The sequence below is a fragment of the Ammospiza nelsoni genome, chromosome 1 (assembly GCF_027579445.1).
Source record: "Ammospiza nelsoni isolate bAmmNel1 chromosome 1, bAmmNel1.pri, whole genome shotgun sequence".
Classification (NCBI taxonomy): domain Eukaryota; kingdom Metazoa; phylum Chordata; class Aves; order Passeriformes; family Passerellidae; genus Ammospiza; species Ammospiza nelsoni.
Genome location: NC_080633.1, coordinates 121,606,393 through 121,678,481, shown reverse-complemented (window position 1 = coordinate 121,678,481; position 72,089 = coordinate 121,606,393). Strand labels below are relative to the sequence as shown.

General features: G+C 36.3%; 1 protein-coding gene across 1 annotated transcript; it reads left to right on the top strand.

The window, feature by feature from the left end:
* The first annotated feature begins 34,700 nt into the window (after positions 1-34,700).
* Positions 34,701-66,329, top strand: TRPA1 (transient receptor potential cation channel subfamily A member 1). The gene is made up of 27 exons (XM_059477721.1): positions 34,701-34,894; positions 37,301-37,463; positions 38,535-38,710; positions 40,410-40,517; positions 40,938-41,046; positions 41,383-41,528; positions 42,810-42,946; positions 45,280-45,328; positions 48,146-48,245; positions 49,216-49,316; positions 50,590-50,759; positions 50,860-51,024; positions 51,661-51,775; positions 53,023-53,189; positions 54,045-54,138; positions 55,079-55,138; positions 56,056-56,154; positions 56,951-57,021; positions 57,442-57,589; positions 58,192-58,281; positions 58,516-58,685; positions 60,761-60,890; positions 61,017-61,199; positions 62,130-62,198; positions 62,824-62,934; positions 63,396-63,493; positions 65,270-66,329. Exons 1-27 carry the CDS (start codon positions 34,775-34,777, stop codon positions 65,499-65,501), a joined length of 3,381 nt encoding a protein of 1,126 aa, XP_059333704.1. The 5' UTR covers positions 34,701-34,774; the 3' UTR covers positions 65,502-66,329.
* The last annotated feature ends 5,760 nt before the right edge of the window (positions 66,330-72,089 follow it).

Sequence of the window (72,089 nt, the reverse complement as noted above, 5' to 3'; positions counted from 1 at the left end):
TGCTTCGGGATTCCGAAATCAGCACTCAGTGGCTGCACCTCAGTGGCACAGCGTGTTCATGCTGGCACCCCTGCGTGCTGCAGCAGCAGCGGAGGGCACAAAAGGGTCTGTGCTGTCAGTGTTACCCGTTCTGGGAAGTTGCTCCAGTCACCAGGCTCCAGCAGAGCTTTTTCTCTCTGCAAACGTGCGCTGGACAACGGGATAAAACCAAGTCGTGCCTGTGCCTGCAGTGTCAGGTTTTTTGGTATATGCTTGGTAAGATCTCCCCAATAGATTAAAAACTTGAAAGACCACTGCATGTTTTCCTGTTTCCATTCCCACTCGTTTCTTTGCTGATGATTTCTATTAAAGTCATTTGTAATAAGCACATCTGTTTTGTTGAATACTTGAACACTGGAAAATCTCAGAAGTTTCTATTCTTCTAGACAAATATATATAACCACAATGATGTTTTTATGATTTGAAATAACTTAGAACTATAAATTCAGGAACAAGAAAAGAAGATGATGTTGCAACACTAATTTTCACGGCTATAGATCTTGTAAGAGTACCGTAAGCTTGTTTGTAGTAATCTTTATTTTGGAAATAGATGAAAGAAAAAACCCAGCAGTATTAACTAAAGATTACCAAACAGATAAAGAACATGTCCACAATGCATAAAGGAAAAAAATATTGACTAATAGTTAACAAATTCTTACATACATCACATAATTATTTATGGATGATAAACTGTTCTAAGCATTTAGCTGGCAGCAGATGAAAAAGAAGCCTGCTGTTGATTCTGGCACAGAACCCTAACATTACTCAGCAACATAGTTATGAGCATTGTAAATACAGCATATGGAAAAACCAACAAACCACTCTTTAGATGCATAAGTGATTAAAATTCTGTGTACTTACTGTATAAGGTCAGCTGTAAACACTCATTAAACTTGAGTCTTTGGCATCTCAGCTGCTTAGTCCTTGATTCGTTTTTTGGAGTCTCTCCACTTATTCACCTAATCAAGCATCTTTTAAAGAGTCGTCTGATTGTGTCCTGGTAGAGATGAACTACAAATCTCCTAATTGTCATGCACTCTGGCTTGATATTACCTGCCTGGATGTCAGTGGTCCTGTCTAGAACATGAAATGAAGTGAATTCTCAGGTGAGCCACAGGCAACAAAGACCATTTACATCTCATATTTGAGCATTGTTTTAAAATGAAATGTGCTTGAGATGGTTTTGAATGTAGAAAAACTATCTTAACATGGGAGATTTTTTATTTGGAAAATGAAAAGAAAGAAATTTCTTCCCAAAATGATGAAGAATTTCTTTACTGTGTGGGTGACCATTCACTGGAACAGGTTGCCCAGAGAGGCTGTGGAATCTCCCTCACTGGAGGTATTCAAGAGCTACCTGAACACAATCCTGTGCCAAGCTGTGGCAGAGCTCCTGTCCTATCTTTTGTAACACTAACAGCTGCCACAAAGCTTCATCTCCACCCCTCTAAAAAGAAGGCAGCAGCCTTCTTATGGAAGAGCACAAGGTGTGGCTATGTATCACCATAATTAAAGACTCACAGTAATGAACAATGGCAAGATACATTCTTCATGACATCTTTTTACTCATTACGAAAACTCCAGACCAACCATAAATAGTAGGAAGTTAATTTAGGGTAGTCTTTTCTTTAAGATGATTATTAAAATTATAATTCGAGTCCTCATTTAAATAGGATTCCCTCTAACTTTGGTAATGTTCATTACCATTAAATGTTGATTTAAATTAATCTAAAATATTTGCCACCCATTGGGGTTGAGAGGCTTTAATATGAGTGTAAAGTTTGAATTCAGAATCTATGGGTAGTGATTAGATTGAGAAACATGTATGAAAACTGTAGTCCAGTCAGAGAATAAGTGTATTGAATTAATTTTAAGCCTTCTGTCATGGTACCAGATAAAAAGCAGGTTTAGCTCTGATGTAACTGGGTGGTGGAGAATGGGCTGCTATGCAGGGGTGGTTTCATGAACCATTAAATAAGTCACAGACACGACTGGTGAGTAGCAAGTGGATGGGAAAAGTGACTTGAGCCTCTCTAGGCTGTTGGAGAGCCATAGCTCAGATGCAGAGATAAGGGGAAATGCTGTGTCACTGTTTATTTGTCAAATATGCTGCCTCTGGCCACAGGCAATACCATGTGCTTCACGGAAAGGAAGTTTGTAGTAGGAATTTTGCAATAGGAAATTTGGACTATGCTGTAAATAAAATTCCTTTCCTGTAGCAAGCTGTCATCTGTGATGGTGTTCACAGGGGTCCAAGGATGTGGAAAGAGATGAGGATCTGACTCCATGTTTCAGAAGGCTTGATTTATTATTTTATGATATACATTATATTAAAACTATACTAAAAGAATAGAAGAAAGGATTTCATCAAAATGCTAGCTAAGAATAGAATAGCCAAGAATGATAACAAAGGTTTGTGGCTTGGCTCTCTGTCCGAACCAGCTGGGCTGTGATTGGCCATTAGTTAGAAACAACCAACATGGGCCAATCACGGATCCACCTGTTGCATTCCACAGCAGCAGATAACCATTGTTTACATTTTGTTCCTGAGGCCTCTCAGCTCCTCAGGAGGAAAAATCCTAAGGAAAGGATTTTTCATAAAAGACGTCTGTGACAGTCATCATGCAATAAGACAACTCTGTGATGCTTTTGTGGTTTTATGCCCCGTTGGAGATGAAATACCCACAAATGCCCACTCAGCTCCACCTCTCTTCCCCTAATCCTGGTGGAAGGGGGGATAAAATCAAAGTAAAAATTGTATGTTGGGGTAAAAACAGTTTAATAATTGAAAATAAATTGTGATAATAATTGTAAATAAAAATAATATTAATAATAATTATAATAAAAAGGGATAAAGCAAGTGATGCACAATGAAACTGCTCACCACCCACAGACCAATTCCAGACTTCCCTTCCCAAAACTGGATCAGCCCCTCTTTCAGATAACTCCCCCCAGTTTATATACCTGGCATGACATTCCCTTCATTTGGTCTGTTCAGGTCACCCATCTCCCAGCTGTGTTTCCTCCCAATCTCTTTTGTGCACCTCCTCACTGGTAGAGTGTGAAACAAGTGGAAAAAAAAAAGTCCTTAGGTCAAAGACAACTTGGTAAAAAACCTAAACATCAGTGTGCTACCAACACCACTCTAATTCTAAATCTAAAACACAGCACTGTAACAGCTACTGAGAAGAAATATTAACTCTATCCTTGCTGAAGTCAGAAGAAATATATATATTCATGTCATGCTGTGAATTATTATTTCAATATTTCAGTTAATATGTATAAATTAGTAATAGAGTAGCCTGACAGAAGACAATAATCATCATATACAGCTGGATTCAGTTTTGAACTTCATGTAAAGGGCCTGTTGCCTCACACACATGAGAAAATCCAGGAGATTCCAGCCCATGTAAAGGCTACTGGTCTCAAAGGGAGGAACATACTAAGTGCTATCACAGCAGCTGAAAAGGCAGCACCTTTTCTGGCTCCATTAACTCAGTTTCCCTCGATACCAAGTGATAACATAGCCTGGCTACTAATGAGGTTCCAGGCCTTCATCTCCTACCTTCCCCTCTCTTCCCCAGTTCCTGCAACATTTGTGAAAGGCAATGTGAATCCATTTCCATTCTCAGCATGTGGCCAATAGCTGTTTTCTACTTTCTGATGTGTTCCTTTGGCACCCAGCAGAGGCATAGGGTTAGGAAGGAGTGGAGGATGAGGAAGCCACTGCCCATCCAGAAGAGAACATGGAGTTCAAGGCTCACTGTGCTTTGCAAGCAGGACAGCCATCTGGCAGTGATGGTGAGAGGAAGCTGAGGCTCTGTAGGGGGATAGAATATAAGTAAATAAAGGTAGTATAGAATCCTACCCCCTAAAGAGTTGCAGCTGGGCCAATTATTAGAGATTGGGAGCAGGCCTAATTTTAACAGGCCACACCTGTAGCCAATAAGAAGAGTGTTATAAAAGAGTGGATTGGTTGCTTGAGGGGCAACTGGAGTCAGTTGGTTGCTGTGAGGACAATGAAGAGTCAATGCCTGGGGGAGCTGCCTACAAGAAACATCAAGGAGGTGTGAAACTCTGGCAATATGGAGCCCTTGCAATGTGATGATAATAGAACTCTCGCAATATAATGACAACAGGCCTCTGTCCATCCTCTAAGAGCTGCTTTGTCTCCTGGATAAAGGATGGGACCTGCCCTCACCTGAGTGGTGGCAGGGAGGCACCCTGCTCTGAGCCCATGGGGACATGGGGTGGATGAATTCCAGAGCTTACTTAGATTGGCCTCAGCCCAGCCTGAGCTTCCTCATTATGAATCAGACCCAGAGGAGGCTGCAGGGGGCTGCCTGCAACAGGGGGTGACCTGGGGGCTACGGGATGGCCAGGCTGGCAGGACACCTGGGGCAAGAGCAAGGGTATGAGCCCTCTCCTTAGTGCAGGTCCCAAAATACATGGGAAAGGACTAAGAGAGGCCTTTTCTCCCATGGGTCCTGTGGCACGGGCAAGTAAAGCCCTCAGCAGAGAAAATAGGGTATTCTAAGCACCTCAGTGTCTGCAGTGCTGCTGGGCAGGACTCCTCCATACCTCAGACTTCCTTTCTCTCTCTGCACTTGCTGAGCTTCCACAGGGACAAGGTGATGGATGGGGGCTGGCAGGACAGTCCCCTGCCACCTTTCCTTTTCCTGCACATCTGTGCGCAGCCAGCCATTATTTGCTCTGAAATATTTGTTTTGAAAAGTGACAATAATGAGGTGACATGCTGCAGAAAGTACTTCAGAGTTGCCTGGGGAACAGCAACAAGATTTTAAGTAAAGCTCTTTTGTTCAGTAAAGAAGTACAAGGACAGGAATGGATAATGCAGGAATAATTGAAGATTAGAGAAAAAGAAGACAAAACCCCTGAGCTTTGACCAGGAAATATTTTTTTTCAATAATATTCTCCTACTGTGCAACTAAATTGTGAAAATACTGCCATCATCTGGATGATTAAAAATATAGTCCTTATTTTTTTACCATTGCTTGGAAAAAAGATTGAGCAAGTAATAGCAAATTTCTGCCCAAATTTAAAAAATTGCCTAATCAGAACAAAGAATAAACAAATAGCTTTCGAGATGGAGGACTGTGGCTCTATTTTTGATAATCTATGGTTGCAATGATGACAAACTTAGAGAGCAATTCAGGTAGCAGTATGTTGGGGGATTCTCTGTGAGGAAGGGGGGCAGATAACTTTAATGAAGCATAAAGTGCTTGTCTGCCCTTAAAGATCTTGCAGGACATGCCTAATTTTGAGAGAAATTAAAATAAAATGCATGAAACTCTGTAGTTTTATTCTGAATGGAATCTCTCTTGAAAAGTATGGTTTTTTCAGACTTGGAACCTGATTTTTAGATGGCATTTCCTCCACACTCCTTTTCCTCTATTTCTTATGTCCACTGACAGCAAAACTTGTAGGTATTTATCCATTTAAAATTCCTAGTATTAGATACTGTCACAGATTGAAATTTCATATTTACTTTGAGCCATAAGACTTGTGAAAATTAGTGATTCAAATATTTTTAGGTAATGTACGAAACTCGGTTCTGCTTATTACATCTGTACTCAGTAAAAGACAGTGGCTTAATTACATTTTAAAATATGAAAGATCCTTTCATGCTTGTACTTGAACAAGTTTGTTAAATGAACTGAACCTTTGTTGACTTCTTAAATTAACAAGGGTATAAAAGACTTGAAGAAGGGAAGCCTGCTTTCTTTTTTTTTTTTTTGGTCAATTAGAGAAAAGCACAACCTTCCTACATTAAAAAATAAACAGACTTATTAATTCCTTAACATTTGAAGTCAATCCAAATGGCACACTGCCAAGATATAAAATGAGAAAACTCCATATTTTATATTCATTCATACTATTCTAGAAAATCTATGGCTCTCCAAAGAGGGCTGTGAAAATACCTTGTGAATACTAAGCAGACAAACTGCATAGTTTTAGAGGAAATCTTTCCACAAAGGGGCTTGATTACCACAGTATCATGATATTGTCAGCAAGCTTCAAAGGATCAACTTTCTACAGTCTTTCTGAAACTTGGAGTTGTTGACTGAATTTCACTTGCCATGTCTATATTTGAGTGTACAGTATATTTCTTACATTCAAGGGTATCACATATACACATATATAAATTATAAGAATAAACAGGAGAGGAGGAGGAACTCAAATCTAAAATGTTGGTGGCTCCAGCAGGATAAAACCTGAGAAAGTGATTGCAATAATTGATCCTCATGTGTAGAGCCACCATTTGCTATTGTGTACTTGTATAGAGGAATTTCTTTACCAGTCTGAAGTTCAGCTGTCTGAAATAGCTGAACCTTCTTCATATGGAGAGCAATTAAGAAATAACTAGTAGCTAAAAGGTAGTGAATACAAATCAATATATTTTTATAAGAGATGATTATCCAGTACAATAGAAAATTGCTCAATGTACGTGGTGAACACAATATGTCCTTCAGGGGAGGACAGAGGTGGTAGGGATAATGTCATCATAAACCTTTATAAGCCCAGATAAGATAACCACTATAAACTATAGGAACTTTCTTGTCCCAGAGCTAGGTGATCAAACACCACCAAAGTGAGCAAAGCACAGAAAACCAATATTAGGAGCTGCACTTTGTTGTATTCATAGATGTAATACTGACAAAAGTCAGAAAATAAAATAAAGGATAAAGTTTAGAATTTTAGAAAGTTTGGAAATTTGAATTTTAGAAAGAAATATGCAAAGTATAAGCTTGGCTTTGAAAAAAATGTTGGCTTCCTACTGTGTTTCTCAAGGACAACATTATGCCAAGTCAAGTGAAATACTGTGCTAGGGGTGCTGAAATAATGGAGTCCTGGGCTGTTGTATTTCAGCTGGGCATGTGGGAGTAGCTGTGATGTGACAAGGGGGCAATGAGGAGCTGGTAAAGTTTTGGAAAAGATCAAACATCCCTGTGCTTTCTGCTAAAAAATGTAAGCAAAGATTTTGTGGCAAATATCTGTGGAGGATTGGGGATTTTTTTTGCAGTACATTTGTTTTGATAAGAAATATCCTTCATTTTGAAGGATAAATTGGAGTTCTGTTTTGAGAACCAACTTTGTTGTTGTTTGTGGTACTTTAGGAATTTTTGCCTGCCTCTACTTTTTTTTTCTACCTGACTATTGCTGCTCACAAACAGCCAGGCATCCCACAGGTCTGGCTGCCTCCACCAGGAAAAGAGAAGTTTCACAGGCATCAGGGGTGAGGAGCACCCAGTGTGCCTCCTGAGCAGGAAGGGAACTGCTGCCCCATCCATGTGGTGAAATGGACACAGGACACAAAGTATTTCTGTATCAAAACAGAAAAAAAGAATGCCCTTCAGCAAGAATCCAGGAGAGAGAACTGCATAAAGGTTTTATGTAGAAGGGGAGGTTGCACCAGTGTGCTGGTACAAAACACTATTCTTCTTGGCAGTTTGAGGTGTCCATCATCTCAATTCTAAGTATTTTAGAAAAAAAACTTAGTTATCTGAATATTCATTCAAAACTTTTTATCATAAAAATCTGACATGAACTAGATTTCTTCTTTTCCTCTGCTGGCAGTGTTTAGGTTTACTAAATTTTCACTTGAAATCTCTTAATTAAAAATATAAAATCTAATGGGATGCATACAAATCTTTATGTCTTTTACTGTAGCACACCCAGTAGTGCTCTTTTCTACAGTACAAAATATTTTACACTAAAATAAAATAACCAGTCTATATTTCTATCATTTCAATATTCCACTAAAAATGCATCAAATATGGAGCATAAATAACTCTGATTACTGGCAAATAACCTTTGATTTCAGTTACCAGTTCTTCACAAAACCTCTGTGTTTGACAAGGAAGGCACACAATTTAACAGATCACTTCAATGAGACCTGAACAGAGATATTTTGAGCTGTTTCTGTAGGTAGTGTTCAGAACAACCTGGAGTCTGTCCTACACTCCTGCACTGGCCATTTAAAGCCAGAGATGTTTGTTTGGACTGTTCCAAGTCCCTCAGTGACCTTTCAATGCAGTACTACAACCCTTAGATGCTTTTTTATCTTGGGAAAGTGAATGTGCATAGAGGTACCCTGAAGAGAAACATGGAGAAAATCTGAATGAATGGGACACAGGGAAACTAAAACTTTCCATCTAAGGGATGGAAAGTTTTATTTTCCCTGTATCCCATTCATTTACCCATGACATGATGGTTGAAAGCTGAACATCAAAACCCCACAGATTTACTGAGCGCATACCATCACTTTGAAAATAACAATAAAATTAGCAAAAAAATATCCAGTGAAAATACATGACAGAAAAGAACATAGTAGTTCATCATCAGGGAAACATCTCAAGAAAATACGCTGCTTAACTGCAGCTGTGGACAGCCTTGCCATGAAAATGGTATTGGTGGTGGGAACTCCAGAGCTGGCATGTGTCAGTCTGTCCCACAAGCTGCCTGGACTGTGTGTGTGGCCCTTGGTACCCTGAGCTGATTAGGATCCTTAAAATTCAGGATCTTCTAAACTAATTTTATTTTTAAACCCTGTAAAATATTGTTTCAAAACATTTCTTTCTGCAGAAAATATTAGAATTCTCTATCTTTACTAATCACAGTTCTCTTTTTCCCTTCCTAGGCTGGAGTTGAAAGCATCCCACATCCAGTCACCTCTGTGCAGGGCATGGTGTCCTTCCCACAGCACCCTGCCAGCCTTCTTGGCTCCCATCCTGCACTCCCTGCTGGCGTTGGAGACTGCATCCACCCTCTTGGCTCTTTCCCATTCGCCAGGATCAGAGGAATGCCTCTGCAGCAACACTCTGGATGGGAAGGAAGGAGGGGCCTCATATCAAACTAGATGATGCAAAGCTATGAAGACATCAGAGAAAACTCTGGTTTGACAGAAGGAAAAGTAACTCTCACAATACTTATTCAAGTCAGAGAGTGCTACCTCACTTCTAAGGAGAAGAGAGATACAAGTACATTGTTGTATTAATATATTGCTTGCACTTTTTTTTTGATGGTCAACTAAGGTTGGAGGGGAATAAATAATATAAATCAATATAAGAATGATACATCTGCAGTGATCTATTCAAACTGCCAAGCGGCATTATACAACTTGCGTCATATTTAACTAATTCTAACTTTTTAGTAAAGTCTGAATGCTCCAAATTAAAGTTATAGGGGTTTTGTTTAAAGGGAGATAGAGGACTGGTTCCTGATTATGCTGTGCTTGCTGAAACAGGATATTTCATGTAAACTGTGGCTAACAGTTTTGAGCAGATGGCAATTCCAGGGGTCAAACTGTGTTCACAAGGAAAATACTCAGAAAACATTTTCTCCTTGTTGAAATGTTGTGTATTCACAAGGAAATTGTAAAATTACTCTTCCACCGACAGGAATAAAATAATCCTGAATGAAGTTTTAAAACAGTCTTTAGGAAGTGTGAGTTTTGCCAAAAGTCCTGAGATGAAATTGTTCAGAGTACTGATGGCAGGAAGGATTGCTTGTGATAGGAGTGCTTGAGTCTGCAAAAGAAGGAATGCTAAAGGGGGATGGGAATAGAGCGGAGGAGCTTTAACATCTGTGAGAAAGGAACATTCTTATGCTCCAGTTCATTAGTAACCACCTGTGAGTGGTGCCACTCCAAGAAGGAGCAGCAAAAGCAGCCCATCTCTGACAGCCTTTCGACTCAACCCACTTCTCCAGGCCTTTTGAGGAATAAAACTAAATGCATATTTTTATTTAATTAAAGTGTACCTTCAGTGCAGAGGTGTAGTTTGACTGTTCAGTGTATTGAGCCCTGAAAATTGATAGGCAAAATTAATTTTAATACAGTGAATGCATGTTTTAGTGAAGTTTAATTAAAGGATTTCTGCAAAGCCAAACAGATTGTACATCCCTTCTTTTTAGTTTACTTAAAATATTTTTTAAGAAAAGAAAATAAAAAGATTGTATTTAATGGATCTGTATGGTTTTGGCTTTCATTTGCTTGTCCCATATAGCATGTCTTCGTCTAATCTCTCAGCTCATTCCAAACAGGCTAAATCTAATTTGGAAGTTAATGCACTGCTTTAAACAAAAGGAGTCTTGAAAGTAATTAAACCTGTATAGATTTGTATTTGGGAAGTCTCATTTATTCACAGTTTTATGTAGAGAATTTAAGTATATTGATGAGTCTGCGTCCTTAAAAAGAAATTAATTTTAAAAATTTATCAAAGCTAAGTCCTTTCTTTGAGTATTGTCCCAAAACTTTATCAAAACCTTATTGCTTATTTCTCACCACCATTGTCTGGAATAATAAAAAAGAAAAGCAGAGTAATAGGAAAACACCATCAAGGAGCCAAAGAAATTCAATATTTATATGTAGTCATTTCTGTCTTTGGCAAATGTATCATTTTCTTAGCACACAAATCCTACTGGTATATGAAGGAGCATGCTTTCAGCATGAGCATGAAACAGGAAAATGTCATCTATACCAAACTTCTACATAATTTTTAATTTGGGCTGTATAATAGTTTTAATAATCTGTAAACACTGCTAAATAATAATATTAGAAATACCTGCTGCTTTATTTTTACATTTCTCTGAACCTAGTAAACAACAATGATGTCAACATTGAAATTCTCATTCTTTTTTTTTTTTTTTCTTTTTAGTAAGAAGCAGAGGGCAAGTGTGTAAAAAGGATCCTTGTCACTGCCGAAAGGAATTTCACTCCAAGTCCCGGCAAGATCAATAGTGAATGCAAGTCACATTTTCCTGAACATTCATTAGAAATATGTGAAACGAACTGCTGGTGGTTTCCTTTTTGTGCTGGACAGATGTGTTTACAAACTACTAGGAAAAGGAATTTAGTTGGCAGCAAATTTAACACAAAAGTGAACAGAAAATGAACAGCGAATGTGTATGGAGATATTTTAGAGCACTTTGAAAGCACTACAGGACTAAATGCAGAAAGTTGCATTTCTGAGTTTCTTCAGCTTTTGAACATGTATGAAAATTGACTCAATTATTTTTCAGCTTACTTTCTATGTTTATTTTCCATTAATATTTTAAAAGGGTATTCAGTTCATATCTAGACAACATATAGACAGCAGACTGATCCAAAGACAGATGCAGAAAAGGGATTGGAACTAGGAGGTTAATTCTTCTAAAGATTTTATCAGCATTTTGCATTTCTGCCTCACTAACAATAATAAAGCTATATTAAATAAAAAATAGATGAGAAAGAAGAAAACCATAAGAAAATTTAAAAATTATTTCAAAACACTGAATGAAATGAAGCTAGGGCTGGATGCACTGCAAAAGATAGAAAAAATACAACATTGCCTCATGGCTCATAGTCCAGACTGAATATACTGGTAGGACATTTAAAGTTTCAAAGCCAGTATGAATGAAAGAACCTTCAGTCAGATACTTTGCTCATCATGCCCCATCCTAACACTGCTGCATCACACCATGGGAGCTGAGAGGAAAGCAATTGCATAAAAATCCTAGTAAAGTAAAAGACAACATCTCTTCAGACTTCTGTATTAAAACCAGAAGTTTTTATGACACATCTTCTTTGATTTAATGGTAATTGCCATAAAACCATAAAACACTCTTCAGTAATGAACTGAAATAGAAAATTAAATACAGATCTCCCTATCACATCTTTCCTTATTAAAGAAACTTTAATAGTCATAAAATGATTGTATTGTCATCTTTCATTGAGGCCAATAGAACATAAATTCATTATATTTATGATCTTGAAAATCAGTCCTTGCCATTCCTTGATCTGTGATTCCGTGATCCTATTTATTTCCAGAAAAAAATATGTTTTGCACAAAGCAAAGATTATTTCTAAATAAGTTTGTTTTTCTGTTCTGTATGCAGAGTTTCAGACACTAGTTACCTCTTATACAGTAGAAGAAAAAAAGCCCATTGAGCTCATAACTGTCCCTTAAAATCAAATTTTTGTGCCTTAAGGATGTTGTTGTCTCTTGTGGTAAACATTAAATTTCTAAGTGGTCAATAATGTTCTTTCTTTTTGTTGAATAGTAGACTAGACATTTCAATATATTTCATTTTAAAACATTTTAAAATAGAAGTTCTGTATTTCAGCAAGGATGCTGCTTTATAAGGCAATAAAAGCTTTAAGAAAGATGTTTCAAACTTCCACAATACAAGCAACTAAACCCTAATCCCAGTGTTGCCACAGAGATCTGAGGTTTTGTGTAATAGCTTAGGATGATGGTTTCAGCTGTAATGGGAAACATCTTCCTGAGTTTCTTGACTATTGTAAACTACCTCAGGAAATCATTCTTTTTGAGTGGGCAACAAAAACGTTTCGAAAGAAATGTAGAGCAGAGTCTACAAAATATTGTCTGTTGGCAAAATGGAAGATGGAAAATGAACCCAAGGTTTTAGACACTAAAACACACTCCATAATCACAAGAAAGATCCTCAAGATGCCTCAGGTGGGTGCCTGGCAGGACTTCTGCTCGTGCACAAAAGGCTGTCCCATTGTCCTGCTCTGTGATGCTCAGCTTTGTCTCTAACACAGCCTTAGAAAATTTAGTTTAGTAATCTATTTGCCTGTTTCCTGTGGCTGACCCAGTCCAGAAGGTGAACTTGAGATATTCACCATGTTTGCTACCCTAGGTTCCTTACAAAATGTTGTTGTCACATCCCATTTCATTTGAAGCAGTATTTCTTTGTAATTGGTACTGTGTGTATTGTACTACTCCTTAGGAGCTTTTTTAATAGCCCACCCATGCAGGAAGTGAGAAACTTGTATTTAGCTCTTTCTTAGTGCAGAAGACATCCAAATCTGTATTTCACAGATATCTAAATGGCTAAGCAAGAGGGCAGTTAGGATTCAAGTATTCTCTGGACTCTTTGTTGAAGCCCTTCCAGAGGAAAAATGAAAATTCTTATGACCATGCAGCTGAAGCACAGTAAATACATTTTAAGATGGACAGAAGTGCAATTACGCATTTAATGTGTAATGAATATTCAATTTCATTCTGAAAATTTAAGTCCAAAAATGTGTCAGTGCACTAAAGGTCTAAATGTAAAAATGTTTGTTTCTGTGCTTCAGCCCAAATTTTATGTTCTAAACCCGGGCTGGGATCTAAGATTTTAAGACCCTAGGGCCTATAGTCAAAAATTAAAGTCATAGAAAAGGAGCCCAGATGCTGAGGAAGACTCTTTAAGCTTTCATCCACCTACATTTTTCTATGTAGGATCAATATGCTATGTCCTCATAGCGTATCACTGAATTATAATGTGGTTTAAAGGGACTTAAAAATCCCTTAGTTCCAAGCCCCCTGCCATGGGCAGGGACACTTTCCACTAGAACAAGTTGCTCAATGCCCCATCCAGCCCAGCCTTGAGCACTTCCAGAGATGGGACATACACAACTTCTCTGGGCAACAGGTTCCTGTGCCTCAACACCAGTTGAGGTTATGAATGTCTTCCTAACATCTAATTCAATGTATCTTCATTCATCTTAAAGCCATTACTCCTCTTGAGTAAACCTGAACCAGTTCCTTCTTATTCTCTAAGAAGAAGTCAGCTTGTAGGCTATGGAATGTGCTACAAATAATCCAGTTTGAAATGGTATTAATACCAGTAGCAAATTTTCATAACAGCTTTGCCTCCTGTCAGAAGAAATTCTTGCAACAGAGCTTAATCCCCACATATATTAAATGGAAAATCTGCTCTCTAACTCCAGTGGGAAGGTACCAGGAATGTAAATATTGCCCTTTTTGACTTTTACCTTGTAGAACAGAGTTCTTCTCATCTTATAAAATAGAAGTTTTCATATGGATGTATGAAGTAAGATGTTGAATTCTTCAGAATATCTCAGGTATTTTAGTGAACTTTTATAAAGGTCCTACTGCATTCTAAACAAGTGACAGAAGATAATTTATCCTGGAGGGTGTGACATTTTTGAGACTGAAAGAACTCAAATTTAAGGCACTTTAAAACAAAGCCAACAAACCAAAATTGACAAAAAATATGAAAGAGTGAGTAGTGTAGAGGTCATAGTGTAGTGATTGAGGTCAGAAAAATTTCTAAATTGGTTTTAAGTAACTTCTTCCTAATCCCTAAGGAAACACAGAGTATTCTTTCTAATAGAAAATGTACCTGCACAGGGGGACTTTTCTTCATTTACTGGTCTTCAGTTTCAGCATCTCCTTAGTTTTATGCATTTGGTACATTGTAAACATTGCTCTGATCAAATCCTACTGTGGGTAATCCACTGGCATCAAGTTACAGAAAGGCTTTCTGCTTCAGCACTTCACACAGACTTCCATGATTAAAAACATGGATGTCATAAAAACTTGAATATTAGAAATATTGAAGTGCTTAGGTTGGAGGTAATGTGTGTTTTTATCTAGATACCACTATAGACTAAATTTGTGATCAAATATATCTTCTCTCAGCACATTTCATAAAATTAGACTATCAGTTAATAAAACTGGACTGCACTTTAATGGAGCTTATGGAGACAAAAGAAGGTATGGACACAAACAAAATGCCTGAGCTTTAATCTGCATTTTAGAGAAAGATTCTGTCGGACAACAGGATAAAGTAGTAATTGCTTCAGACTCACTGGTATTCTGGTGGGCTTTCTTACCTGTGGGCTTTCTTACCTGTGGCAGTATATCCCACCCATGCAGGTTCTCAGGGAACTGAAGGTTCACATCTGACTGCACATACCCTGGGGTCCAGTGAAACAGATTTTGTATATGCAGCTCCTCTTGACTCATAGCTTTTCTCCTTTCTAGTATTTTGTTACATCTTTCTTGCCATTTTGGTTTTTTCCTCCACACTCTCCAGTTTAAAAGTGTTCAGTCTTCCTTTCTACAATAAGGAGGAGAGGGGAAACAAAAGCTTGGGTACTGTGAACTCAGATTTACTGTGCAATGGCAGCTCCATTTCTCATGTACAAATGAACCCTGCAAGATGCATTTCTGCTTTTCTGTTTTCATTGACATTAGCATAAATTGTGTCTAAAGGTCTGACACTTCTTTTATGGACCATTTGGATGAAAATGTCCTTCCATATGTGCACTTCACTGCCTGTACAGTTTATATGGATGCAGCTTTTGCTGCACTGGAATGCATACATGGGTTTGCAAAAAGATAAGAGTGTTCAAAGGGTAAGCCCATGGATGGGAAAACATGCAAGGAGATTTAACAACTAAACAGAAAGCTAGATTAAAGGATGGCATTTTTCACTGTGTTCCTTCCTCTGCTAATGTAAGCTCTCTCTCATTTCCACTCAAATGTGGCTGAAGAAGTAGACCAGTCTCCTGAAAATGGGCTATGTCAGAACAATGTAAAGTAAAAGGAGCACAGGAACATTTACTGCCTTTCTTATTCCACCATAACCCCTTAGCACATCACACCTGGCAGTAATGTAAATATTGTAGTCTCACTGTATTTAAACAGACATTTAAAGTATAAATATAAGAAGAGAGAAAATACCTGAAGAGATGTTTAGAAAAGTGACATCTTTCTCATTTAGAGGCTGATGATTAAACAACAGGTGTTTTCTCATTTGGTTTTTGGTTTGTTTCTTCTTTTGAGATATGTTAATATTTCCCCAGATATATTAGGTTGATAAGAAAATAGTTTATTTCTGAGCACTGGACTGAAAGCTAACACTGCAGTGAGCATTCCTTTTCCTTCCATGACCCTATGGAAGTTGTTTGACCTCTCTGCCCAGTCTAACAGGCAATCTGTAAAGCCAGCAGGAAGAATATCAACTCCCTACCTCAGTTTGATATTTGAAATACTCAGTATTTGCAAATTACTTTGAACTAGAGATCAGTCAAGCATGAAAACAACTCCCCATCAGGGGCAGAAGACAGTAACCTTCCACCGCTGTAATATCTCATGGAACCTTTGTCCTGCTCCCACTCATGCTTATAACAGAGTGATTACTTTCTCTTCTCATCTGATTGATAATTTTCTCTCTTCATCTGATCACTCCTGATTTCTTTGGTTAAGAAACATGGTCATTAACCAAATGATTTTTGTGTATCATCTACTAGAGAATTATGCATTCAGCTACTTGAAACAAGTTTTTCCATTTCCATAAGGATTTTAGGAGATTTTTTTTTGTCCAGTTTGAAACTGAGAAGAAAAAGTAATGTTTTTTGTGACCAGGTAGTTCAAGCCCAATTTTAATCTTAAAAGAGAAAGAGATTTTTTTAAATTTTGCCCTCTACATTTGCCTTTTTTTTAATATAATTAGAAATTCAAAAAAGCTGTTTACAATGGTGCAATCTGTGGATTTTTTGGAAGATGAAAATGGGATATTTTCCATTTTGAAGTGGGAGTGCTCCCCACACTTGAATTGATTATTTCCTGGATTTCAACACTGACATGATGTAGACTGAAGGAACTGAAGTATCTGAGGTGTGTTTTATTTGCTGAATCAAAACCACAGCACCAAAGAGTTCTCCCATATCCTTGCTGGTTTTGTATTTCCTGATGCAAATTATCTCTGTAAGTATTGACATGAAATCTCACGACCATAGGAGAAGCAGTTGTGAAACTGAGGCGTATCTTTGGAGGAATTTGTTAGAAAACCAGTGACCATAAATCCTCTGCAGGCTGCTCAAGTGCCCGCAGTTGGAATAGTGCAGAGCCTTTCCCACAGTGGAAATGAAGGCCAGGGTGTGATGGTCTAGAGCTCCTCATCCCTATGGAATTAATTTCCAGTCGGTTATCTGCACGCCAGGGCTACTGACAGGGCAGCAGAGATAGCAAAGCTGAGGAAACACTCTGGCCTGCGTTAGACACTGGAAGCTTATCTGTTATCTGGGTACATCACACCCTGTAATGGCAATGTCTGCATCACCAGACGTTCTGGCCAAAGAGAAGGATCCATGTGCAATCAGAACCAGACCAACCATCCAGGAAATTTTACTGTCACTCAAAAGAGCCTGTCCCAATACCAGACTGTTTTGTTTCCTCAACATCATGAATGTATTTACATATTGCTAGTGCTATGTGTTGAGTATCAACATATTGTTAGCCCAATACAAATCTTTAATTAATTTTGATTCCTTTTTTAACCTCAGTTTTTCAAAAGGCTTCATTCTGCTTTTAGTTTTACACTTTGTTTACTCTGGGTCATAATATTGAACATCAAATCATTATTCAGAAATTTTGTTACTTTTTGCTTTATACTAGAAATTCAAATTGAGGGGAAAAACCCCAAAATTCTTTTTTAGAATACATGGAGAAAAAAGCAGCACTCACATGATATTTCTCATATGACCCATAAGAAATGCATGTAAGTATTTTCAGCCCAAATAATAAGAGGCCAGACAGTTTTGTGATGATGGGTAAGGCGACAGCTGGTGATCATGGAGAGCTTCAAGATTTCATAGTCACTGCCACTACAAACATTTTCAGTTTCATTAATACAGTTGTTCATGACAGTTACCTAAACATGCCAATGAATTGCACAAGTATCTGTTCATCCTGGTTTCAAATTATGTTTGGTGCTTCTCCATCCAAAGTTTACATGAGTTCAATCTCAATAATCACAGAGTCAGAGGATGAATAAGGTTGGAAGGGACCACAGAGGGTCACCTGGTCCAACCTCCCTGCTCAAGCAGGGTCATCCTAGAGCACAGGGCACAGGAGGGTGTCCAGATGGTTCTTGAATATCTCCAGTGATGGTGTTGGATAAGGACATGCTGTTCTAAATCATAGAACATGCACAAAAGATGAGAAGACATGGTGTCCTAGGTTGTATTCAAATTTTCAATTATGCAAGATTTAATGGCTGGAGCTTCCAGCCATTAAATTCCAGTAACTTCCAAGTTACTGCAGAGAATATAATGAATGTTACATTTGCCCATATCAATACCTCAAAATCAACATTTAAATTGCCAAAATTACTTAGTCTACCTCATGGGAAAAATGTTGTAACATTAAACTAAATCCTCAACTACTTTGAAATGCAGAACAAAAACCTGGAATAAAAGGCACTGAGAATCTGTTTTGAATATGTGTTTCAAATGTTCTTTTCCAGACAATGCACAAAAATTATTAAGAAAAGTTAATAGCTAAAGTTCTGTGGTTTATTCTTTATTATGTTGATGGAATAATGTATGAGACAACGATCTAGCTCTACCAAATATTAGAAACCTAAGTCCATTCCTAGCTCCATCTGACTTTGAAGCCAGTGTGATGCTAAGTACAAAGTGTCTTCATGGATTTGGACTGCAAATTTTATGCTGCTTTTAAGTCGTGAGCTGAATTTTTCAAGGGATGCAAAAAAGTAATAAAGGTTCCTGCTGGTACATTGTCCAGAAAGTGAAGGTCAAAGAAAACAATAAGACAGAAAATGTGACAGCCAACATGGAAAAAGCTTAAGAACTCAACCATTTTTTCACTTATTTTCAATGGTAATCTCTCTTCCTACATATTTCAAGGTGGAAGCAGGGGCAATGAAGTCCCTCCTATTTTAGGATGAGACCAGGTTCAAGACCACCTGATGACCTAATCATATATCACACCATGGGACCTGATGAGTTGTATCCCAGAGTCCTGAGAGAATTGGTTGGTGTTACCAAGACACTCCCAAGGATATTTGAACAGTCATGGAAGTCAAGCAAAATCCTCAGTGACTGGAAAAGGGAAACAGCAAGCCCATATTTTTAAAGGATGGAAAGGATGACCCTACCCACTAGTGAGTCATATCCCAGTGCCTGGTATGATCATGGAACAGATCCTTCTGGACATGTGAACAAGCATGTGTGATGGGGAACATACATCAGGTGAATAAGTCTCTTCACTGATGCTGTGGATTTTAATGAGTACTTACATGGATAACATGAATCCTTACATTAATCCCTTCTCATGGAGGCAGTGGTAATTACTCTCAGGCCAGCATGGCACAGTTAAAAGAGTGGAGAATGAAAAAAATGCTTCAAAAATCTTCTGAAACCACTAATTTTTGGTAAAACTGGTTCTCTATTTGACAGACTTATGTACTCAAGGGAGATAGTATTCCTGATCCTAAGAGCTACCAACCAAAATAATTTTGTATCCAAGAGTCTCAACATACCCTTGGATGAAGTGTGATGATCAGCCATTTGAGGACTTCAAACAGAGACAAAAGATGTTTATAACTCCCTCAGGGTTAAAGATTTCAGGTCCAGGTGTCTTGGTGGATCTGGGCATATGCCAATGTCACAGTCAGAGAAAATATGGACAGTCTTAAAAGGCTTCATGGCTTGGATACACTAATGACTTGTGTTTGCCACCCTAGGGAAAAGCAGATGACTGAACTTGAATCCTGTCAATGGCAGGCAAGTGTCCAAACCAACAGATTCATTCTGCTACCTTGGGAGTTTTTGCTTAAAGTTCTTATGTTTAGAAGATTTTGGTTTTAATGCACTGTCCAGAACATCCATGGAAAAGTTGGATACCTTTTGCTGGTTTGGGCTGGGGAAAAGTTGGAAACACAGAACTTTCAGTTTCCTCAACCTAAACCGGCCATGGGTAAGCAATGCCCTGTGCAAAAATGTATTGTGGTTTTAGCTTAAAAAAAAAAAACAAAAACAATTTTAGATAGAAAAAATGTTTCAGATAGAAAAAATGGTGTAGATAGAAGAAAGAGTTATAGATAGAATAAGCTAGTAAAACCTTGCCTATTTTCCATTGCTATACTGCACACAGTGCACAAACTGGGTAAGAAATTTTCTGTTACTGCTGAGATCTGTAATTATTGACTTTAAAAAATTCTATTAAGAAGTCATTATATTTTAAAAATTTGTTTTTAGACTATAATCTGAAAATACTGCTATGGCAAAGGCCAGTAAAAATCACCAACCCACAAGGACTTACATTAGCTATGTTCTCTCTTTACTCCTCCTACCTGCTATATCCTACTTTGACGTGGATTGTAAGGCAGATGAAGTGACATCTGTGGGCTTGTACAGTGCATAGGGCCAGGAAGCCAGGATTATAACATCTGGATTCTGCCTCTGAACAAAGAGCAATTGCTTGGGGAATCTGCTTGCACTATAATTGAATATTGCCTATAATGGACTGTGCTGTACTTGAATTGTCTGGTTTCAGATTCCCCTGTGCTCAAGCATCTGCTCTTCAGTAGCCTAACCCAACCAATTCACAATTCAGCATAGAATTACTGCATTTTTTCTTGTTTTATTTCTCACACATTGTGCTACCATCTTCCCTAATGCACAGCAACATCACTGAGGTGAAATTTCTCAGTGCAGTCCTTTTTGTAGCCACAGGCCTTGGTTAACTGTTGGGCTGTCAAGTCATAGCAACGTTTTAGCTGCAATTTTCTGCTGCTTTCTTTTTACAAAATTAAATATTTGCCCATCTAGATTGTATATTTGGCTTGTCTTTCTAAGATTTTCTTTTGCCTTTCTGAAGTACATTAAGAATAGCACTTTTTTCATGGAAGATTACATCCCACAATTTGGAGCTGATCACTATCAGATATGTACAGCTGTATAACATACTACACATCTTGGCCCTATTTAAAAGCAACATATGTAGCTAAATGTAAATTTGTAAATGCATATGTATAAATATTTTTCTTTTGATTATGTAATCTTGGGACATTTTAATCTCTGGTCAAAACCCATATGTAAATACATCTTTTTAAAATACACTGATGAATATAGTTCACATTATCTTGTGAGAATTTCAGCCACCAACTGTGACAGATCCAGCTTTGTTTCTCTTCTGAACAAGTATCAGCCACAAAATTCAAGTATTGATTCTATATTGGAAAAAATCAAGATAAGATGGATTTAAAATGGAAACACTGAGCCCATTAGCTAGGACAAACAGTACTGAGAGAGACTTTATTAGATCCACCTAGTAGTGGATCTATTTGTAAGGAATTCTAATGGACTGGCATGCCATATTGGTCTTTCTAAGTGGATATTCCAGAACAATCAAGGTTTTATTCTCAAAACTGGACTGCATAACTGAGGTTATTTTCTTCTATTACTGCTATTACTTTCCAATTACATTGCTCTATTTCCTCTTTTTCCTTCAGTTTGTCGAATCCTGAAGCACGGTCTATAATGATTATGCTGCTTTCACTAACCAATAAGACATTCCACTGAACTGAGGTTCATCAGCTTTATTGCCCCAAAGTTGATAATTGTTTTACACCAGTTCAGTGTAGGTGGCTTAAGCAGACAATGGCTTTGTGCAATTGCATGTCAGGTTTTCTTTTCTGTCATTAGGGAAGTGCAGAAAGAAACTGTGTGTATATACTGAACACTTCATCATCTGGGATTTGCTTCCTGTTGTATTGTTTCCAGCAGTACAATTTTTAATTTAGACTGAATCGGGAATTAAATGAAGTCAGTTTACTGTGTTTGTAAGACTACTATTAATATCCAAGCTAATATTTACAGTCCTGACACAATCCATGTAATAAAGTTTCTACTTACATTATAAACATTAAAAGCGCCCCAATGTAAATATTTAAATCACACAGATCCTCATCCAGCTTCAGATAAGGTATATGGAGGTGACAGATGCAGACAGTATTTCAAGCCTGATAGCCAGCTTCTGACAGAGGCAAGGTATGACCTAAGGCTGATGGAGAAGTTGTAGAGCCCATTTTTCCATCATCTGATAACTTAGTTATTATGAGCCAGTTGAAAGACATGCAGCATTTTCACACTTTCAGCTTGTATATCTGAGAATCTTTTAGACACAAACATCTTACAAATCTCTCTAAAATGTTCTTATTTTTTTCAGCTGCTCTCACTTGTATTTTCATTTTTCATGGCAAGACATTCTCAGCTGGAGTGACCAATTATCTTCGTGTAGTTTTAAGGATACTTTTAATGAAAAAAATATTTTTCAAATGGCTTTAGACTTTGACTAAACAGAATGAGTCACACTAACAGATGTGGTAATGCCTGTAACCAGATGTAAACACTGGTGTCTTGTGACTTCCTGTGCAACACCATTGACGGGCATATGGCTGTCGTCCTATTTGTGGCTCTGTTTAAGTAATGCAGTCACTATGGGCTCTCCAAACACACGTCTGGAAGTTCAATGCAGTGGGCAAAGCTGACAAGTAAAGCGTTTCAGAGTGTCTAAGACAGTCACTAACCTTTTTTTAATGGGGTATTTATGATGCTTTGAGAAGCCTGGTCTAGTGGAAGGTGTCCCTCCCCATGGCAGGGGAGTTGGAACTAGGTGGTCTTTAAGGCCCCTTCCAACCCAAACCATTCTACCATTTACTCATGTGGGGATCCATGAAATGTACCAATAGGAAATAAAGCAAATTGGCTCCTGTCGTGGATAAAAAAATACCATAAAAGTCTGGATTGCTGGGATACTTATAAAAACTGATGAGTATTTACAAATCAATTCTTCATTGCCAAAGAGGAAGAGACAGTGTAGAAGCAGTAGCGGCCAAGAATTCTCCTTATCCTCCCCCTGACCTGCCTCCCCCTCCTTCCTGCCTTCGGCCAGCCTCACTCACCCTTGGCCTCTCAGCCTGTCTTCCCTCTCTTTCTTTTCTTCCTGACTCCCCTGATATAAGGTTTGAAGTTTTTCTTCTCATTTTAGAAATATCTGGTATTATACATATAACCTGAAGTCCTCTGTGTACTTATGAAAGACAGGAACTTAACACTCTACTAATTATCTGTCATTTACATGTCATTCCACAGAGTTTCTGACAAAATGAGAGATTTTACAGTTATTTAATTACCTAAAAATCCAGTGTCATTTCAGTTAAAATTACTGCTAGAATGCACTATAATAAGATCTCTTATTTTCCAGCAACTAAAGAATGACTGTTGCAGTTTTAATGCATGATTACTAAATAATAACAATGTTAATATAGGTTTTTAACTTTATAAATACTCCCATAAAATCTACAGGTTTTGACAACATCAAATATAATGGTTAATAATATTGAAAACACTTAATTAACCTCCTTCTTGGTCCTGAGACAAAGTATAACTGAAGCTTTTCTGAAAGTCTGCTTTCACATCATATTTCATACAAATTAATGCAAACATATATTTTGACATATAAGTTTCTTACCTGAAACTGAGAAAATTTGGAAAGAAGACAAATAAACTATGCTGATTGCTAATTTTAATTCCTGAATAAAAATACAGAATCTCTCTGAGGGTCAATATAATATGCTCAGGGAAATCATACAAGCTGATTAGACATAAGAGGAAAAGAAATTCATAACAGCTCATACTTTTTTAGCACTGAATGTAGACTTTTAGATAAAAACACAAATATTTGTGAAGTACTAATATCTACATAATTGAAGAATGAGTACTAGTTGCTTTAATCTCTTTAGTTTTGAAATCAAAAATACAATTTCCATTTCCATTGAAGGTATCCTTTTCTGGTTTTCCAGGTTGGTGAAACCCCAAAAACGCAATGGACAGTTTTATTTACCCTGTATTTGAGAATCTGAGAATTTGAGAATCCTGTGCTAGGAAAGGAGTGGCTCGATGCCATCCTGCTTTCCCAGGGCAGTTGCAGAGCATGCTAATGTTCTTGGTGCTGAATCAGTAACACAAACCCTGGAACAGCCATTGTATTACTGGAACAATTTTGATTTCTAATGAATGCCAGAAATCCCATTCAAGAAGAAATGAAGGATTGAGAATTTTTTTAAAAATATTTTCCAGTTTGGCAATAATAGATGGGGTGATTCACAATGATCTGTATTGAAGGAGTTCTGTCCAAATGTTAGAATTCTTTAAAATACATGCTAATGCCTTAAATACCCTGGATAAAATATTTCACACTGTCATCCCATTGAAGTCACCTGCATTTGTTGTTATTAGAATTTTCCCCAAGTAAAAAAAAAATTTATCCAAGAAGCAAGTGTGTAACACCCTGTTTTCAATGTGATATTAACTATTATAGTTTAATGAAATTGTGATAATTAAATTCTATATTTAAAAAATCTGTTTTTTCATGAAAGTCACATATTCATTGAGCAGACAGCACAGTTCTAACAAGAAGCTTGAACTTCATACAGGTTTTATCTTCATATACACTCTACATAATTTTAGTAATAATTATCTTGCTTCTTGCTTTGAAATCTAGTGCAGTATCTCCACTCCAGAGAGCCAAAATGAAATCATTAAGAGACGAAAAAATTGTAAAATAAATGAGCAAATTAGCTAGGGTGTGTTCAAGTGGATGTATTTAGACAACATTTCTGATTAAAACCTTCTAATTGTGAACCTTCCAAATTGTTTCACCTTTTACAGTGCTGAGTACCTGGTGTGTTTTGTCACTGAGCATGCCCTGTGCATAGGTTTCCTCATCTTCAGTTTATAATTAATTTCATTAAAGCACAACTTGCCTTCAAGAAAGAAAACACTTGAATATTTTTAATGCTTTCTTAACTCCTCTTTTCTCTCCCTTCCTCAGAGCACCACCATATAAAGACAATCTCATAACTCCCTTTATCCTTTTATTCACTTTTTTTAATGTTTATACAGTGAATCTATGAATCTCAGCTCTGTATGTACTAGATGGCATTTGTAAATTTTTTCCTCTGACTTAGCCACTGCTAAGCTGCTTTTGGTGCTGTAATAATATTTTATTGTTTTCTCTAATGCAGTGTACTTTGCTTTTCAGCTTCTCTCTGTAGACATTATCACCAGCTGACACATGACACTGCTGCTTCCATCCCAACCTCTCCCTTAACTTGTGTCACTTCAGTGACAAGAAAACAAACTTTTCACAGGTACTTCTCCTAATCCTTTTGTGTCAGTTTTAAAAACTGAATTCTTAAAAGTGGGTAAAAAATATTTAAGCACCTAATACCCATTCATTTGAGCAGGGCTTACCTTTAATCTAGCACTTACTGGCTTTTAAATTTGAAAGAATGCTTTTGATATTCATATGACAAAGTATATAAAAGATGCAATGTTTATTTCCACATGTATGCAGCCTGGGTACTCCTCTAGCTGACACAGTTGTATCCTGGAGGTTTTCCTTCATCATGTTATACTGTCTCTTCCTTGCTTTTTCCTTAAGAGTGGTATCTAGGAATTAGGGGCCTAAATAACCTTAAAGCATAGGTCCCAGTAGTTCTCAGCCCTCATACTTGATTTGTAAATCCCTACCCCCAGAGGTATATGAGAACAGCTGACCATCAGTTTGGCCATCAGGAAAAGAGAGAAAGAGACAAGGGAGACACCTTTGAAACACTCTTAGTCTATGTCTTAGAAGTGAAAAGCATGACTACAATCTCAGGACAACGGAAAGGGTGCAACAAGGTCATTAGTCCCATTAAATGTTCAGAAATTGTCCTAATGTACACTCAGAATTCTTGAATGTGCTGTCATTTGCACAGCTACCTATTTTAATATTCACAGAAGGCAAACCCTACAAATTGCCAATTTAGAAACTGTAAGAACAAACAGGTCTTGAGAGGCTATTGGAATTTTTGAAAATAAAATGAATGGTTTGGTTTGCTGAGTCTGACAAAATCGTGGCTGTAAAGGGCTGTTTGTCTTCTTCCAAGTAAATCAGAGCATAGAGAGAGATACCACAGTGAGGGAATGATAGCTTAAAACAGAACACAGTGTTGATCAAGAGGAAATTATCATCCCTAGATCATGAATAAATTTAATTTAGGAGTTACAGAAACATCCCTAACTATGAAAGCAGTAAGATATTAGGGAAAAAATAGAGGCAAGAAACTTAACAGGTTTCAAAGTAGACACTGTTCACTTGGTGAATGATATGAGGGAACACCTGGGCTATCAGGTGACTGAATTTAGTGAAAATCTCTTTTTAAAAAAATGTTCATTTTGAAGTTTCCTCAAAGAAAATGTCATGGTGACTTGGATTTTTAATTTTGAGAAAAATAGGTTTTCTAGCTGACAACCACTATTCAATATCCACAAAATTCCAACCATGTCCACATTAATAAACCAGTGCACTGTATTATTTAGTTATCTTCTGTAACAGCAGCCCATGAACACAATAAATACCATGCCTCAAGAATTAAAACCTGTGCAGCAGCACTGGAAAACAATTCAAAGTGCACTGGTAAGTTCACAAAGTCTGTCAAGACCATTCTTTCTTGGTTCTATGTTTTTAAAGATAATCATGAGGTGTTATAAAACTTCAACTAGCACTTAGACTATTTTTGTGTTCATATCTACTTTGTATTTACCGAGATAGAGACTTCATCTCCAAAGAGACAGATAAATAGAATTACATAGTGATGCTAGACAGCTTTTGTAGGGAGAAATGTCCACGTTGCTTGACTGTTGAGAAGTTAGGAAGCTCCATCTGTCTCCCCAAGTCACTAAGCAATCTGGTCAAGGCCAGTACTAGCATGACTGAGTGGCAGTGCTTGGTGGGTTTCTGCAGGCTGGGCAAAGATGAGCCACAGAATGAAGAGCCCCAGTCATCCTTAGCCAATGTCAATTTAGAAGACTTTTCTAAATTTCTTTATCTAAAAATAAATTTAAATAAATTTTTATTTGAATTTTGAATAAGTATTTTATTCTGAAGATTTTATTACTGTCTGGCTACTGTATTATCAAAATGGTAGAAAACTTGAAAATGTTACTCTCTGAACCACAACTCAATCCTTTGTTTGAGAATCAGCAGGCTTATGGATTCTGAAAGAGTATGAAATCACACAGAACTTATATTTGTGATCCTGCTTGAAGTATATGAGCTGCTTTCCCCTGACTGCACAATTATGTATTCTAGTTTATGTGATAAGACAATGTAATTGATAGGTGCTAGTACAAGAAAACTTTGTTCTTTATCAAAATGCTGAGCACTATAACTATTTCAGCTTCAGGAAACTGTGTAATCTTGCTTTCAGTCTAATGCAGATGGGGCCAAGGAGTCCTCTGAGAATTAGTTCAAATGAACTGAGCAGTATTGTGATACTTTGAAAATAAAGTGCAGAAGACAAAGTAAGATTTATATTTCAAAGAGAAAGCATATGCAATTTTTACACTGTTTCATATTGCATTAGGAATTGATCACAGTCCACTACTTTTTATATTGTAATTCTAATTTTTGAAACATTTATTAGTAAAGTGAATTTCAAAAGCAGGCAGTTTTCCTCTTCAGTGATGTTTAGATTTTCCATTAAAGGCAATTAGTTCACTGCAAATAGGTAAACAAGCACCCTCCAGTGACCACCTGACAAACTGAAACTACTCTAAGATATTGCATTAGGAAAAACCTTCTTGTATGGAAGGTACATTTGCAGCCAGAACTGAAATGGGGTTGGATTAGAGGTATTAAAAATAGCTTCAAGGATGCACTGATGCTCCTCCCACCCTGAGCAATGCATACCTGCCTCTTTTAAATAAGCATCTCCTTACACAAAGTGAGCCACCAGATGACACAACTGGTGGCTTCACCTGCCACAAGAACTTACTGATATAAACATCAGATAAGGATTCAAACTGTCCAATCTTTGTGTTCTTTATATATGTGTTGCTTCAGAGAGAAATCATCTGCAAACTTCTTGAATGGTAAGCGTAATATGGTTTTCGCTCAAATTCTGTCACTCAAATTTTTGTTGGGCCTATTTTTCTTTTGCTTTTAGGGAGAATTTTTTTGTTAAAAATACAACATAGAAGATTTTGGATTCATGTTGAAATGTAAATTTGGCATAATTTCAGCTAATTGGAAAAATGTATATACGAATTTTAGTTGATTTTCATAAAATCTATCTTTTAAAAGTAGGAAAAGGCAAGTAATATACAAATAATATTACATCCTTTCATGTTCAGTATGGAATTTACATTTATTTTTATTGGCAAAAGTTTTTCACAATCTGTATTTTTTTTCTTTTTGGCCACCATTTATTTTCCCCAAGATATCCATATTAAAAAAAACATTCTAAGTATTGTACCTACCTTAGTGGTAGATATTAACTATATTTCCAATTGATGCTTGTAAAAAAGGAAATATTTAATTAAATATGCTTTAAATAGAATAAAATAGACTATTACTGATGAGACTCTGGTCATAGTTTCAAAACTACTAAATATGAAATAGAAAATATATTTCAAACAAATACCCATACCTACTCCATCTAATAAGCCTACATAACCTCATCTTAGGCAGTGAGACTGACTGATTGAGGCAGAGAGTCTGACTGATTTTGACTTAGGTACCATCCTTCAGTTAGGACAGGAATGGCCAGGGCTTGTGGAAATCAAGTCAATAGTCAACAAGTCTTAAAGAAGAGCTAAAATACCCAGTACTGTTCAGTTTCATTGTTTTTGCCTATTTCTTCTTTCCTGAATTATAGTTGTTTAAACTGACTAATTTAAAACAAGACTATGTATTTTAAAATTTCAATTTTTTTTTAGATCCAGGTATGTGAGCATCATTTTTGCTTCATTATAGATGTAACCATTTTCAAGATAATTTTTTCTTTTATTATATAATATTAATATATATGTATATATATACAGCTCATGTGCACCATATAAGTTACTTTTTAATAAAGTTAATTTTTGATTAGTCTTTTTTCTAACCTGATAGAAATATAGTTTAATACATCAAAAGTTTTCCTCCTGATTTCAGTGCAATTGTATGGGTAATTCATAGAGAAGAAATAGAAGTGATACAGAAAACTTGCAAAACACATTGTTGATATTTCAAAGAAGTGAAGACCTGAGGTATAGCCTGACAACAAAAATAGAAATTGCATTCTATTTTTAAGAACATGGTGCAGTCTGTGACGATCCACAGAAAGCGCTTACTGAAGATTTCTAGTGTTGCCAATTCCTGCAAAATAGAGTCAGTTCATTATTCCCAGTTACTTTAACAAGAGGGTCAGGTTAACCACTGGAAAGTCAGGATCCATATCTCTCTTCAGATATCAGAAACCATGGAAGTGCTTTCAGAAAATGTGCGTCCCTAAGAAAGTTAGAGAGTTAAGTGAATCCTCTTTGTTTAAAAAAGGAGAAATTAGAGTCAGCAGAAGTTAAGAGGAAGACAGACTTTTGATGGATAATATGGACAGAAAGAAAATAATGTCAGGGGAAGAGAAGACAGTCAAGCAGACTTGAAATATAAAGAGAGAAGCCAAGGGAGAAGAACAGAAAAGATAGATAATAGGAAGGATAAAGAAATTGTCATAAAAATGAGTTTGAAATGCCAAGATGAAGAAACTGGAGATCATATGTGCTGTTGCTTTACTAATGCTTTACTTTTCCATGTTTGAGATTGTCATTCTTCATTTTCTATATTTGCAAACTGGTGACAGGGGAAACATCCATGACATTATCCGAAACTAGTTCCCAACAACTTATAGCTTATAGCATGAAAAGGTTTGAGCTCTCTGGTTCAGCAGTGAAATGTACGCTGCACTCTGAAAAATATATGACAAAATGAGGGAATTCCAAGATAGTGAGCTTAAAATTTACTGCATATTTTCATTAGAAAATATGCATGGAAAAATTTGACAGAATTATAAATATTGCAGTTTATATACTTGTGTTAATAAATTATTCCTACTTATTTTGTCCTTCTGTTACTGCATATGGTAAATACAAGTACATCCCAATAGAGAGCTATGAATTACTAGGACACATTCTGGCATGTTTTCCTTCAGTCATTTTTAAGAACTTCCACCTTTAAAGACATTTATCAATAACAGCTCAATATCAGTAACCACCAAAGGCTATATCTTAGGAATGACAAAAGTAATGTAAGGCTCTTTTCAGAGATGGAGAGAGAGAGTAGAAGTTGTGTGATCAAGATGTTTTTGTAGATTTAGCTGGATAGGATGTCCATAGGAGAAAAGGATTCCTAAAAGACAAACTAATGAATGAAAAGCACTATTGCAATGACGATGCTGCGTTCCCCGACAGGCAGCAAATATATAGGAGGAAAGTTCTGTGGATGCATATTAGTGATGCCTTGGTCATGTAAATCACACAGCTGCTGAGGAAAGACCAAGCAGCACAAAGAAATAGTGTTTCTGAATGTATTACTGGTCATCAAGAAAGTGCTTGAATTAAATTGCCGGTGAGATTTGGGTTTCTGAAATCTAGACCGTCTTGCCCCAAACAAACTCTTGTCTAATTCTCACATGTATAAATACCCTGAGGCACCAGTATCTTAAGTCTGATCTAGTTGAAGATGTCTCTGCTCTTTGCAGAAGGGTTGGACTAGATGTCTTTAAATATCCCTTCCAACACAAACTAATATTTAGTTCTAGATATTTTATCAAGATTCTCCTTTTTTTCCAGATATGGTACAACTGAAGGTGTATCTCCACAATTTCCAAAACCAAAATAAGTTCATTCAAAATAAGCAGTGTAAAGCATATATTCAATGCCTTAGTCTCATTGGAATGAGGGATCAGAAAGTTTCTGAAGCCTGATAATTCAGTTTTTCCTAAATTTCATGGTTAATGAAAGCCCAGGATGGAGTTCCCCAACTTCACAGATGGTTTCTGGGTCTGGTCAGTGGTAACTGAATGTGAAACCACAAAACCAGTGCTGAAGGCAGGTACCAGAAGATGAGATTTCCAGGGTGATGGAGAGTCAAACATCAGCACTTTGACCCAGTCTCTGGCTGTACATGGGCACAGCTCCAATAGGAGGAGGAGAGAGCATTGCTCAGAAAGCAAGCTGCCACTTGGTGACCATGATTGTATTTATTATGAAGTAGAGAGAGTGTTTTAATCTCTTTAATTTGAGGTAGAAATATGATGCCTGCCATGTAAGAGGCCCTTCACTTGTTTAAAAGGTAGTTTGCAAGAGATGGATCAGCTCCCAGGAGGATTTCTGTCTGAAATGGGTACCTAAGTCACCCCTCACCTGTACACACTCCACTCTGAAGCATCCAACCCGCCCAAGGACAAGGGCTTACATTCACTTTTCTACCATACCCCTAAACTTCTTCTAGATCCAGCATAATGTTTTTTCTCTAGGAGCTAATTTGAAGCCAATAGTTTGTTCAACTGATTGCTGGGCTGCGCTGGATACCTTAGGAAGTATCCTTACCAAGAATGTTCTCATGGAGGGACACCTGCTTATTAAATAGATACTAACCATAAAATCAATTTATACTATCTTTCAAGTAATTTTATTTTATAATCAGATTTACTCTGCAGGCCTCTACTTAAATTTCTTCTTGTCCAAAGTAGTCAGAGTAGGACTCAAAATCTGAGTGATATTATTTCATGTAATGTTTTATCATGAGAGAAAAAAAAAGGCTCTGCAGGGTAATAAAATGAACTATTGTTTTCTATACCCCCATTTTTATTTTTTTTTTTACAATTAGGCATGTAACAAACCTGTCAATAACTTAAATCCTTCTGCTGAGCATAGCAGCATATTCCTTACTACAGCAAAATCTCACTAACAAAGAATGCAATGAAAAATCCACAAGACATAAATGTAAAGTGTTAGTCAAGTTGACCTCACTTGTTTGACAACAACAGTAGCATTTTTTTTTCCTTGGTACAAGTATGTTTCTGAAAATTTGTAGGAGACAATGCATTCCTGCTTGTCAAGGCAGTAACAGATTCATTTCTGAATGGCTGTAATTAATATCTAAAGTAGCATCATGACTTCACTTGGCTTACTGAATTAAGCTGATTCACTAAATCCTAACGATCATTTTACACATCATAATTTATATCATACTGGCGCCAAATAAATAAATTCCAAAGCAAAAAAACATACAGTGCATCCTTTTCATTACTGCCACTTGCTTGAATTTATGGTTCCTGGGTCTGGAAAATTAACAAAATTGCAGTACTGCGTAACTCAGGCTCCAGTATTCTAATGGTGCATATTTACTGTATATACAATTTAATTATTAAACAATCATATTTTTAATGAAATGTTGTGGTATGATTACCCTTAGTGAACTTTGCTAGTACTAATGGATCCACTCCCTCCATTAGCAAGATCATGTTTGAAATTAAAGGGTATAAATGTATTTTAATCCACTCTAGGGAAAAACAGCTGTAGGAAGGGTTGCTCTTCAACTACTTCTGTGAAGTAGTTCCTTATGCCAAATCATTTTGCAGAAATAAAAGCTGTGGTCAGACCACTTAAAATTCCATTTGAATCCTACTGGGAATGGAAAACCTTTGTACTATTTTTCATACTCTGAACATTCTTCTGAACACTTACTAGAAGACTAAAATGTAGCAGTAATTTTAAAAGAAAGGAGCAGTATTATCAGATTCAAGCAAATTAGTAAAGCTATGCTTGGTTGAGGTTCATCAATTCTATTGTTTCACAGTATTTCTTGGGCTTCAATTGAGAGGATTTTAAGAAGAAATGGATGATATTTTTATTAATTTTTATTGATATTTCAGTGACACTTCTATTTCCAGATAATGATTCCTACATAAAACTGCATTTATTTTCTTTATACAATACCCAGATGTTGAGTTTAATGTCTCATAAAGAGGACTGTGAGCAACAGAAAAGTCAAAGGCAGAGAGGGAATTCAAAGGGATCTCACCCCAGGAAGGTGAACATGCTCACCAACTGGGGATGCTTCCAATCAAGGCACCATGAAAGCGATGGGAAATACAGAGATCTCTTCCAGTTCTTAATCCCAGGTCACATAATTAGGATCTCTGCAGGCACTAAGAGCAAGTTTTCCTGAGTATAGCTTTCTTGCTATAGTATAAATATCCCTTTTGGTCCTAATTAATGATGATGTAGCAACAAAAACATACCTTAATGCACTGCTGTTTGCAATACCTGTGGCTACAGCAGCTTATGAGGGGAAGAAAGTTTTTGTCTCATTTTTAAATGTTGTTGATAATTGACAGGAATGAGGGTTTATACCACAAGCACTTAAACCCCCCAATTAATCTTAGAACTATTTCAGTTTATGGTCTTAAAGCTACTTAGTTAAGGATTTCAGCAATTTACAACAAACAATTCAGGAGTTACAGGCTCAAAAAAACCAGGATCAAAATAACAAACAGCATTTGTATAGAGAAGTCTGGTGTTATGCACACCAGTGAAACTCTCTGAAGGAATCAGCAAGCAAACCAAGGTACAAATGACGCCAGAGATAAACAGATTTGGAAAGTTTTTCAAAAAGGTCCCTTCTTGTAGTCTTTTAATGAAACTAAACTGTCATAGGACAGGCAAAAATGCTTTTCTGAATTTGGTTAAGCACTCAAAAACATGGAGTAGGAATACAACCTTCTAAAGCAACGAAGTTCCTTGGGACCCCTTAAAGTCAGTGATGCTATTAAGGTGCAAAAAACATTCTGGTGACTTGGAAGGCACTACTGAATTCTCAGAATGACCAAAAATACAGATGATTGTGGCAGATCCCAAAATATTTGTGATGAAATGTCAGATGAGATTCAACGTTGATAAATTCTAGGTAAGTACCCACAAGAAACATAACCCTAACTAGCTGCATACCTGAATGCTATTTATTGATACTATCACCAGCTAGAAAAGGGACTGTGGTGGAAAAAATTTCTAAGGAAACTTAGCTCAGTGGCATACAAAAAACCCCAAATATATTTGTGAGCATTTATGAGAGGAATGAAGAAAAAAAATTTAAAAAAAAGAACACTACTGCCTGAATATACCTTAACCATGTAAGTCTTCCCATTCAATTTCTAAAAGAACATGGAAAAGATTCAGAGTAGCAGGATGTGGCTATTCAGAGATAAACAGTGGCATCTGTAAGAGGGAAAACCACATGTGCAAGGCCCCATCAATGAGCAAAGTGCATCAAAGTGCATCAATGACTTTGTGAAATAATGAGCACTAACAGGGATGAAAAAAAAGGGGAAGAATGCTCCGTTTTTCAAAATAAAAGCACTAGGGACCACAAAGTGAAGCCAGTGATAAAAGAAAACAATTTTTTTTCACAAATATGTAATGAAATTATGGCACTTAGTGCCACAGGATGTTGTGGCACAGACAGTATAAAAAGGATTTTAAAAGGGAATGAGCGAAATAATGGAGAATTGCTTGTTGACAACTATTAAATAGGCTATATGGGGTGCGACACTTGGTTTTGGCAGTCCTTAAGCTGCCGCTTGCCATAAACCATGAAAACACAGGCAAAAAATCACCTCCTGCGCCTCCTACTGCTGTTCCCAACCCACTACCTGATCTTTAGCAGAGCTACTCATCTGAGGTTCAGTAAAGCAATAAAGTAATTCGAGTTACACGTATTTCCGTAAAGACTGACTCAGTTACGGGCTCTTTAGGATTAACCCTTTAAAACACCTCATGCTCCTTCTTTCCCTACTCTTCCCACAGCACACCTCCCCAAACTGCCCCGTCAAACAAATTCTGCGAGAAAATGTTATGGTTACTCAGAGAAGCCAGTAGTAGCAAACCCGACCCGCTTTTTTCGGGGCGGGAGGGCGGTGCAGGGCAGGCAGCATCACTTGGGGCGATGCCTCCCGTGGGACACGGGCGCTCCTCTCCCGCAGGCCCGCCCGGAGCCGCCCGATGCCCGCCCCGCCGGGATCGCCTTCCCTGCTCTCCCTGCTGTCCCTGCTGTCCCTGCTCTCCCTGCTGTCCCTGCTGTCCCCTGCTGTCCCTGCTTTCCCTGCTGTCCCTGCTCTCCCTGCTGTCCCTGCTCTCCCTGCTCTCCCGCTTTCCCCGCCTCCCCGCGGGCCGGGTCCCGGCGTCACTCGCTGTGTCGCCCTCAGGTCTGCGGCGCGGCCCGGGCGGGCGGGCGGCATGAAGCGCTCTCTGCTGCGGCTCTGCCGCTCCCGGGACAAGGCGGCCAACTCCAGCGCCTACCAGGGCGTCGTGTGCGAGGCCGATGCCGCCTCCGTCGCCTCGCAGGATGTCTTCAAGGTGCGTGCTGGGACAGAGGGATGGAGGTGGAGGGTGAGGTGGCCGAGGGGGCGGAGGGTCCCTGGAGCTGTGCGGGCTAGGCAGGGATGATGTCCCAGGGATCCATTCCTCCATGGGACCCTGTCCCTCGCTCATGGGACCCGGAGGGAGGATCGGTGCGGGATGGGAGACAGGCTGGGAGCGTCCCTGGCCGTGGGGTGTGAGGGCACAGGACGCTGATGTGGTGCGGTGCAGGCTGAGCGGCAGCGTGGGGCGCAGGGAAAGGAGGATGTGGGTGGCAGGCTGCTGAGGCAGAGCTCACATTTCCCCTGGGCATAGAAAGAGACCCTCTCTTAGAGGGAAGCCGAGGTCACGATGGAAATGAATAGATCATCTTAGCAAAAATTATACGAAAGAGTTTAGAAGCACTGGAACTGTTACAAAGGGAAAGGGAACCATCAGTGCAACCTACACGAGTGATATTGCAGCCAGAAAGGACAGAATATCTTCCCATTTCTAACAGAGATTAGGATGAGAAGTCATGTATTTGTGTTGCTGCTAGGGACCCCTAGACCAAACTTTAGTGCAGCCTTTTAAAGCATAAGAATAATTAAGCAAAGGAAGAGTTTGCTTACAGGATGGAAGACTTGGATAACTTTGGAGATTTTTAACAGCAGCCTAAACAAACTTGACAAAGTTTGTAAATTAATTTAAATACCTCCAGAGCTCATTTCCATTCAGATATGTTTTCTGTGTACTAGCTATATAACTGAGCAGCACCTCTTCAGCATAATACAGCTGGTCACTCTGGTGGGTGATCTGCCACTACAGAGCTGTTCAGGCACAGGGCAAAGGAGTTGCTGCTGTTTAAAATAGTTTGCTTTACTGAGAACACCAAATTGACTTCTTGCTTCCTTATTTTGTTAGTGAAACTCTGCAGGATTGGCTGATAAATCTTACTTTGATCGATAGAAATTATTATCATGCCACATTTTGTCTTACACTGAGAAATAAATCTAGTGTTAAAAGCAGAAAAATGTGGTCTTGATCAATAGATATAATAAAGGCAGAATGCTAGAAGAAATAGAAAATACCAGGCCCTCTAATAAGGTTTTCTTAGACAGCTTTTTGGTGGGTTTAAAATGTATAGATGCTGCATGTGTAATTGAGCTGTTATTTTTGTGACAATGGATTAATCTTAACCATCTTTTCCACAATTATATCACATGTTTCATTTATCTTTTTCTGATTGCACTATTGAAGCTGATACCAGCCCCATATTTGGCCTCAGTCTTATAAATGTTTAAACACATTTGTAACATTATTGACATGAGTAACCTCACTGAGGTCAGTGGGACCATTAAGCCGAATGAAGATAAACACGTGCTCAAGCACATGAATGAGCTTGCCCTGTAATGTACATTTGCTTATGGCTGGCAAAAATTGTTGAGTCTTTGACATTCAGGGCATCCTGGAAAGCAAAGTTTTCTTTTTCAGATGTGAAGTGATTTTAGGGAATTCCCTCTTTTCATTCTTTGCTTACTTACACACCATTTGATGGTTTGCATTTCTTTAGATAAGCATTTTTTTCATTTTTTTTCCCACCCAATGTAGTTGAACTGTTTTACTTTTTTATTCTCTCTTAATTTTTAGTGTCTGTTTCTTAAATTCCTGCCCATTCTACTGCAATCATGTTATTCTATCACTTTACATATAAATATGGGATTTTAATAGCTTTTACAAAAATATTTGGAGAATATAATAAAATAATAAACAGCAGTGTTTCCGTAGTGGGCTTTGGTTGTAAAACATAGTACCTGGAATATATCAAGCTGTCAGTGGGCTTGCTGGGAAGATACTGAGATGTTTCAGGCTGAGATAATAGTCTGATGTTCTAAGCATGCTGCTGAAATTAAAAAATATATCGGTTTCTCTGACACAAAGAACATCACAGAAGTCCAATGGCCGAACTTGAAAGCCAAGAACACAGTATCAATCTCTGTAAAAAGATCTAAAGAAAGGAATTTATCAAGACTTTATTTTCCTCTCTGTTGGATTCATTTTACATGGCCACTGCAAGAAAGAGTATAAAAGTGTAATGGATGAATTTGCTTGAGATTTTCCATGGTAAAGGAAGGATCTTGATCTCACTACAGAAGAGAGAACAGTGTATTCAAGATGATTTTCAGTTTTGTTCATTTTGCACTGTTTCTCATCTGGATCTTATAGTGCAGTCAGTTAAGCCAACAACCAATCAGAGTTTCACTGTTGGCTCCATCAGATCAGGATTTGTGAACTTCTCTGTGAGCCCAGACAACTGGGCAGGAGTTACTGATTGTTAACATGCCCACAAAATCGCATTACAGCATTGGTAACTCCCTGCCTTTTAGGAGAATGAGAAAATGAGAATGTTTTTACCCAAAACAGGTTATTTCAGACGGAAGTGCCTGTAGGCTCCGGAGCTTCATTAAGAAGAATCGTTCTGGGCTTACAAAAGTGGATGAATTAAATGCCACCCCGCTGCATCACGCTGCAGAAGGAGGACAAATAGAACTCATGCAGCTGATCATAGATGATTCGTCCTATGAAGGTAACACTCATTTTATGAACTACTTTATTTAGCACAATAAAAAAAGTTCAATAACCAAGATGTCCATTACCCAACTGAAATAGGACTGATAAGTGTTATCTCCATTTATAGATTCAAATCTATTTCTAATTGTCTATGGCAGTTTGCTCTGTCTCAGGTGTGTTTTGGGTTGCTTTTGTTTTGTAGGACAGTTTTCTCTCTAATGCAGTGAATCAATATGTCTTACTTTGTTTGACACTCAGATATGTAGACTTCAGATGTGAATAACTGAAATTATTGAGCAGAGGACTTGACTTTCTGTCCTCCTTATTCATGTTATGTGTCACTGGTACAATCAGCCTTGTGAACTACATCAGACTCCACTGACAGACTCTGTGCTACTGAGTAAACCTACAATGGTCCTGAACAGCTGGGGTTTTTTCACCTGTTGATGGCCAATCTAATTTTAGATCAATCCAGCTGGAATATATATATTTTTTATTTTTAGTCTGTCATTTTTTTCCCAATTTTTTAGGATATTTGTAGAAGTTTATCTTCAGTTTTCAAGCTCAAAATGTATGTTTAGAACAGACCACTTTTTTTAAACGGTGTGAATTGATTTATCTTTGTGTTCTGAAGCAAAACAGAATAGACATGGTCTTTAATTTTCTTACAATTTGCAAGCACTCATTTGTTACTCTTATTTAAGTTATTTGCACTCATTTATTCTGTGCAGTCTCTAAAGAAATTACTGTGAAGTCAAATAAATAGGAAAAAGAAGAATCAAGTAGAGAGGGAAATCAAGTAACTCTTGGGTGAGGAGAAACATTATAATAGCGGACAAGAAATAGACAAGTGTTTCACCACTTCCATTCCTCTCACCAATACTGTATATTCAGCACAACATTTAATCAATTTAACACAATGTGCTGCATCTCATGAAATCTTTTCCTTTCCCTTTCAAAAGAAATGCAGTAGCACAGACCTAAACCTGACTCCGAAGACACCTTTTTTTGTTTCAGTTCAGTCAGAACATTTGATGGTTTTGCTTTGTTGTTTTTGATGTGCTTTGTTTTCTCTCCTTTGGTGCAGTATTAAATGTGATGGATTCTTCTGGAAATACCCCACTGCACTGGGCCACAAAGAAAAACCAGGTCGAAAGCGTTCGCTTGCTTCTCAGCAGAGGAGCCAATCCAAACATTCTCAACTCCAATATGATGGCACCTCTGCATATGGCTGTTCAGTCCCTGCACAATGAAATTGTGAAGGTAAGTCTCAAGTCTGCCTAGATATGCACACTTGATGAGTAGCTCAGGCAGCAGAGCTATGTGTACCCAGGCCTTGTTGATATATGCCATATCTCCTCATGTGCTTTCTTTAGCAAGCAGGATGTGTAACATGATGCCTGTAAAAATGTTGGTGTCCTCTTAGCACTGCCAATAAAAAGTAACTTACTGATTTATAGAAATATTGAAGTTTGTGCTATAATAGTAGTCCTTATGTTTCACAGAAAATGGGTTTTGATTTTTCAGACACAAGGTACTTTCTTTAAAAGTTCTTTTTAAAATGGAAACTTTATGTAGGCATGTGTATTTCAAATTATAATATTCTGTTTCTTTTTTTTACAACTATACAGGGTGTCTTAGAAGTATTGACATTCTTGAAACTAATGTATTTCAAAATAAAAAACAGATTAAAACTAGTCAAAAAGCACAGTCCTTAGAACCAGCATTCTAATAATCAGTTGAATGGTAGCAGAACTAAATCTGCAATTAAGAAACACTAAAATATATTGTGATGAAATTACCGAGGTGTCCAAGTTGAACCTTGTAAAACAGTGATAGCTATGAGATTTTAAGCAGCATAATTTTTTAACCATTTGTCTAAATGCAGTGAGATTTTTTTCACTTCATGTTCAGCGTTTTTAAGTTCTTTAATTTTTTAGATAAATGCAACCTTAAAATTGCAACACTTCCTTGTCTCTTTAAATTTCTCTCATTTTCTAGCTCATCCATGCAAAAAAGTACATATTATCTATATTCAAGACAAATAAAGAGTTCTTTGGAAATGTTTCAGTGTCCTCAAATCTTTTACAAAATCTGTATTTATTATGAATTAAGAACAATGAAATCTGGAATCAATGACATTTTTAAAATGGGCTTTTTATCAGTTTCTGTGCTTTGGTTCTTGTCTAAATTGGTGCTCTCATTTTTTCTCCACTCTGTTGTTTATGCAAACTAATTCTCCCTTGGTTTTTGTTGCCAAATTGCCTGAGAGTGATTAAATGTACCAGTTCCTCTAGTGCAGAAAAAATAAATAACTGAAATTACTGAAAGACAATTAAATAAATATGTAGCTAGGGGAATAAATAAGCCAATATGGTCATTATAATTTCCAGATCCTTTACTTCTCAAAAAGTGCAGGAAGCAGCCATAGAGATAATTTATTGTACTGATAGTTCAGTATCAGCTGTTAGCATAGAGACTGGAGCAAGATTTCAGGACTGCAAGGTCCCACTTTTCATCAAGACCCATCTCCCCTCATTTTACTGTTCAATTGAGCAGATTTCTAATTGAGCAGATTCCAAAATACTACCATTTGCCAGGGAATTTTCTGTTGAAAACTTCAGTTGAAAATCCTTATCTGCAATGTGCTACAGAAAATACTTTCTCCCATTATTGATAAATTCTTAAATCAGACTTTAAAATACTTTGCAGCTATGTGCAGAGTTTAACTTAGTTACCTGGCTGCCCACTGGAAAGAATTGTACTTCATATCTGTTCATATCTGTATTTTTCACCAGCATATTTTGGCATTCTGCAATTTTCCCCCTCATCTGCCCATGCATTATGGGCCTTTGGCATGCCAAACGAGGAAGTTACAAGGGTTCTATGGGCTGTAAGCAACAAAAATAATGGAATAGGCTTTTATTGTTGTATTTGACTGAATATTTTCCTCAACATTTAGGTTTTAGTCCAACATAGCAGTACAGATGTTAACTTGGAAGGTGAAGCAGGGAACACACCTATAATGGTAGCGTGTTACAAGGACAATCCTGAAGCACTGACACTCCTGGTAGGTAGAATTATCCATCATCTTTTGAGATTATTCTCTCTACTTTGATGCAGAGTTATTCTGTTCCTGGGTTTGGTCTTTGTTCAGTGCAGGAAGGTTAATCATGGACCTAGTGTTCAACTGGCTTTGCATGGGTTGCTAAGAAACTTTAATCTTTTAAGAGGGTATATTATATCTATAGCTATCTGACTGGCCAACTCAAGCAAAAAGACTGATTTTGAAGGTCATGAGAACACAATGAGGCATATGCATTGTATGGCTATAACATGCAAAAGATACTTGTATAAAAACTTCATAATATATTTGTATTATACATTAAAAAAAAGGAGACAGCTACCCAGGAGACTATATCTATAATAGTATATTCATTTGTCAGATTTTTCTGTATGTCAATAAGCTGTATTGAGACTTATTTTTCAGATTGAAAATGGAGGGAAAATATGTAAACCAAACAAAACGGGATGCATGCCTATCCATGCAGCAGCATTTTCAGGTGCAAAAACATGTCTGGAAATTCTTCTGAAAAAAGGTAAATACAATGCTCCCAAGTAGTGAGTAGCAATTTGCTGCTTTAGTTCTCAAATAACTGTGCAAACAAGCAATTATATCTGTGCTTAAACTTACAAGATGTTATTGCAGTTATTCTTATGGGCGGTTTATGCTGACAACTTTTGTATGATTGCAGCAGCAAATTAGCTGCTTTCCTAAGTGTATGTTCTTCCATTGTTAAATGGCAGAAGTGACAGGTTCTTGTTTTGAGAAGGGAGAATATTATTGCACACTTAACATGCTTGTTTTGATAGCCTTTATTTCTTCTCCTATCTTATTCTTACTTAAAAAAAATCTATTTCTTTTCATCTCTCAGGTGAAGAATTGGGTCACTCTGCTAAAACCCACATCAATTTTACCAATAATGGAAAGTGCAGTCCACTTCATTTGGCAGTTCAGAGTGGTGACCTTGAAATGATTAAAATGTGCATTGAATTTGGAGCTCAAATTGATCTAAAACAGGTAAAACTCAGACTGGAGTGAAATGTATTTTTGATAAAACCTAGTACTCTCTAAAGCTCTGAGTGGTATGAAAAAAGATGAGCAGATAATCATTGTTCATTCTCTCTTCCAACACAAAGCACAGGGAGAGCAAACGAAAGCAAGTCTTTGGTTCAAATCTGGCAGAATGTGATGTTTCTTTACACAAGTTACATTGGGTCATTCCTTCCCAGAAGTGGAATCTTAAATCTGACACTTTCTGATCATTCTTCCCTGTCATCAGCCTTGCCTTGGCCTTTGCAGTATCTGCTTTGTAAGCAAACACAAATTTGTGAAACTACTGCTGCTTCCATGGTGTATGACTGCTGGTGTAAGGGTCTGTGCCCAGATGCATTAATGAATAAACATTTTTAAAAATATCTATTGCTAATCAAAAATATCTATTGCTAATTTCAAGGATGAAATCAACTCATGAGAGCAAAACTAAATATAGTTTTGCCTTCTTTTACTGGTTTGATTCTTTGAACACACGGAATTTTCGAATTAGATGATTTATGCTGCTAATTTTGTGATGGGCAAAACTATTTTGAGAATGCTTATGGCATTGTGGAAAAGCCCGTTCCAATGCATTCATCAAAATGGTCCTGCTCTAAAAATGAGATATATATCAAAGCTGGTTAGTCCCATCTTGCTAAACAAAGATCCCATTTTGGCAAGTATTGTTTTATTCATCTGTATATTGCTTAATTATTTTGTAAGTCTAGTTTATAATAGTTTTATAGCATATTGGACAATGTTATTTTTTACCTGCAGAAAAGTTGATTTAAGAATTACTTCTAAGGAGGATTCAATTTTAGGAAGTAAATGAAGTTTCAAAATAATGCATTTTCTGTATAATATAGGCCTATTTGTTTGCTTATTCCTTTGTATTGGCCTAGATATGGTTTTCTGTATCTTTCATTTGCTTCATCTCCTGTATTAAAGGGTGCTGCAACTTTCTGGTTTTTAATTAAACTACAAAAGGTTGTTAAGAGTATAATTATCTCAAATCTTAGGGACTTCATACAGAGTGATAAGAAGCTTCATAGTAGTCCTTTAAAACTATCTCTTTAGTCTTTTTTGGTTTTGTCAATCTCTTTAGAATTCTACCACAGTTAAAGACGAAAGCTTTATTGCTTGCATAGAAATTTAAGCATTTGGGAATTACAAATCCTGGGCTGGTTGACCAGTGTGTTTGGTAGATTGGAAATTAGGTTTCTGAGTTTTAAATATTTGTGTTTTGTCTTGTTTCCCCATTTATAGAATGAAAAATGCACAGCACTTCATTTTGCTGCCACTCAAGGAGCGACAGAGATTGTAAAGCTAATGATGTCATCCTATGCTGGGGAGGAATCCATTATTGATGCTGTAGATGGGAATAAGGAAACATTGCTTCACAGGTAGGAAGCTGCTGTGCCTGCCAGATTTCACTATGAATTGTGAACCACGATATTCTTAGTTATTCCTTGTGCTTGGAGCATCCTTCCATGTAATTTGGAGCTTCTCCATGGTATGGGAGATGGTTGTAGTGCTGTATGAAAGAGGGAAAAAAATGGTCAGAATGTTAAAAAATCTTGGTGCTGATACCAAAATGAAAACGGTTGCAGTTACCTTGGAACCATGTCAAGGAATGGTCACTAACAGTTTGCATTGAAAATTTACTCCAGTAAAGTTGTAGGGGAACAAATTTGTGGAATTGTTAACACCTTCTGACAATGTGGAAGAAATGCCTTTATATAATCTCTTGATGTTCTCCAGAAAATGAATGAAAAATAATATGAACTTTTTAAAAAAATATTTTCCTTTATTTTCAATAAACTCTTATACCTGATCAGGTAAAAGGAAATGTTTGTACGTTTCCCTGTGACTTCGAAGTTGCAGAGATGGTGTTTGTGTATGTCATAATCCTTAAGATTTGTAGTCTTTCATTCTCCATTTAAACCCAGAGCACTAGACTGTGGAGAAGTTTCCTAAATCCTTTGTAGCAGAAAGATACTCTAAGTTAAACAAGCTGGCTCCCAACTCTATGGAATACAATATATTTCCCTATCTATACATTTTTTACAAGAAAGATGTGTTTCACTGCATTTAACTGTAATTATTTGACAGTGTTATTCTACAAGTTTTACAGTATATGAAGTAAGTGGTAGAAGCAGTGGAGATGATTGTTCATTGGACACAGTATAAAGTGGAATGATTCAAAGATAACTGAAGACATTAAAAGAGTTTGTTGTAAAATTAGGGTAATGTTTGGGTACACTTGGAAATGTTACCATGGCAGAACATGATTATAGATAAAGTGATGACAGAATGCCAAATCAAATTGTGCAGACACATGTACTATTTAATAGATAACTGGCTGCCTTATCTCTGAAAATTATTGTCCTTGGAAAAAGCTTGGTAAAAAGGACAGCTCTATTTTAGTCCCTGTGTCTGTGAAACAGTAAAAAATTATATTAGCAAGAATAATTATGAAGGTAGAAAGTCACCCAGATATTGCAGAATATAAAAAAATACTGAGTAGGAACATAAGCAACTTGTTGAGAAACAAAGCAGCAGTGAAGTATAGGTAGCACTTGATGCTTTTGCATTCCTACTGCCATGTTCCCAACTAAATATTTCATAAAATGACTTTGCTTTCTCTTCAGTCACCTTGGAATTTATTTTAGCATTTGTGCAGTATTCAGTATTGATGTGTGGCTGGAAAGGTCCACTATAGATAATGGAGGCATCTCTACATATTTGGAACCATGACTTGATTTTTAAAATATGTCTTTTGAGCAATCAGTTCTAACTATAGTACACCCAATGTTTTATTACCTCTTATAATGCTAAGGCAACTGTTATCATCTGAGATACAGTGCAACCTTGGAACTGTCCTTCTGTGTTGCTTATTGAGTCAAAATATTTTGCAGAGGTCTGACTTGGGGAAATGTTTTGTGTGTGTGTGTATTTACTGTGCTATACTTTCATGCTTTGACCATTTTTTTCCTGTAATACATAATTCAATGCCTTACTGTAGAATAAAACCTGTATAGAATATACAGTATATTCTATACTGTAGAATAAAACCAGATTCCAAATGTATAGACAGCTTTAAAATATTTCTGGTAAATGCCATAAACTTTTTATCTGTATGTTTAACTAATGCTACTGACTATGCTCCAAATGCGCAATTTATACCAATTAGTTTGTTCATAATTTTTCAAGTAGACTTGCCTGCCACAGTCAGAATACATGTTTAGACATTGCCATTTTAACCTCGCACTGGCATTATTGCACAAAATGCTTTTGTACTTTCGTATAAAACCAAATTATTTTTGAATAATGAAATGAATTTGAGGCTCCAGGCATGCTTGGAAAAACTGCATATGAAATTTGTGGAATTCTGTATTGGCCTTGTGTGGCACACTGAATGATCTGGCATATGAAATTATTGTTTCTCCTAAAACTCGGTGGTAAAATACCTGTTTACCTACCAATAAGATCTTTGTTTCCTGCAGTGAGTTTTGAATGCAATAACTGAACTGAACTTAGTTTGAAAAGATAACTCCATGCAAAAATATAAAACCAGTTTATTAAGATGAATGATGTAATAAGGGTGTACCTCTGTCTTTTTATTTTAAAATTGATTTATTTGAAAATATTAGAAAATGGAGAAGAATGCTATTCTTTGGCTTGAAATGTCTTTGTCCTTTCTAATATTACTGTATTTTTGCATTTTTCTCCACAGAACAGCACTGTTTGATCATTATGAACTGGCAGAGTATTTGATTTCAATGGTAAATATTTAATCAAGCAACATGTTTAGAGAGATTATTGCTATCTATTGCTGCAGGTCTGCATAGAGAAAATCATTAGGTAGAATGTGTTCTCAGGTATAGGCTAATTAGATAGGTAGATATATGCATTTCATAATGTATAATTGAGAGTTACAGTACAACAGTAGTTGTTGATCCATAATATCATCCCACAGTTACAGAGGATGAAATCTTACATTTCTATTTCCATTTTACTTACTCAGAAAAATTTCATAAATGTCTTTTACCAAATATGGTGAAGTGGTCTGGTCATTCTACACTCTTCAGACATGAAATATAAAAATAAAGGCCAAACATGCATAGAATTTCATCTGAATTTTATCAAGATATAAATCAGTTCTTTAAAGAATGTATGTACAGTTAATGTGGGAACATAGCCATATATCAAAGTTTGTGTATGATGTAGAAAAAAATTTTATTCTGTGTAGTTTGGTTGTATTTCTTCAGTGAATAATTATGAAGAATAAAGAGAAGAAATATAATCATGCAACTGGCTATGTTCCCAATTTGTCCATAGCTACTGGCTATGTTCCCAATTATGTCCATTTGTGCCAATTAAACTATGGCTCATAATCATTTTGTGCCCCTCTCAGCTGAGGTCATTTTCAGAAATCATCAGATTTCTTTTTTGTTTTATGTGTGTTTTGCTTCATTTCATGGCAATTATACTAAAAGCAATTATCTTCTACATACAGCTTTGCTTTTCTCAGAGAGTTTGTTATAGAGATTTGATTTTGTTAGAACTAGATGTTGGGCTTACTTTTGATTAAAATACGAAATGGTGAGGTTTGACTACTCAAACTTGTCTGACAAAACCAACTGTCAACAAAATTTATTACCTGAGAAATGCAGGTGCAAGTTTTTTGCATGTGGAAGCTTGTGTGTGCAAAGCATTTTATCATAAATATCTTCAACACTGCATTTGCTAAGAATAAACTTTCATTCCTTGAGCACAATTTGACTAGTTTAGCCTAGGGTGAAAAAGAAAAGGTGCAGCAAGGTTACTGCCTGAAAGGACTAGCAAATTCCAGTTCCTAAAGGTTTTCCGGTTTTAGTAAAGAACAGCATCTATTTTACACATTAAATATTCACATTTTGCTCAAAATAAATAAGCAGTAATTTTACATATTTTCTTCCTGGTTTTTGGAATTTTTTCCCCTTTTGCTTCTTTCATCTTTTCTAAAAGGAAAATGAAAGATCAAATAGGTATAAATAATAATTGATATTTACAAAATTGGCATGATTGTTTTTATATTAATATCTGTTTAATTCATTTATGTTAATGCATTTGGGGCAACAGCAATGGAAAATTAAATGAAGTTAAAAAACTATTTTCCAAACTCTCAATTTAGCTGTATAATAAATAAGGTAAATATATGTGGCAATATAGAAGTTACTTCTTACTGAGATAAGTATTTATGAATGCTGCAAAATTTATTTTATTGAAAACTGAGCAATTATGTTAGCTGGTGCGAAGATAATTGAATATTACATAAGGAGAAATTGCTGCCCTGTATTCATTGAAATAAATGAGACACTTGGATAAAAAAGATCTGTTTCTTAATAAAAAAAAATAAATTTTAAGATGTTGTCTGACCTTGTAGAAAGGTAAATGGGGAAAGGGTCTTGCATATATTACTCCCAAATATTTAATGAACATACATTGTAAACTCCCTATTCTCTGTGGTAATCTTTGCACATTTATTATGTGCTTCTTAGTACCACGTTACAGGTGTTACCATCCTGGAAAGTAAATATTACTCAGGATTGTTATTAATTCTCTCTCAAATTAAGACTGGACCCAAAGATGATTCAAGTTAATGGAAAAACTGCCATCGATTTTTTTTGTCAATCATCTTTGGATATTATCTGAAATAAAATAGATTTTTTTTGTGTACTTTGTTCAACTCATCAAGTTTGACTTGCAACTCGGTATCTAGAAAAAATGATATCTAAACTGTCATTAAATATACATACATCTCATTGGTTCATTTGTGTGTATCTTCCTGCTCCCTTGGTGGGATCTTTTAGATAAATATATTTATGCTTATAGTAGTGTTTTGCTGATATGACCATAGTGATACTGTGACTATAGTGATCATACTGTCCTGGCAATATGTGTCAGTGCAAAAGTAGACAACACAGAATAAAATATGCCCCTGATGATACAGCTGCTTTGGCATCAAAATGGACTTGGTTCAAATCACTTATGCTGAAGGATAGAAAACTAACATAGATTGAGCTATGCAGATCGAACTATACTAAGTTCTGGATGCATTACTTCTTGAATTGTGTTCATAAAGTGCAGAGGTTTAGAAAGATCTTTTTCTGGTAATTGTTTGATAGGTAATACCACATCATTGAAAGGGCCATTTTTGCATTTTTCCATAGCATCAATCTTGGTATTTTCAAGTTAGAATTTTCAATTTGGAATTTTATATTAAGAATACATGGAAAGGTTCTCTAACAAAAAATCATGAGCTGTAAGTTCAGTACACCTAGAAGTAAGCCACTATTATTTAGGCATCTGAATTTTTATATATAGATGACTGAACTGTGGCTGATGGTTAGAAAGCCTGGTAGTTTTACAGAGAGATATAATGTGTTTACTTATTTTTTTATTTTTTGTTTGTTTATTTACATAATGTGAAATTACTTATCTGGACCATCTGGAATTACTAAGAATGCCTGTATTTCTGCTGTGCCTATAAAGGGCAGCACCATTTTAAAGTTCCATTTATTCATTATTCACCATAAACTTGGAATTCTTTTTCTCAGGGGGCTAATATTGATAGTGTTGACATAGAAGGTCGATCCCCGCTCCTGCTGGCCACTTCTTGTGCATCATGGAAAATTGTGAACTTACTGCTTTCAAAAGGTAAAAAGGAATATACACATACTACATATACATCTCTATATACATATATATATATATATATATATACTTTCTTTGAGCAGGGTTCATGCATTTAAAAACTCTGCATCCAGCTTCCCTCTCAATTTGACTTCTCTACTCCAGCATCCAGCCCAGGAGCAGCTGAGCTGAACAGCTGCACACTGCTGGTGTCCCCTGAGATAAAGGAAGAATTGGTGTGATGATTTCACCCCTTTCACTGCAGCATGAACAGGCTGTAGAACAGGCTGTGTATGCCATGTGCCATGCTTCTCATGGTGGAGGTGGCGCTGGCACTTCATCCCTGCACTCCTTAGGAGCTCACAAAGTAAACAGAACTGCAGAATAAATACACCACTTAAACAGAGCTGTGTTTCATACCAGCAATCTTTAGATGTTAAAGCCCACCATTTAATCCTTACCTGCAGTTTTATAAAATCACAGTCACCTTGAAAAATGTTTGAGCGTTATCTCTTTCATTTGCTGCATTTTGGTACAACTTCATAATTATTACTGTATTTCCTCTTGTTAATAGTGTAACTGATTTTCTTTAAAAGACTTAAGTAAGTTTTGAAACTGAAAAAAGGTTACAGCTTTAAAGATTAGAAGAGGTGACTGCATCTTTAAATTTCCTCTTGATTTGTGGGTGATCAGCATCTTGGAATGTAAGGGCCCCATATAAAACTTAGTGCTGCTTAGAGTAAATACAAAATGCATACACACAAGAAAATGCTGAAATCTAGTTTAATTACAGATTATTTTTTTGAGAAACAAAATTATATGTTGGAAGGTTGACTTGAAAGAATATTTTATAGATTTATAAGAATTATTTTATAAAATTTTATAGATTAATAAACATTAATTCAACATTTGTTCCTTTGTCTTAAACATCATTATGTAGTGCCAAGAACCAGCAGTTTTGAAGTTGCTGGTATTTATTTCCATATTTGTTTAGGAGCAAACGTGTCATTAAAAGATCACCTTGGTCGGAATTTCTTGCATTTGACCGTGTTGCAGCCTGGAGGACTACAACATCTGAATGAGAAATATCTGCAGGTACAGTAAACATCAGTTTATGTCTTTCTCTTATTTTTTCTAGGAAAATGTAAAGAAAAAAGCAGCTACCATTTTTTTTTGGTATGTTTGTAAAATTTTTTGGTAATTGTTAAATAGTCTAGTGTCAGAAAAAATGGTTTGAAGAGGTACATATCACATATCTCTCATGAAAACATTTCAAAGCAAATAATACAGTTTTCTTATTGCCAGGCAAAGGAATAACATAATCCCATAAATTATTTTGCTGTTGGGGGATTGAATAGCTCAAGAGGTAGGCAATAAAATATAGAACTTTTCACTTCTGTTTTCCCAGCTTGCATGCAGTAAAGCCAGGAGATATCTTCCTAATCACTCAAGATCTACAACTTTAAAAATAGTTTGCAGCATATTCTGCAGGAGCTTTCTGTGGACTGGACCATAATGAAGTCTTGGATTTGGTTTTTTAAAATATTTCAAACATAAATTTGTATTTGGCTATGTTGAAATGAAGCACTCATATTGATAGAGCCCAAGCTTGTCTGAAAAAATTAAATTTGCTGGCCTCCAGAGCTCCAGAAATAGCCTTTTAAATGTGAATCAAATATAACTCATCTTACAACATGTGCTGAAATCTGTGAACACCTTTGATTGTTATTCAGAATGGATTTAACCTCCCAGATGTAGTGGATCAGTTTTAAAACAGTGATGATAAGCCTCAGCATTGACTTTCTGATTATTGATCATATCAATAATTCAGAGAAGTAAGTGGATAAGATGGTGGAGGAGTTTTTTAGTTGCTTAAACAAAGGTTGTAGGATAGCATTAGACAAGGAAAATGGGGAAATGAATATGAAAAAGAAATAGGGGAAATAAATTAACACTGTAAAACAGTGAACTGCTGGGTTTTGACAGTCAGAGGTTTTGCTACTGAATGCAGACTATAAGACTGCCTTTAGGTTTGGTACAAGCCTTCTACTGCCAGCAGTGAGCATTGCATTGGAATGGCAGCAAAGAAGAATTACCTTTATTGTGCTGTGAATGGTTTGCAGTGAGGATGCAGGATGATAAACTCCTGTGCCCTTTGAAGAGTAGTTGTTTGAAAAAATGGTGACCCACAAATCAGCAGATAAAAAGGGTGCTCTTTGTTCCTAAATTTTATTTTAAATTTATTTATTATTTTTAGATACTGCTTTAGAGTATTAATGCTGTTGTTACAAACTATTAGAAACTATGGAGCAGAAGAGATATACATGTAATTCTGTGCTTTTTTTGGGTTTCTCTTGGGGGATAACAGATGGAACATATTAAAAACCTTGTAGTGGATGAAGATAATGAAGGATGCACTCCATTGCATTATGCATGCAGACAAGGCGTGGCCCTCTCTGTAAATAATTTACTCAGCCTCAACGTTTCCATCTACTCCAAGAGCAGGGACAAGAAGTCACCCTTACACTTTGCTGCCAGGTGAGTAGCACAGTGCAGGCCATGGAATCCATGCCTTGCCTTTCATCCCTGTGTCTCTGACATTAATTTCTGTGCATTAATTTCTGTGCATCTTGCAAAGCTATGGGCGCATCAATACTTGTCAACGACTTATCCGAGACATGAAAGACACAAGACTTTTGAATGAAGGTGATAAGAAGGGAATGACTCCCCTTCACTTGGCAGCCCAGAATGGTCATGAGAAGGTAGTTCAGTTTCTTCTGAAGAGAGGGGCTCTCTTCCTCTGGTAAGTATACAGATTTTCATTCATTAAGCCAAAAAAAAAAAAAACCCTATCCCCCTATGTTTTATGTTCATCTGCTGGGAAGTTAATGCAATACAAATATAAATGCAGTATATTAAAATGATTGTTATATTAATATATGCAAATACAAACATATGGTGTAAGAGTATGGTTATAAAATACTTGTAAAACAGAGAATAGCTAGCTGTAAAACCAAGGCTTCTAATGCTAGGTTTCTCTAAATCCAACTGAGAGAAGATTATTGAACATTTTCATGAGAAAAAAAAAATGGTTTGGAAATGTTACAATCATTTCAACTTCACTCACAGGCTTGAGAAGGGTTTCTTAGTTCACAGGCATTCTGCCTTGCACTGTAAGTTCTGCCTTCAGGTCAAAGATCCTCAGATCTCAGAAAAAGATGAAAAGGGAGAGATCTAAGTACTCTTATTGAGTTGAGCCTTCTGCTTCTGAGTGGTGCATTGATCATCACATAATATTTGACAAAATGTATGGACATCTCTGCAGCAGTCATGCCAAAGAAAAGAGGTCTGAGTCACAGCAGCAGTCATTTATATTCACTTCAAATTTATAAAAAGCTTTTTTATTTATAATTTCTAATTTTATACCATTGCATGTAAGTGATTATAAAGGCTGGACAGCCCTGCACCATGCTGCCTTCGGAGGATACACTCGCACAATGCAGATAATTTTGGATACTAATGTGAAGTGTACTGACAAAGTGGATGAAGAAGGGGTATGTGTTAACATTATTTGTTTCTTGTCTGCTCTTACTTCTAGAAGAAATGTCAGGACTAGGCTATTGGTAGTTTTCCACTGTGCATTACATGTGTAATATTTTATTTCCTGTGGCAGACTCAGTGATAAAAGATTTCTTGGATAAATATATGATTGCTGAAATTTTTATCCAGTTCTTTTAAGCAGGAGATAAAATAGATTCAAATATTCTAATAGAAAACATGAATCACTGAATGTATTAGACATGTTCCTTTTGCCCCCTATACAATGCAAGAATATTTTAGCAATGTAGTACAAACACTGCTAATGCAAATTTAAAGAATTTACACAGATGTGAAAAAAATCTGGTATCAACTATAGCTCATTAACATGTTGTTTGAAATCTACTGCACAGTGATGTCCAACAAAAACAGCACCTGTCTTGCTCTGGAGTTTGGACAGATGTAGTGTGTTTTAGGTCAAAACAGAATCCCTTTCAAGGATGGAAGCCTCTTGTATGAACCTGTCCTATCAGGAGTATAGGGTGATCATTTTAAAGAACTGTTTAATTCTCAACACAGAAGCTGTCGCTAATTTCTCTTGAGAACTGGTGTTGAAAACATTTAAAGTACTAGATTAGAAACAAATCTTCAGTTTAAATTTATGAGAAGCCTTAATTTCAATTCATGATAAGTCCTTAATTTCAATCGGAAAAATCTGTGTGCAGATTCTGTGCTCAGAAGACTCTCAAATGTCAGTTTTAGTGTATCTTGATTCCTAAACCCCTGATTCCTTTACTTTTTCTTGATTCCTAAACCACTTTTCCTTTACTTAAAATTTAAAGAAAAAATAAATATTCCACTTAGAAAATTTCACTCTCAGATTTTCTTGCAGATTTTTTTTTTGTATGAGCACATCTGCATATAATTGGATGCTTCTCTTGTTGATTATCAAATAAGGTGTTCTGTGTCTGTAGATGCCATGATTTTTACCTCTTTGTGACTTGAAGTTCATTAATTACAAAACTAAAAGATATTAATGATGTTACCTATAGTGAATTTCCTCTTCAGATTTTGCCCTAGTGTAGCTGTAGGCATAAAGATCATGTCTGTGATCTCTGTTAGAATCTGACAATATTCTAATGCTTTGTGTTGCTAGTGAAAGCATTCGAGACTTGCAGCTGAGAAAAGCATGTGGCTTTTCAATGTGGGAAAGCACTGAAATGTACTCTTTTTTAAATTACTCATGTACTGCTTGTCTGCACAGAACACAGCTTTGCACTTGGCTGCACGAGAAGGACATGCAAAAGCAGTGAGGTTACTTCTTGACTATGGTGCAAAAATTCTGTTCAACAAAGCAGTGGCTTCTTTTTTCCATGAAGCAATACACAATAGGAGAAAAGATGTGGTGTCTGCTGTCATTTTGCACAAAAGGTAAAGTATAGAGAAAACGCTTCTTCAATTTGTTTGCCCATGTGTTTTGTTTTGGTTTTCTTAAATGAGATTTAAGTTCTGAAAATCTGTTGTTTAATAAGAAAAACTGAGTACTTAGTTTACAATTCAAGAGGTTATGTTCTATTCTAATGAGCTCAAATAAAAAATGGCATAATTGTAATTGACATGAGACATATGGCAAGTTGTTTTTCATATTACATTGAGTATTTGGATTCTGTGTGTAAAAAACATGTAGAAGCCATCAGAAATAATTTTGACCTTTCACATAATGCTTTAATGCCTATAAAATTTTAATCAAAATGTGAATACAACTGAAATAATTCAAGAGATTTCATTTAAAATCATGCTTTTTAATGTTGCAAATATTTTTAATTGTAGCATTTCAACTGCAGTTTAGAAAATTTTAGGTTAAGGCATAGTGAAGCCCCACTTTTGGAATAAAGCAATGCACTATTGCCTAATTATGACATCTTTTGGTAAGAGTTACAGGAATACTGACAGGGTTTCACTGTATTTATTGTTATTTGCGTAATTTTGTAACCCAAGATTCCAAAGTTCGTTCCAGTTTCATATTTTTTAGGAGGCCTTAGCATAGTTGAAACATTTCTGTTTAATTGATAACAGAATTTAACATGAATCATTCTTACAAAAGTGTCCAGAATATTACTCAGCTGCTCCCCAAACAGCTTAGTTTCCATTTAATAGTGCATAAAATTAGCACATTATATATTATGCTTTTTAATATCTTAAATGAAACTCAAATAATCTAAAAGTAGTTAATTTAGAGCAGCTTTAATTACTTAATTTTCTATTATCTGAAATAATTTTTTGCAGATGGGAAGAAGCTGTTGTGACTTTCTCTCACTCTTCCAGTGCCAACAAGTGTCCTTTGCTGGAAATGGTTGAGTATCTTCCTGATTCATTTAAAGTAAGTTTTCTGCACATGTTAAAGAAACAACTTCACAAAATAACCTTTGTTGTTCTGCATTCATTCTTCTGTTTGCTGTGCTCTCTAATACGTATTATTATAAAATAGAAAGAAGTTCACAAAATTATTTAATAGTATTTTAGTGATAGTCTCAGTTTGTCCAGTTTAAGTTCTGTATTAGAAAAGTTCCTAGCTTCCTGAGACCAATGGAGTTATAAAAGTAACATAAAAATTATGTATAGATGGAATGAGAGTCATAAGTGAATTGGGTTCAAAATCATCTGAGATATTTTCACTCTCTTAGCTAACTGCTAAATGACACAGCAGAAATGATTTTTAAATAAAATAGCAAGTGGTACGCACATATATCACTGAGGGGGTACTGGGGACAGGCAAAGGTGTTATAGAGACTCTGTCATCAGAAGGCATGAAAAGGCACTTTATTATTAAAAATCTGTAGTTCTCATAGAAACAATGGTGGACCTAAGACCTGACTGGCTTTTAGGAATCTTCTCTCACACTACTGGTGAGCTATAAGTAGCACACTCCGGAGAACTAAATCTATAAACAATGGTTACAGAAAGAGAGATAATAGTTGTTTGAATTCTTTCCTCTAAGTTTCCCACAGCTTCTAAAATCTTGGGAGAACTGTGTCTCTCTCTGTTCAGAGGATAGGTAATTACTACATAGGTATTCATAAACTATTCACACTTCATACTGGTAAGCTGGCATGTAGCCTTGTAAACTGCATTTACATTTAACTCCTACAGGAAAACTCTAGAATTTTATGTCTTCAAAACCTACATCATAAAAACTGACTGTCATCACTTCTGTTAGCTGATCATTGTATTTGACAGTCATTTTCTTCTGGTCTAAACATATTCTTTTTGTTGAACATTGTCTATATCACCTTAATTCACTTTTCTGTTCATCTGCAAAGCTGGTGTTGGACAACTGCATAATTGAGTCTTCAGAGGAAAAGACAAGTCGAGACTTCTATGTAAGTAGATGAAAAAGTCTGGGAAAGTACAAAACATGTATTTTAATGTACATGTCAAGCTCATATATATAAGGTACTGTTGTAGATGAATCTCAGATCTTTGCACAGAACACAGGAGACAGATTTTATCCTTTGGACTGTCAATAGTTTGAAGTTCAGTTTCTGTAATCTTCATGCTTACATATTTTAATAAGTGTGACATTAAAGTTCTACAATCCATAAACTGTATCTTTGCTGTGGCAATTTTTGCAATCAAGCTGGGTATCAGAGGTTATGGGTATTTCAAAATAGCAGTGAGAGAAGACATGTAATATCTATTTATGAATATTGAAAGTGTGCTTATAATTAGTAGTGCATATGTCATCAATACTTTTGAGTTCAACATGTTTCTTTGTTTTGTAAATTCTTGTTGAAAATCTCAAGCAGTAGATTGCTTTTAATGCTAGGGAGACATGAATGTTCTCCAGTTATGTTACCTTTGAAACCATATTGAAAACCACCTCATCAGTGATTATATTGGATTCTATCCACATCATTAACAGAAAACTTGCAAATATTTTGCTACTGTGCATTTTCTTTATATTGTATTATCAAAGCCATACAACTTTTAAAGACAAGCTTTTCTTTAAAGTTGGCATTAAAAAATCACGGTTATGAAAATGACCTTTCTTAATTGTAACATTTTAGCAAGAAATGTAGACTTTTTTTAAAATTCAAAATGGCTGTTCATTTAAACACCTGGCAGTCACAGATGTGTATCTTGATGACATGTGTTCAGCTAACAGTGAATATACATCTTGATTCTGACTACCTTGACACAATATGCTCTCTAAAAGATAGACTTTTTTGTATTAAGAACATCATCTAAGACTGAGATAATAATTTGCATTGTATTTAACTTCTGGTGTATTATATAGATTGAATACAACTTCAGATATCTTCAGTGTCCCTTAACACTTAACAAGAAAGTAAAGGATGGTGAAGATATTTTCTATGAACCACTTACCACTTTAAATGTAAGTTTTACTTTGACATCATTGCCTGCTGTCTTGGTTTAGATAAAATGAAATTTTTCATCATAATATTTCTTCTCCAAAGCCCATAACTTTGTATATTGAAGGGATATTGAAATTAAGTATGGGCCAAAGTTCTGAGTAATAAATAAAATTTCTTTTAGATCTAGATAAAGCTATGAATGCTCAAGATATTGTGCTGTACGTGCAGGTAGTACATCAAAGAAAACCACACTCCAGTCATTCCAGTGACCATGCACTGGAATGTAAGGCGCTAAAAAACCTGACAAGCTGATTTGTTTCATATGGTAATTGCAAAATATTTATAATATGAAACAAATTTGCTAGTTTTGTAGCATTGCAATCTGTTCTCTCATTCTTTGTCAGAAAATGTCTATATAACAAACTTTCTGGCTTAATATGTTTGCTTTTTGGGATTCCTGTTGGCAATTCATTGTTATACTGTCTAATAATAAATAAATAAATAAATATTTTTCTCATTGAATGTAAAACTTGGTCTCACAGGTGTAGTTGAAAATAGTCTGTATAATTTTTGAAGCTTGAAATAGACTAACAGAGTCTCAGCAGAGAAACTGAAGGCCTTAGCAGGCAGAGAGGGCAAGACAGTGATGGGTTTGGGCCAGGTGCTTAATCAAAAGAACTTTGCAATATCTTACACATATTTTACTTTTCATTAGGCTAATAATCAGGTTAAAAAGGTGGCCTACCCAGTTTTTTTTGAAACACTTTGCTTGCCTGGATGAATTAAGTTTGACCCTCCTGTATTTGTATTTTGCAGGCCATGGTGCGCCACAATCGCATGGAGCTACTCAGTCATCCTGTGTGTAAAGAATATTTGCTTATGAAATGGTTGGTCTATTTCAGTGGATATAAAATATAATACCGCATGTCAAGATAAAGACTATTTTGCCTGAAAGTTGTTTATTAAAATGTGCATGTTTATAGAGCTGACTGAGAAATGTCTTTTCCATAAAATACAACTTAGTATTTAGGAAAGATTTTTTGATGTTTACAACAAAGGCAGCTATTATCTTTGTTTCCTCTTTTTTATAAAATATATAATTAGGTTGCCAAGTAAAAGTGAAAGGAATGGTTTTTCAGAGTGGCAAATACACTTTTGTCCACATAAGTGATGAACATATTCATCACAAAGGGACATTTTAAGAAATGCTTACTCCCTTGTCTTGAAGACATTATTGAATGTTAAATTTGAATGCATGCTCTTCTGAATTTGAAAAGTGTTTTAACTTTAACATTTTCACTTTCAAGGATGGCCTATGGGTTTCGAGCACATTTAATGAATTTAGGCATATATTCTCTTGGTCTCATCCCACTGACTCTTCTGGTCACTCACATACAACCAGGAAGACCTCTGAATGGAACAGAGCTCTATGAAGCAAGACCATTAGAATATGAGGTACTTTTTATTAATAGTTACAATCTGTTTAAGATTTTTACACCAAAAAGGTATGATTACTTAAATAATGTCTAGATTAATTTATGATCTAGCAACTCTATGGAATAAAATTGAAGTATATATTTCTAAACATTCAGCAGCAACCTCTGCTGATAGATAATTTTCAGTTTAGATAATTTTCAGTTCCCATTTCTTATTTTTTTCTGAGAAATTTATATTTAGTACATGGTTACTTCAGTTTTTTCCCTGAAGTGAATATTATTTATTTAATATTGAAGAAAAAAGATTCACATGAGAGAAAAAGAATGAAACTGAAACAGGAACTCAGAAAAGATATGCTAGTAGAAAAATGAAATAAAATAAACTCAAGGGATATCAAAGGTTCATGAAGATATCCTGATCTATGAAAAAATCATGAGATCACATATACGGCTCAACCCAGAACATGGATTTCACAATAAATATTAATTAAACAGAATATAGATAGTAATAAGTATATGATACAAGCTAACAGGCAATATAATGTATATATAATAGGTAGAGATCAAATTAACATTCCTTTAATAATTTCTAATTTCTTTTGTGCTCTGATTTTGTTGCAGGACTCATACTTCACAAGAGTGTGTATGTGTTTAGTTTTAATTATGAGTTTACTGGGCATTTGCAAAGAAATATTTCAGCTGATTCAGCAGGTTAGTACAGAGAGAAATAACATTAATCAGACAATTTATGTGCATAGCAGTTTGTATGATATTGAAATTATCTGTTTTTTTCCTGATTAGAAGTCAAATGTCAATTTATACTTTTTAATTTATATATATAATGATTAAAACTGATTTTGAATGGTGAATTTAAATAGTGTATTGAACTCAGTGTTTTAATGATGGATGACTGATAAATATTAACCTTTCTCTCTTAAATCCTAGAAATTGAAATATTTGTTGGATTACTCCAATCTACTGGACTGGACCATTTATACTACAAGCATAATTTTTGTATCTTCTTTATTTATTAATACACCAGCTCATTTGCAGTGGGAATGTGGAGCAATTGCTGTGTACTTGTCTTGGATGAACTTCTTGCTTTATCTTCAACGGTAAAAAAATTTTACAGGCTTTACAATAAAATATTTTAATATTTTCAGATATTTTACATACTCTAAATTGTGAAAGATCAAGTTTGAGAGTCCCATTTTTTATTTTTATTTTTTTTCAAACTATACAAGTTTCCAGATTAGGACCATAGGAATTTTTTATCTCTGATGAGCTGTAATTTTCAGTGTTTTTCATGTAGAGCATCACAACATATGTTATAGCAACTATAGAAATAACAATATTTATTTTAATATTAATTAAGCACAGCCATGCTGAATTTTATCTTTTTTAAATCATCTTTCACTACACTATATAGACTTTGACTTTAATAAAACCCAGAAGGATATGAATTATGAATGGCATAAGGAAGTCAGGTTTTATGAGTAATACCTGGGAGAAGGTAAATTCCTTTATCATTTCCCATATTAAATGGCATGTCTGACTTTATGCTGTAGTGTCCTGTAAAAGAATTGCAATTGATGGAATTGTAAATTTCTTGAGTTGACATCATGTCTGTTTATTGCCCTTAATTATCTTAAATCATGTCACTGGCACAATAGTTTCCAAGAGTTATGAACCGCAGGAGAGCTGGCTGGAGGAAAAAAATATTGTGGGTGTAGTGCTTGAGACAAATTAAACACATTTGTGTCTGAGCAGGACTGAATGTGGTAATACTGCATAAATGTTCTTCCAATTCTTGTTGTATACATGCACTAATCACCGCCACAAAGTCTTGCAGACATCCAAACACAACATTTGCTGATTAATTTCAGGGCTGTTTTACTGCAGTAGGGATGTTTAAGGACACGGTTTGTAAGCAGAGTTAATGTCAAAAGAGAGGACCTTTATGGTCTTGCCTCTACTGCAAACCTTTTCCTTAACCCCCCACCCCCATGTCTGGCCTCAGGTGACCAAGAATGGGTGTGTCCTGTCTGCTCCAAAGTAAACAGGTGATTGCACAACCTTTCTTCTGCTGATGGATGAAATGCCTTCCTGGCCTGACTGTTATTTCAAGTGTGTTGCAGTAGAACTCTACACATGATTTTTCTAACTCATTCAGGCTCTTTTCCCAAAGCAATATGTGAGTCCATTGACTTCAGCTGAATTTTGCCTAGTAAATGCCTAATATGTAAGGGAAGATTGGGTTTGCTTTATTTCCAGCTTGACCTTTTCAGTCTTGCACATAATGTTTCAGAGTGAAAGATACCCACAGGGATTTTCACAGTTGCTCCTGTGAGCTTAAAAAATCTCTTGGTCCCTGGATATGAGAGGGGACATAAATTCACAAGTTCAGGTTTGAAACAAAAATTAATGTGCTTTATGGTAATTCCTGTTTCCATATTTAGTTTTTGTGTCAACCAAGAATAGGAGAGGCTTGCCAACAACAGATTGTTGTTGGAAACACAGGTGTCTTAAAATTATGCTATTCTCCTTATCTTCCTGAACAGTGTGTTTCTTTTTGTTTGTTTGTTTGTTTTCTAGTGTTTGTATTACATTAAAACTACATTATATCATTTCTTTCACTTCTTGTAAAAAGTGAAGTCTTTTAAATCAGGCATGTAGCTGCTACATGGATTATGGTGCCAGTTGTCCTTTATTTTGGTTGCTGCTTTGCTTTGAGAAGCAGAAAAAATTTGGATAGTTTGCTATTGTTTTTTATTCTGAATGTAGCAGTGGTACAATACTGTACTGCCTGTGCCTATGGAGGGAATAAATGTTATCCATGAAAAATACGATGTTGAAAACTGTTCTTGTGCATTAAAATATAAAACTATGCAGTATGGAGTTGCTGTGTGTAGGATCACTTGCACTCTTTTGGATGTGAAAGTAGAGCAGGTTTGTTACCATCACAGAATCTCTCAGAGAGGCAGTGTCCCTTTCCACAGATGAAAATCAGTGTTACGTACTGCCTTACAGAAATAACTGAAAGGGACTCAGACTTCAGTATTTAATGCTTTAAGGGTAGACTTGGCTGTGCTAGATTAATAGTTGTGCTAGATTAATAGTTGGAGTGGATTGTCTTAGAAGTCTTATTCTATGACTGATTCTCTATCTTTTTTGTTTACTTATTGCCTAGATTTGAGAACTATGGAATCTATGTTGTGATGTTCTGGGAAATTTTGAGGACTTTGATTCGGATTGCTGTGGTTTTCTTTTTCCTGATACTGGCCTTTGGGCTGAGTTTCTTTGTCCTTTTGGGTTCACAGGTTAGTTCAATACTCTAGTTAAGTTTTTATCATTATAAATATTATCTTTGACTAAAGCATCTCAAGACTTTATTTACAAATTCCATCAGTTGGGTTTTATCTTTATTTTGATGTTTCTTTTTGCAGCAAACATACAGCACACCTCTGCTTTCTGTAATGAAGACATTTGCAATGATGCTGGGAGACATTAATTACCATGATGCATTCCTGGATCCTTTACTAAGCAGTGAATTGCCATATCCATTCCTGAGTTACACAGTTCTCATTATATTTACCTTGCTTATTCCAATCCTTCTTATGAACTTACTAGTAAGTGTAAGCTATTTATTAATATACAAAGTTGGTTAAACACGAATATGTATATAGAGTTCTAGTGTATAGAATTACTTCAGTAAGTGACAGCCATTCATTATTTAACAAATATTTTCAGTAACATATTAAAATGTCCTTGTTCTCTGCACTTGTTTTCCATCCAGTGTACTGCTATCAGTATTTTCCTACACCTCACTTCCACAGGAGTATTTTTATATGTTTAGGTAATAACTTTGATGGAATTTGAATTGGAGCTGCAATGTATTATTCTGAGGTCTTGATAAGGAAAATTGAGGAACAATGATTTTTGTTCAATCCCTTGTTGTGTCATAACCTAACACTAAAAATAATTTAAATTAAAAAAATAAAGCCCAAAAAGCCCAAATTCAAATATTCACTGCGTACCAAACAGCAATCAGAAGTAGTGAAAGAACTAACTAACAAACCTGATCTGAAAGTTAAGAATCAGAAAACACAATAATGGTGGAAAGGGGGGAAAATACGTAAAATATCTTCAGCCATGATCCACTGAATATAACTTTTATTTAGGAAATCACATTTTCACTTGAGCTGGGCAATAAAAGTCAAAAACCTCGTGTTTTTTAAACTTGTTTATTGCAGCCATGATTCTACTTAATCAAGAGATCAACTGGTTTCTTAACATTCCAGCAGTAATGAAGAATGTAAAAGATGGGATGTTATTCTTGGCAAAAGTAGCACTTCAGTGCCTTACCAACAGAGTTTTGTCAGTGAAAACACTCTCTACATTTATTGATACATATTACAAATATACAAAAAACATTTCCAAATTCAAGTGAAAAAGTAATTTAATTCTAGAATATTTTCTTCTTTAAGTGTGAAAGAGAAATACAATTGAAATCACAGACTATGAAAAAGTAGATAATGAATGATTTCTCTTTTTTCTAGATTGGTTTGGCTGTTGGTGATATTGCTGAAGTACAAAAATATGCTGCACTCAAAAGGATTGCAATGCAGGTGAGTAACAGACCATAAAATCATCAAATGTTGGAAGTACATATCATTGCTAGAACACCTTTTAGATAATTAGTTGGCTTGTCATCATATTCCTAACTATTGTTGGTTATCCGTAAAGCAGATTTGGCAAGTTTGAACATGGCATCTTATTCTGAATCTCATTTTCACTCATACAAGTCATTGCCAAGGAAATGTACAAGTAAATGAATTTTTAAGAAATTTTTCAACCATCAGTTCAAGAAATTCTGAGTTTTTCCAAAACCAGAATCTCAGAATCAGTCACTGCAAAGCCTGAAATTGCAGTTTTCTTCTAGTAGAGAGTCTATGCAGTGGAAAGAAGGTACACAAAAATCAAAAGGATACCAAATTCATTCTGCTGGACTAAATTCTCATTAGAGTGCACATCTATGTGGAGAAATTAATTCTGTCAAGATACTCAATACTGGTCATGACAATGTACTTTTAGTGTCTGGGCTGGACTATTCAGATATTAAACCACTGTTTGCAGTGTGGGGTAGTACTAGTGAATTGGATATAATGGCTATTATATGATGGTTATTTTCACTAATAATGTGTATTTATCGTAAGATAACATATCTCATTCTAAATGCAAAACCTCATTTAGGTTAATCTTCATACCAACTTAGAGAAGAAGCTGCCATTTTGGTTCTTAAGTCGGGTGGACCAGGAATCAATCACTGTATATCCCAACAGGCCCAGATACTGTGGATTTATGGTAAGATGGTGAATATTAGATAGAAGGATTCTTACTAAAAATGGAGGTGTACACACATTGCTAAGGACATTGTGTTATTAACTGACATCAAGGGAATTGTGGTTAGACCTTGACTAAGGTCAGTGAAAATGATAAATCTGTTTGAGTGCAGCTGTATTCAGATAAAATTAGTGTTTGAGTACTCAGTGCACGGTAACTTTATTAAGTAAGTCAAGGTACAAAAGATGTTCAGATAAAAAGTAGAATTACTCCCTTTTGGCTTTTCTTCTTTTATTTGTTGTTGATAGACTGAATTTTCTTATAAAACAAGTATTTGAATATATAAGCAAATAACATCATAACAGAAAATCTTTTCAATGTTTACACTGTGTGAACAATGTTCACATATTTAATCTGTTCACATATTTATTCTGTTGTCAGACTACAGGATCTATTTAAGTTTGGTTCCATGTTTTGTTTAGAGTGTGTTCCAATATTGCTTTGGGTGTGAGGACTCTACCACATATGCACAGAGCCCTGATACTACACTAGAATTGGAAGTTCTGAAGCAGAAATACAGGTATTTTTGTGGTATTTTAGAGTTTTAAAAATAAGTAGAACCAATATTACAAATATACTCCTATTTTTAAAGGTATTTTAAAGCTCCATACTGTATCTAAAAAGTAAAATTCTTAAAATTCTGTGTCCCCAGCCCAAACCAGCACAGCTTGTTGCGCATTAAAGTAATCTGAAGTAATGGAGAAAATGGATTTTCATTTTAGAGAGTTGCAAATGGAGGTTTGCAAGGGTTATTCAGAACTCCCAAGTGATGTAATTCCAGTTGGTTTGCAAGTATATACAATCTGTTACTGACTTTCCACTGGGTAAATCAGATTCAGATTGTTTCCCCAAAGTTTGATTGGTGTTGATTCTCTCTTAAACAAAGCATGTTTCCCACAGCCTTGGGAGGAATTCTTTGTACTTTCTTGATTTACTTGTCATACCAACATATCCATAAGAATGGTTTCAGAAAAGCTTACTCTGAATGTACAGCTAGAAAAACACATTGTTTCTCACTCAGTCTCACTTTTCCCTGCACTTGTTTTCTCTAAATTTTTTCCTTTCCCTTTTTTTTTTTAATCTACCAAATTTTTGTCCACCTGCACAGATTCAGATTGCATTTTTTTTTTGCATGAAAGACTCAGCAAGAGTTGAAGCATGTGAGACTACACCCTACAGATATAGGCAAATCGTGGACTTTAGCGAGTCTTTCTTAAACTGCATACTACATCATTATAATATAAAACAGCATAAAACAGACTCTTCCTTGGTTGGGATTTTTTTTTCCTACAGAGAAGGAAGAAAACTATAATTTTATAAAATTATTAGCAATAGAATAACTTGTGACCTAATCATTATGGAAAGTCATATTTATTTCTCTGAAAATATTGGCTGAAAACTCTTACTACGTTGCCAGTGTGTTTTTACCAGAGTTCAAAACTGAGTTCAGTTACTACTGGAGCTAGTGTCAGTGCTGGGTGTATGTATTTTTGGATTTCGGTATGGGGCAGGGTTTTCTTTTGCTTTGCATTTTCTTACTTGTGATTCTCACATATCTCAAGATGTATTACCATTTCTTGTTAAAAAAACCAACAAAACAACAAAAAACGTAACTACATCTAAAGCCCCTCAACTGTTCTGCAAAAGCAACTTTTCAGTCACATCTTTTCTTGTTGTAATTTTGTGAGTGTAGACATTCAGAAAAGTAGATTTTCAAATGCCTCTTTGGTAGTTCTGTAAAGACAGTTTATAGTCACAATTTCCATTTATTTCCCTGTTTCCTTAAAGATAACAGATACTGTGTTCTGTATGTGTGATGCTAACTTAGTTTAACTACTTAATTGCATCAATTGCACTTTGGATAGCACTTTGAAAAAGATCAGTGAGTGCCTCATCAGTATTTCTCATATGCTGTAAAAGTGAATGTGAATTTCACTAAATGTTTTTGGTTGCTGGCCTTTTTCTTACGGAAATAGGTTAATAGGAAAAACTTTTGATAGAGCAGTCAACAACTTTATTTTAAGAGTGAAGTTGCTTAATTATATATTAAGTTATTTTTCACAAGAACCACAGATTTGTTCTTTTATCCTATTTCCTGTAACATGGAGAAGAACTTCAGCTTAAAGAATTAAATGTATTGTAAATAATAGTCCTTGTTAGCAGAAGGGTTTAGTTAAGTACTGTCAGAAGGGTGAAGTACTGTCAATTTTTGCATCTGTAATTTTAATGACTTAGATGTCCTTTGAAATCAAATGACAAAGTCTGATGTGTATTTGTTTGTTTGTTTGCTTTTTAGGCTCAAAGATATATCAACATTGTTGGAAAAGCAACATGACCTCATTAAACTGATTATCCAAAAAATGGAGATAGTATCAGAGGCTGAGGATGAAGACAGCAATGATTTATTTCAGCACAAGTTTAGGAAAAGGCAGTTAGAGCACAAGAATAGTAAATGGGATACAGTGTTAAAAGCTGTTAAAACAAATGTGCCTAACCCAAGCACAGAAAAGAACAATACCTTCTTCTAGACTTGGCTATGATATCATGTTGTATTATCATTTTGTTCTACTTTAGGGTCACTTCTCTTATTGTCTTTGCATAATGTTAATGTGATACATCATGTACTCGAGTATAAAAAAAGGCCAGATCCAAAACCAGGATGCAGGTGCTCAAAACAGTATTTAAAGAGACTGGAGATGTCTATGTCCAAAACTGTGATCCTAAAAGTGACTGGCTAATCAGGAAAGTGCCTAACTCCACAGAGGCCAGCCTTGCTGTCCTGGCTTCTGTCTAGATCTGTTCCTGGGTTTGGCCCTAGTACACTTAGGTCTGTATGTAATTACATTGTTTTCTGTTACAAATATTTTTAGAATTTCTAAATTTTTAGAAATTAGATTCTAGTCATTTATTATTCAGGTGTTTGGAGAGAGCCAATGGGCTTTGTGTAGCTTTAATAAAAAGTACAAAACTAATCTGACAGAGTGCATTGGAAGTTTTGCTGAGTAGGGACTGCAGGATCAGGCCTGAAAGGTAGGAAATCAAGGATCATGAAGTTGTAATGTAAGGGAAGAACTACTTTCTTTTCTAGATAGTGGAAGCAGTTCACAGCAGGATCATTTGTACTAGCATGCCTGTAGCAGTGGTAGAATGACATGTTTAATATTAGTCATTTACAACTTGCTGTCCTTATACTGCTAATGTGATTTTGCCCTTCCTGATAACCTAAAACTGATCTTGCTACTTTTATCTGCACTTTGGTTTCATTATTCATTTACTGAATATTCAGTGCATTATGTAATATATGGTAATATATTAAATTTAGTAAACATTAAATAAAATGTGTTTGAGTACCTGAATATATTTGTTTCAAAACCAGTGCTAATAAACTAATTATGACTATGCATGGTGGTAAGGCTCTGTGGTCTGCTTTTGAATTCAGAAATTTTCTTTAAGAACTTAGTATACATTATTCTTATACATAATTCTTCTCATAAACACCAATTATGATTCCTATTTATTTAAAAGGTAGTCATTAGGAGGTAATTCACACTGTACAGAACTTGTTCAGTCTTCAGAAAACACTGGAAGCTGCACTGTAAATTAATGTGACTTGTGCCTTAAAATTGCCACAGATGTTCAGTAGGCAAAATTCTTTCTCATCCAACTGCTCTATCCCAGCTTTGAGACTGTAAATCCTTGCCAGGTAAAACAGAGAAAGGAGGAGGCTGCTGGAGGAGCAGCTCTGCTCCAGGGCAAGCCTGGTGTGACACAGTGAAACAGGAAGAGAACATGTAAGCAGAGTCAGAGCGGAAAAAGTAAAAATGTAACTATAGTCTCTGAAATTGTGGTGGCTCCTAAAGTCAGATCTGTTCCTGTGAATAAACTGTTCAGGTTTTCTGCACTGCTGTGCATCTGCAGCTCCCTCTGTCAGTAAAAAAAAATGGCCAGGTTCTCAGGATAGGGCCAAACTTGAAAAATGTAATAAGAGCAATTTTAAATTCCTGGCAGTCTGTGCCATTAACACTAGATGGCAGTGAGTGATAGCATTTTTGAGTAAGTAAATGGGACCTAAATGCATTGTTTTGAGTGAAAAACAGTAGCAGGAAAAAAGTAGTCAGCACTCATAGTTTTAAAGTCTAAGCCCTTCAAGCCTCTTTAAACAGAACTCTGAGACCTTTATATACAGCTGCCTCTCAGCTTTCCTGAGTGTTCACAATTTGAGAAAAGTTTTCCTTTCCAATTTTATATAGACAGAAATTAGTTATTGTATAATTAGCAAATATTACAACATTGAATTAATGATGCAGCTTTCTATGGAAATTCTCAGACTAATATTACTTATTTGTATGTGGTAGAATGATCTAATAGAGCCTAAGTACAAAAGATGTAGAGTTTAAAGAAAAGTACAACTGGAATATAAATCATGATTAAAAATTTTTGCAGACTGAGCTGAAGATACAGGGCCATTTGAGCAATCTCTAGAAGCAATCCTGTTAGAATCATTATGGTTGGAAAAGACCTCTAAGTAAGGGAAAACCATTGAGTACAAACATTAACTTTACACTAAACCATGTCTCTAAACACCATATCTACATGTTTTGTTAACTCTTCCACAGATAGTTATTTCATTTTCCTGGGCAGCCTGTTGCAATGCTTGACCACCTTTCCAGTGAAGGAATTTTTCCTAATATTCAATGTAAACCTCAGCTGGTTCAGCTTGAGCCAATTCCTTTTTTCCAATTGCTTGCTGCATGGGAAAAGAGAGCAACCTCCACCTGTCTTGATGTGTTACATGTTAGGTACAGCTAAATATATGTTAACCAAAAGTGTTACCAAAGTGAATTTTTGAATTCACACTTAGGGATTGCTATTCAATGGGAATGTATCCTCTGAGTGTGAATATAGAATCTGCAAACTGTGATGGGTGTGTATCTGTATTCAATACTCACCCACTTCCCTTCAGTCTGTATGGAAGTAACGCCTTTTCAATTGGGGTGCTGGCAGTTCTGTAGGCACTCATAGTCACTGTATATCAAATATTGCTGATAGTGAGAGTAAATATTCTATTTCATTTCCTGCTGCTCATCAGTGCTGTCACTGTTTACTCCTCAAGATGAATGGCAGCATGGTTCAGGCAATGGCACCATCTCCTCCGCCCAAAACCAGATAATTCCCATAAAATCCTGTTGGGAAAACTGATTTGTGCCTCATCTGTGTGACACACAGGAGGGTCACAATTTGGGACAAGAAATGACATTTCTGTGTGAGTTGGTAGTCTGAAACAAGGTGGCAATCCTTTCCTGAACCCAAAGATCCAGTTGCCTGCCTTTCTAGCATCTGACTCTTGCTAATAAGAAGGGCTATCAAAATACTTTGCCCATTTAGATTAAAATTAGCTAGAGCAATAAAATACACCCTTAGCAGAAATCTGAAGTGCCCAGATTCGAAGTGGATTAGAGTGAGACTCTTTTCAATATATAGGAAATAACTTGCTTCAAGCTGTCTAGTGTACATACTGGTATTCTCCATGATATGCTGCTGGACCAAAGACAAAGCCACTCTGTAAGTGAGTCTCCATAATTTTTTGACTCACTTTATTCTTCAAAGAAATAGCCTTGAATTCTCCTTGCTCTGATATATAAAACAATTTTGTTTTCTGCAGCACACTGAAAATGTGGCTTTGTGAAATATTTCACAACAAAATGCTGTCTGAAAATTTGTGTTGTAGAGGATTGGTAGGGGAGAACATCCCCACTCCCCAAAATCAGCTGGGAATGATTTCAAACCCTTGAGGGATAGATATACTCAGAAAGAAGAGGAATCCATATGAACTGGTTACGTTTTTTGTTTTGTAAGATGAAATGCCCATAAGCAGAGCATGTAGTAAGAGAAAGAAAAGATGAGAAAATACCCTTAATCTGTAGAGGAGAACCCAAGAGAAGAAACCAGAGGCAGATTTTCCCTTATATCAATGGCCTTTTACCCTGCCCTGTAGGTGTAAGGAATCACTTAGGCTACAACAGGGCACGCATCAGTTGTAACCTGTCTTACAGACTGGCTTTACCTTGTCTGTCTGTCTCACTGTGGGCAGGAATTAGGCCCGTGTAATGAGCAGACAAAGTACAGGAGTGTAGCAAACCTCACCCTGGAGTTGCAGTCAGCGAGAGAGTTTTTTAAGCTTTCTCTTTTGAATGATTGAGAAAATACAAAGAATGACACAGGAGCTGAGGAAATCTCTGATAACAAAAGTAGGAGCTCTGCTTTAAATGCAGCATCTTCTGAGCAGTAAAAAGCCTAAAGCAGTAAAAAGCACCTACACTTAGGTTGGTGCCTAAATGTAAATCCATACTGACATAGGCACTGCAAGAGAGATTTGTATAAGCCAGGGCATGGGTTGATCCATGAACTCAGGCACATCTGAACCTGTTAGGTAAAGATATTGCATCCTTGTAGAAATGCACCAAGACAATTTCACAGTAACCATGAGAGAAGATGCTTCAGATGCTTGAATGAATCAGTGTTGTAGAGATTACCTCTATCCAGCTGAAACTAGGACACTCAGGCAGGGGAAAATCTAAGCAATGGTAAGATTTGGTTTAGAAGTCAAGACAGGAAGTAATGAAAGTGATGACAAGTGATGCATTTTGTGTTGCTTCATAATTGGGAATCACATCTTAAAAAGCAGAGCCAAGTTTAAAGCTATTCATTTCAGAAATTGTTAGTACTGTTGTTAGTATTTATTTATCCAGAGACATGATTGCAGTCTAAAAATTGACCAGCAGCAGGAAACAGGACTGTAAAAAACAGAAGGTTCAAACAGGCCAATAATTTGGAGTAAAAACAAAAGGAAAAGGAACTGGGACTGACATTGACATTAGTGATCACATTAGAAAGGACAGAAAGCCCCAAGGTACCACTGGCCCATCTGAGTACAACAGTGCTGTCACAGCAATGGCAAATTCAGCTGCATTCAGCCACATGGGATCAAGGATAGGGAGAGTTAAGAACATTTAAACTTTTAAAAGCAGAAAGTGTGCTTCCCAATTCAGTCCTGATGCTAATCCCTGGAACTGGCAATGTCCATGGGAATGATTCAGCATGGCAGCATGGATGCTGTGAGAGACAGCCATGATGCACCTCAGAGTGGCTTCTCATCTCCTCAGACTCACTTCCTGCAGAATTAGATTTTACCTTTTCTTGGCATGTCTGCCTAGTTTGTGAGATAATTACAATTGAGTTAAATGGCTGAAAGTCATCATGGTTCAGTGCTGCCACTGGCACTGTGACTCCCGCCCCAGGCAGAGCAGCCCATGGAGCTCTGGGACAGGCTGGAGTCTGGCACCCCAAGGACCACCTGAGAGAGACATCTCCCCTTGCTGGATTTTAGTTGTGCTGGTGCCAACATGCAACAAAAGGAAAGGCGACAGCTTGGATCTCAGATGGCTCTAGTGAGTCTGTAGGGTGCTCTGAATGTGCTTACCTCATTCAGTTTTGAGGAGACGTAGGATTAGTGTTTCAAACCTGTGTCTGGTCTAAGTTTGGGCCCTGAGTATTTCTCCCTCAAGAAATCTGACTGATAGCCTTGTGAAATGTTTTGTGGACAAGTTTCACACACAAAGGGAAGGTTAGGGAGTCTGCATCATTTCAGCCTTTAACCTTAACCCAAAAATCTTTGATGCTTAATAGAGCTGGACTGATTTAATTTCATTTTATTTAGATTGTATTCTCTTGCTAGTTAAAGTCTTTCATGAGTATGTAAAAAAAAAAAACAAACCAAAAAAACTGTTATTCCATATTTCTTCATAAATTTATAAAGCTAGCCAAAAGATTTCTCTATTCTCTTCATTCCTTCATCTGACTCAAATAAATGATATTTTGCTTTGAAAAATTTTCTAATATTTTGTAACATAAGCAAATGAGTACTGGGGATAAAAAAAAAAAATACATGCTACAATTAGGTCAGATAAAACAGAGGCAGACGACCACAGTCAGAAGTGTGCACATTTACCCTCTTACCCACAAGTGGAAGGATGCAGGGGCAAAAGTGACAAAAAACATTTGGAATAGAGAAAGAAAGTGTTTCCTGCATAAACTTACAGGAATGCAAGGCAGAAATACTCATTTCTAAACACTGTAAAAGGAGCTTAGATAGCAAAGGTGGCTGCTGAAATCGACCTCTGCTGCCCCAAGACACAACATCCGCTGTGGCCTGAAGCTGGGAAGTCTCCCATGACCTGGGAGATTATCCTAATTGTTGCTTCACAGCACCTGAGGTGGATCTGGGATGCCTCCTTTGCCTGAGATCAGTTGTGTGGCTGTAGCTGTTGTTGTGTAGCTGTTGTCACACAGAGAGGTCACACACAGGTGGCGCAGAGGATGCCATGTCTGAGTCCCTCCTCCTGGCCATAGCACACCCTGAGGTGCACAATCTAATATCACTTTCTCCAGAAAGCATGAGCAAATGAACACTCACTGTTAAAACTTTCCTTAACTGTGAAATCTATAGATATGAGCAGAGAGGCTAAGAAAAAACAGCATGGAAGAATGAGTGACAAGTGAGGAGGAACTGCAAATAAAAAGCATATCTGACCCAGCCAGGGCAGGCAGGCAATTATGGCAGATCTAAAGGAGGGGAGAAAATGTGTAGAGATGTGTGACACTGGCTCAGAGGTCACCTGGGACCTCTGGGTTTGGGACAGAAAAGTCATCAGTGCTATGAAAGGTTCTTAAATTTCACTGGTGAAAGAAAAGGCAAGGCATGCCAGGGGAATTAAGGATGGAGCCAAGAGTCCACAAGGGCTGTGAGTCACAAGGGAGGATTTTCTGGTTTCCAGAAGAGATAAAAACCATTGTCCACTTATCTGAATAACAACAGCAACACACCAATTATTCCTGAGGAACTCATAAAACATGTGTTAATCACTCTAGAGTGAAACAATGGAATCCTCGTTCCAGCATGCATATATTCTGATGTAAAAGACTGCTTTTTAATGTCTAAAATCCTAACTTACAAAATAGCCTTTAAATAAAGACTGAATAATCAGTAAAGAGCTTACTGTTGAATTTTGAAAAAAGCAATAGTACCTTGCTAGGACTTTTTTCTCCTAGACTTTAAG

What these genes read in the sequence shown, in the direction of transcription:
- TRPA1 (XM_059477721.1), top strand. Translation starts at nt 34,775, where the DNA reads ATGAAGCGCTCTCTGCTGCGGCTCTGCCGCTCCCGGGACAAGGCGGCC. An exon ending in CTGAAGCACTGACACTCCTG is followed by an intron (nt 40,518 to 40,937) that starts GTAGGTAGAATT and finishes CTTATTTTTCAG; the next exon opens with ATTGAAAATGGAGGGAAAAT. An exon ending in TTGTCCTTTTGGGTTCACAG is followed by an intron (nt 60,891 to 61,016) that starts GTTAGTTCAATA and finishes TTCTTTTTGCAG; the next exon opens with CAAACATACAGCACACCTCT.